Raw genomic sequence first — 72,089 nt, 5'->3', positions numbered from 1 at the left:
AAGAGCACCACATCGACTTATTAACCAAACTCCAGCATATCTGCATGTGAGAAACTCGTCTTAAAATTAGCATATGGAAAAAAACAAGGGATGTTTTACCATTTGATAAGTCAAACCTTTTAGCATTTGATATCACAAATGCTTCAAGAGCCCACTTGGTGTAGCACAAATCTGACAGATATTTAACATATTTGCTATCATCTTCGTTTTGATAGGTTGCTACAAGAGTCAAAACCACTGGAAGTAAGGCTGACCACTGCATAATGCCACAAATTACTTGTAACAAGTAATATTAATGAAGACAGAAAAATCACGTAAAGTGGAACCAGATTTAAAAGCTTACCAGTTGGGCTGGACCTGGCTGTAAGAAGATTGCTAACACATAAGCTATGCCAGTGACACAATAGACTAAACATAGTAGAACAAAATAGTTATCTATGACTGATGATCTTGGATTGTTGAAGAAATAGAACATAGAAAGGTAAACTAGTGGCTTGATAACTGTGCTAAAATGGTCAACAGTATCCTTTGATAGAAAGTAAGCCAAACTGCTCATGCCTGAAGAGCTTTCCCGCCAATAGTGCAACTTATCCAATGAGAATGATCTCAAAGCCGCAATCTTAGAAAGGAGTGCTGCAAGTAAAGCATCAGTTACCTTACAAAGTAGATAACCTGACATCAATAACAACAACAACAAATTGCTAGCAATACACTCATTTCAACACACTTAGTACTATTACTATTAGAAATCACTTTATTAGATGAACCCGAGTTCAGATTTAGTGAGTCACACTCATTATTTTGTGATTTATAATAAATTTCAATCGATGAGGAAGGTGTGTTCAAAAGTATGTGTTAAAGAGTGTATTACTAACACTTTTCTGGTTAACAAATTGATATGAAACTTACATACTGCTATCACAGTGTATGTGTAACCAGTTGCTCCAAATGATTCATCACTCACTTTGGCAAGTGTACCTAAGCAAAGGCCAGCTAGTAGCAAAATCAAGAAATCCACAGCCTGTGTTCTAGCTTCTCTTAGTCTTTGCTTACCCACTCTGCAATGAACCAAAATCAAATAAATAAATAAATAAACTGAAAACTGATTGAAATATTCCCTCCCTCTTGTAATTTATTACCTTCCAAGAAAGTACTTGTATTGGTTGAACACTCCTGGTGTAACCCGATTGGACAGATCATGTGAAGCTAAGAAGTTAATGTGAAGGATATCCTTCTTCATCTCAACATTGCACTTTACATCCTGCCAAAGTTCTCCAGCAAAAGAAGGTGCTTCTTCTTCTCCACCAGTTGCTGCTCCACTTGATGAGCCTTCACCACTTGGGGCGGACATTCCTTCAACACTCTGTAGCATATCCATGGGCACGGGGTACCCATTATGAAGCATCCATCTCACAGGCAGTTGTTTATAGGTCACTCCTAAGCTTGGGCTTAATTTTACTATTCCTTCTAAAATGTCAATGAAGTAATCTGGAGGGTTGACACGGTCAGGGACATTGATTCCCATGCTTGAGAAATACTCTTCCACTTTGTTCACTGGTCCATGATACACTGTAAGACCTCCTTTTGCAAGTAGTATAAAATCGTCAAACATCTTGAACAAGGTGTAACTGGAGACCACACATGCACAAAAAGGCATTATTTTCAGTAGATGACACCATTGTGTGATATATCAGGTACATTTTAGCAAACTCACAGGTTAGACTAGTTAGTGTCTATCACTCTAGTTCATGAGATTTTCTAAACCTTTATTCAGCTCTAAACTCTTAAAAAAGTCATTTATTTATCTTTTTATACTATACTTTTTTATTAAGGAGAGAGGTGAATGACTTTTTGCTGTCATGGATTTAAAGAGGGTCTAGAAAAGTGGAGGATTGAAGTAACCAAGGTTTAGAATTCCAAGAGACTAATCTTGGGGGTTCACTTAAGATGTGTTTTGATCTGTGTAGAAAAATTGTGAAAATTACCTCGGTTGGTGAAGGACCATACATATGTTTACACCTTCAAGAGCTTCACGTCTAAGTGCTCTTAGAAGTAATTGAGAAGATGAGCTATCCAAACCAGATGTGGGTTCATCCAAAATTAGAAGGGAAGGTTCCATGACCATTTCCAATCCAACGTTTACTCTTTTCCTTTGACCTCCAGAGATTCCTCGTTTCTCCACTGTTCCGACTAAAGAATCTCGTATTGCCTGTAGACCTAATGACTCGATGACTCTTTCAACCACTAACACCTTTTCTTCTTTTGGTAGATCAGCAGGGAGTCTACAGTGTCATACATAGTAAAAAAGTAAAAGAGAAAACCTGATTGTAAGAAAACATGTTCAATATAGTCATTAACGTTTTATCAACAGAACTCGTGAAAAATTGCAGCCAAATAATTAACCTGAACATGTTATAAAACGTACTTGTTTAACATAAAAAGTCGTGGTAGAGAACAAATGCTTATCATATTATAGTATACCTGCATCTAGCACTGAACCATAAATTCTCCTCCACTGTCAAATTTCCATGCACAATATCATCTTGTGGCACAAACCCAATGATTTTCTTGTATGACCTGATAGAAGATTCCTGACCATTTACATGAACTTGCCCAGTCGTGTGACATCCAGTTGCTTTTCCAGTTAAAGCAGAAAGAAATGTTGTTTTGCCAGCCCCGGATGGGCCCATGACAGCTGAAACTCTACCAGGATAAAGTTTACCGGTTACACATCTCAATAAATGTTTGTTTTTCCCTTTCAAAGTGAGGGTTAAATCTTTAAAAGCAACTTCAATAGTAGGTCTCTTCCTGATCTCAATATCACTAGCCATTGAAATTACTCCAGAAAAGGTTAAGTTTTTGTTTTGTTCAGCTAAAGCCTTTTCTTTTTCAATCTGACCATATGCATACTTGAAAATTTGACTTTGAGTATGTAATTGTTTGCCCCTTGGTGCTTGCTTTTTCACATTTTTATCTCCTATCTCAACATTAAACCCCTCTGGATTATCGGGGTTTTGCTCAATATCATTTAGTATTTTTGAGAGATTGTTTTTATCCTTTTTCTTGCCTTTACCAGCAGGTGGAATAGCAGAATCTGAATGTTTAGAACCAAAACCTTTCAACTCTGGCTTCTTTGAAGTTTTGCGTGAAAATGTACGTGATAGTTGCGATTGTAGTCCCACTGCATGCTTTTTAGCAATATCTTTCGCAGATTTCCATTTTTCACGGGCTTGGGTTTCTCTCACACTTTGAACAGCCCTCTCTCGAGTACTTGCTTGTCTTCTTTCTCGAGTTGCAAGAACTTGATCAGAACAATTGTATATGATAATAAGCAAAAAACACAAGCCAGCCTGTGTTGAAAAATTAAGAGTCAGTTCTATTGGATCATGATGGACCTGTAGCCTAAACGTGCTAAAACTTGTATCCAGAAATTTTTTTTAATTCTGTAACACTCTACCATTAAAAATATGCTTAGGATAAGGATATTTAAGTTAACCTATTTCAAGTAAAACTACTCCCCTTTGCAAAAGAGGTGTTGCCTAGAACTAGAAAATGATGAGAACAAATATCGTTTTGAAGTAAAACTAAACAAAATCATGGTTCACACTTCATAATGACTTTGTTGTTTGTTGTATGTCTTAGCTAATAACTTATGTACAAGTAGTTCTTTTCAAAACAAAAATGTGTAAATAATACTCACAAAAATCAAGACACCATATGCAGTAATATTTTGATTCGCTGAATTAGGCTCACAAGTTGCCAATTTGAAACATCCTGAGATACACAGAGAGAGAGAGAGAGAGATTCATCAGAGCTATTTCATGCCACATTTCACACCCATGATGTCCAACAAATATATTGCTTGTAAAATTAAAGTGATATATCAAAAGATTAAGAGTGATATATGTTAACATGCTTGTCAACTCCTCTATTCGAGAATACTTGACACAACTAATAACTCACCTGCATTCACATTGTACAGATTTCCTAAACTTCAGAATAGAGAAAGAGAATGCTTACTACTAAAATCAACATAGAAAGATCAAATAATTAATAGGCTTGGACAACTTACGCTCTGGAGAAGTAGAACCTGTTCTGCAATAGTACCTATAATTCATATATAAAAGTAGTTTAGAATATACAAATGACGTGAGAAAATAAGAAGTAAAACAAGTGATTTATAACAGAGTCTGTAAAAGCATTTAGTAACATGATAAGCAGTGAGAAACTAAGAGTTTCAGGAATAGATATCAATACCCTTTATTGCAAGGATTTTTTACAATTGTAGAGGGACAAAACGACCCTGGTGAGCAGAATACCTCACTGCTACTCGCAATATCTGCCCAGATATCTGCCCCACCACAAGTATGGTTAGGCTTTCCAGGAGGTAGCTGATAACGATATCTGCATATTGATTCTGTTGATAAATATTAAAGTGTGCCAAAAACAAGAATGTAGAACGATTAAAACGATTAGAACTAAAAGAGACGGACTTACGGTTGACATACTCCACTAGTCTTATTGAGTTGTCCAAGAGGACAATAAGACCCCAATGGGCAAGCTTCAGTAGTAAACCAAAAATACGCAACAAATGAATGAAATTAGAACATCCAAACACATTCACATTACTACTTATATACAATATTCTTTGGTTTGAACCTATCAGAGTGTATATCACATTAGTGGACAAGGCCAATAGCAGATAGATAAATAAAAGCAATGACTAATGGTATGATGTTGCTGTATGAACATAAATGCTTACGTATCATGCAAGTGAGACCACGAGGGCAAAAGAACCCTTCACAACAAGGTAGGCAATCTAAAGATCTAACAGGGATATCTTTCTTGGTACTGTCAATGTCTACTTTTTGATTAGCTTTACACCCCCATCCGGGTTCACAACCATTAACCCATGAGGTCAAATTACAATTTATGTTGGGCTTCAAGAAGTTGGATCTTGACTTCCCACCAGCAAAACTTTGGCCATAAGCTAGTATTTCTGCTTCTGTGCACATGCGTTGTGTAATATCTCCTAAATATACCAAAACAGAACACAAATTATCCCAAAAACTTGGGAAAAAACTAAAACGACTTGACAAAGATTCATGCAAGGTGTATCACAAAATGGTAACAAAAAGATCCCCACAACAACTTTTCCCCTGCATCATCATCAATACTGATAGGATCATATAAATTCTTTATATTTGTGTTACATTTGTGTGTGCATGAAATCTTTTGTGCATTTATCATCTACACAAACATCTCAATGGAAGTCTATTTTTTAATGATGAAGGTAATTAAGCAGAACCTCTCATTTGCTGGGCACAGATGGTCAAAAAGGTAAGATCTTTGCTGAAATTGAATGCCCCATTCCAATCAGCGTCCCTGGAGGAAAACAAAACGACACATTTGAATCAACATTATTTAAGACAATGATAAAGGTATTTGCTCATAGCTTGTGATGAAAACATTCAAGATGGGACTCACACATCAACTACGCAATAACCCAACTGTTGTTTTATTACTTTCTTGAACACAGATGTATAATTGGCCATGCCACTATATACATCTTGGGCTAATATCTCAAGAGCGCCACCGCCACCACCACCACCTCCTTCTCCGTCACTACTCTGACCAAAAACTAGCTTTGGCCCCACAATGAAGCTTATTAATACAACAAATGTTACAAAAGGAACCTTCCTTGTCTGGTTAGGAAGATTCATCATCATATATATTATTTACAATGTGGAAGATTTATTAATTTATATCAGAAGAAAGGGAAAAAACTATAGGTACATAGGGTTGGATTCATGATGAAAAGAAGCATAATAACACATAGAGGCTAAGATGATAATGGAGGATTGAGAACCAGAATGTAGAAGAAGAGAGAGAAAGAAAGCGCATGAGTTTCGTATTCACATTTTCCTAAAGGAAATGGCGACAAAGAGGAAGAGTTGGCTATGTATAGGGAAACAACATTTGCCGATATCATGATTGAATACACTTATAAATTCACCAATCAAAAACCAATGTATACAAAAACATGTGCATTTTTGCTAGGATGCTGTTGCAATTAAGACAAGTGTCACACTCATAATTTGGTTTCTTTAAATGACTCATTTCTAACTTCACACTACACCATATTTTAATTTTCACCAATACTAACATTTCAACATCTTTCAATCCACAACTTATATATATATATATATATATATATACATATATATATATATATACATGTATATACATATATATATATATATATATATATGTATATATATATATATATATGTATATATATATATATATATGTATGTATATATATATATATATATGTATATATATGTATGTATATATATGTATGTATATGTATGTATGTATATGTATGTATATATATATGTATATATATATGTATATATATGTATGTATATGTATGTATGTATATATATATATATATATATATATATGTATGTATATATATATATATATGTATATATACTTTTTAAATAGGCACATTTGTTTTTATATAACTATTTTACTTTTAATAAATATATCATAAGATATAAAATATAAACATTAATAACCATATATAAATTGTCTAGTATGCACAATGTAAAGTTTACTTTTATATATAGTTTATTTGGAGGTATGTTTTTATATGAAAAAATTATGTCAACAACATTTTTATAACAACTTTTTTACAACGAGTCATTATTTTATTAGTTTATTTGAATTTATACTTAAAACAGATTAATCATGAACTATTAGGTGAACATTGTTAAAATATTGACAAAAATAAGTGGTTAAAAAAACCAAATTTTTGTTTACGTAGAATGTAAATTCCATCCGTAATTTAATAGAATGTAAATATGCATCCCGTAATTTTAATGTCAATGTGACTATTATATGTAAAAATATGATTTCGTATATATTTTGTCAAAATTTAAATTTTCATGTGACATGAATGGTGTGATTTAAATATCAATTCATTTAAGTTTTCATTAATAATGTGAAACAAATTAATCTTTATCTCTATTTTAATACATTGTGATGTGAAAATGTACATAAAATAAGTTCTACAATGGTATGTAAAATAAGACACTACTTACATAAAAAAATATTTGAAAGCAAGACTTGCTATTCGAATATCATTGTATAGAAAAAGGAATAGATTATAATGAAATATTTAGTGTCAAAAATAGTAATAATAGGTATTTTTTTTTTACAAAGATGATAATAAAAAATGACATATTTACCAAAGGAGAAAAAGATGACAATTAAAAAATGACATGTTTACCAAAGTATTTTTATCTCTTTTACATTGTGCACATGTAATAGTCACTCCTTTATATCTCTTTGACCTATCATTTGAATGCTTTTATACTTTATAAGGACATAAAGACCGATCTTGGTATAATACTATTACTTTAAGATTTGTTTACTTCAAAGTTTGGTTCGTTTTTTGTTTTGGGTGAGATCAAACTAGATATATATAGTAAACTAAAATGCTAATTTAATTAATAGTATAAAAATGTTGTGCTTTAATTATGGCTTAGTTGACGTATTTCAAAATTAAAGGAATACAAAATATATAATTTTTTACAAAACCAAAATTGGACTTTACAATTTTTATAACAATAAAATATATAATTTATTCTATATTTACTATTAATGAATTAGTTGCACTAAAGACGTGATCTATTTTCTTGCTTCATTTTGTAATTTTGTTCTTTAATTTATAAAGTAAGAAAAAGCTACAAACTAAATCAAATTATTTGATGCGTAAAATTTTATTTTATTGTCTGAGTTTTTTTTAGTCTATTTAGATTAGATTTCCGACGAAAGTGTGATAATTTTATTATTATATATGTTTGTTTATGAGTAATGATAAAATTTCAGAGAAAAAGAAAACCAACACAGGACATTGTAAGCCCATGTGTGTGTGTGTGTGTGAATACCAAGATATGGATTAACTTTGTGTACAATTGGTAATTAAAAATAATTAAGAAAAACTATAGATATCACTTCATTCTTTCTCTTTTATCTCTTGACCACCTTGTACACCTCAGCCCAACCTAGTCATCAATGACTGGAGCATTTCGATCTCAGCAGCAGAAAACTCGACATTAAAGTTTGAAAACACATCAAAATCCAATGGCAGAAATGTCTCTTTAGAATTGATCTCATTGTCTATTGAAACGTGAACGGAATTTGCATGTTGATCAACAACAACGTTGTTGTCCTGAGAAGGCAGTGGAAGTATCGGCAGTGACGAAGAAGACGGCGACGGTGATGATGACGATGACGTTAAATCAACTATAGAAGGTGATATACCAGTCCCAGTGGCAGAAATAATGGAGGGTTCAGCCTGGCGCAGAAGCCAGCCTATGGTTTCTCCGTTTGTCTTGTAACCTAGCTCACGAGTGAGTTGGAAGATGCGAGCAGCACACAAAGGTGGCAGAAGAACACGCCTTTCTCTGCCATTCACCTTCGTGTGCCTATCTTTCTTTGCCCTTAGAGGTGGTAGCTTTGTGTTGCTGCTTTTTAGAGGAACTGGGGTTGTGGAAGCCATGCTTTTTGCTTCGTTAAACTTTGATGTGAACAACACCTCATAAACTTAACCCTCTTTATACTAATCATCCCACTCAACCACAAGAAACGTTTTTCGATACAGTAATATAACATCTCCTTCTATTTTAAAAAAAATATTTTATAAAGAAAGTATTCATTAAAACAATAAATGTATTTAATGTCTTAAACATAAAAAATTTACTACTTATTTACCACATAAAACGAGTTGGATGATCAGTAAGAAATATTTTGCAAAAAATGTAGTGTCATTTCTATTAATGGATAGACTTCTGTTTTGGATGGTTGCTTAAATGGACAAATTTTAGATGTAGTTCTTTAAATATATTTTTTTATTCTCAATTAGGATTAGGATTCGCTTTGGTAATTTTTAAGTAATAAAGATTTATATTAAAAGTTAACATAAGTTACCATGGCAGTACTGTTTTAACAAATAAGGAATTGTTTTTAATTTAATACAAGTTTATTTTCTCTTTGACACACAGTTCAGCACTTCAGAGTTTCAAATTGGGAAGGTTTAAGCATAATCTGAGCTTGAATTTTTGGCTTGTGACTGAATGTGATAAAACCATGAATGCCTGATTTTGTAACGCCCCATAAAGCCTGACCAAAATGAGCATTTTTAGTGTTCTTCAAAGGCTTCAATGTTTGGTGGTATTTGAAGGAAAGTTGGTGTATTTTTAAAAGTTTGTGGAAATTGCAGGTGCAACAGGCATGACAAGTAAGCAATGTGAGTGTTATTTAGGACTTAAAACGTTTTTTGAAGCACACGAAGCTTGGTTGTCTTCTCTACAGTGGTTCAATCCAAGAGTTTTAAACGTTGCTCCTTAAAACATCTTAGTTGTCTTCTCTTTAGACACTGTAACAAATCAAGTTGACAACTCACAAGCATGGAAGCATATAAGAACTCACTAAGAAACCGTTTCATAACACACTTCCTGCTTCCTGTTTTCAGATAAAAATATGCATGAAACCATATAGGTAACCTTTCTTTCATTATTCACAAAATAAAACAAGATGAATAAATGTTAATTAAGACAAAAAAATGAGACTTGGATTTATAACATTTGATTATTTCATGTGACTTTTTGTTTATATATATGTATAATCTTAAAATTGAGTACATATTTTTGGTTTTAAATTCATCAAATAAATTAAAGAAGAAAGATTTTAATTTGTGACATGTGTTTGAATTTAATGTAAACTTTGATTAAACAATTATTAAGATAAAAATTAAATTCTAATTAAAAGATTAATACCAAAATTATCTATGTATAGTTATTTTCTCTTTTTGCACTCATGAAATTAACATTGCACAAATAAGCACAAAAATATATGGAGATATTGTGAAGTAAATATTTTAATGTGAACATATGTATCTAAGTATACATAGGTTTCAATGTGATTATGTATAAAAACTCTCTGCTAATTGCTTTAAATACAAAATAATACTTATATATTGTATTTTTTAAAAATCAATTAAAGGGATGATATTTTGTATAAAAGCTATGTTAAATATAATTTGTATAAATTGGGAAATAAACAAAATTTACGGGTTAAAGGTCGAATTTATAGGAAAATTCATTTCAGGATTAGATGTTTTATCATCCATTTAGTAGGTTGGAAGAAAAAAATATCATCTTCTTAATGATTAATGTTTAATGTTGTAAGAACTCTCCTATTGAAATCTTTTTATTAATTATTTTTTATTTCTATATAAATTCATTTATTCTAATTGTTATAATATTGACATGTGTATTAAATCGTAGGATTAATAAAGTGAAAAGTTTAAATATAGTTTTCTTAAAAAATTTGTGTTTCTTTAGTAAAATCATGTTTATTTACTAATTAAGGTTAAAGCACGAAGGAATGAACTTAAAGAAATTAATTTTAGAAAATAATTAAATTTATGAAATTAATGATGCATTAAAGATTTCATGTTCCAATTTAACTTGAAAACACTAAACAACATACTTCCAATGTTTATTCTATCATTTACACAATAAGCTAACAAGCCTTAATTTTTTAGTGACAAGTTTAAACCTTAATAATAGAAACTCGAATCCTTTTAGATGTTTTTACCGAAAGTTCACATTAAATTTATATGTTTAGAATGACTAATTGATAAAATTCTATATCTAAAGAAAAAATCTATTAGTTGTTCTATCGATCATAATCAAGGTTATAAATTATTCCCCAATAGTCAGATACAAGCAAATAAGAAATCAATAATCTTGTAATTAAAAACGAGAACAAAACACAAGAGTAATAGAAAATAAGTATATTAAATGGTAGAAATCACAAAAGAGTTAAGATACATTATATTTAACTTCAATGAAGAAGGGAGACATTCTGAACACTAGAAAAGGGAAAGATGATGAAAATAATCAAGATAATGAGTTTAGGGTTAGTTTCCTATTCCTCGAAATATGCATTTTTAGTCTGTGACGTATCTATTTAATAAGTCATGTAATGTGCAGTCATTGGACGAATTAACCATAGCTCACTAGCAAATTGGCATAGTTTGTTAGTCGAATTAGGCTGAACTAAGTGGGTCTGGAAAGTGTACTTGAATGATTTTTAACTAAATGAACCAATCTTGGAGATTTTCTTCAATTGTAGGATATTTTCACTTATCTACAAAATATTTCACAAATAAAAGTCAAATATTTTTCTTTCCAAAATTATTTAATAAGACCTTAATTATTTTAAAAACACATAATAAAAATTCATATAAAGGATAAAAATGAATAATAAAAATTAATGATAATGACAATTATCACAAATCTTCATACCTTTTTGTTGTGTTTGTTATCTCTATCTCCTTTCACATGACCGAACTAAACTCAACACTCAATTTTTTAAATGTGTTTTTCTTGGTTATTCAAACAATAAAAAAGCTTTTTTTTATCCTAATCTACAAAGGCTATAGGTTCTTAGAAATGTAATATTTCAAGAAGATACATATAACTTTGTAGGTAATAAAGGCAATATCTCTTATTAAATTTTTATTTTGTTCTTATTGTCAAACACTTCTGTATGAAAACCAACACCTACTTGGTGTTCAAAAGACATTCAACTATTCCACTACCTATCCTTTTTATCAATCTTTGGTTGTTAATCCAATGCTTTACTATAAATAAGGTACCTGCAAAGGCACTCCGACACTCTAGTTAGGCGTCTGTTGAATGAGCTTTTGCTCACAAATGAATGTTTTATATTTATTCTAATTGAGTATTGTGAACTCAGTAGAACGTGAATGGAACGTATCTGGCTGTTGACCTTGACCTTATATTTATAATTTACTTCATGGACCCTAAACTGACACGGATCCAATAAAATATAAACAAACTTATCTTAAAATCCGGTCGGTTTCTCATAAACAACATATCTAATATCTTTAACTAGATATTTTAGATTTAGTGTTGACCGAACGGTTAGTAATTAGTAATCGCTCGCTAAACACTATATTTGATACATGTAATATTATTTGGATACGTGGACTTCTTTCATAAATTGGTTTTTTACAAACAAGAACAACATAACTTCATGTTGAATACATAAATGTTATACAAATTGAAGCAAATCATGTATACAATGAAAGAACTAAGCATATAAAGGTAGACTGTAACTTAAGCAGGGAAGCCTATGACCATCATATTATCACTTTACCTCATGTTTTTACATTAGTTCAATTTATTGACATATTCCGAAATCTCTGCCACTTCAGCGTCATGATTTCTTGATTGGAAAATTGTTGCTTGTTGACTTACAATTGGAGGTGATGTGAACATATTTGATTTAGACAAATATTTAGAATTATTTTGTAGAATATTATCTATTCTTAGTACAAATTTGTTTATAATTAAACAATTATGGTTATGTTATTATTAGATAGCTTAACTGCAAAGTTAGCATTTATAACATATTAATTGTTATAATATTATAGAGATTTTATTAATATTATTTAAACGAGAATTACCAGAATACATAATTTTAAACCTTTTTTTAAGCTTAACATCTATCTTAAAAGGACATATGTCATTGGATTCTCTTACTCCACACCACCTTTACATGGAAATAAATGTACAACTCTTGCTCTCAAAGAAAATGCTTAACAAATTATATATTTAAGGTTTAATTAGTCTTTATCCTCATTTTCGTTCAAAAATTTTAAATTGCCCTCTCAATTTTTATTTGTCTAAACTAGGTCCATATTTTTAAAATAAAATATAATTTTGTCATTTTCACTTGTATTGTACTAACAATATTAAGATATATTATGTGTCATAATTTTTTATTTATTTTTTTAAAATAAAAAAAATCTACCGTGTCAAAGTTAGTGTTATGTTACATGTTATTGTCTTAATTTTAATTCAGTCTATGTATTTATTATTTTAATTCAATTTAGTCTATTTTTTTAATGAGCAATTTTATCTCTCTCTAAATTGAAATCAAATTTAATTTTTATTTATATGTTATACTGATATTTTTATTAAAATTAACATTTTAATTAAATATTTTTAGAACTATTTTTAAACCAACTCTAACCTTCGTAAATAAATTATTAAATGTTATAATGTTATTTTTTTAATAAATTTATATTCAATTATTTGAAATATAAATTCAAATAAAAAATATTAAAGTATGATGTAATAAAATATCAATAAAAAAATTAAATTTAAATAAAGTTTAATATAAAATATGAACTTAAATTAACTTAATCTTGATACAAAATACTTTTAAATAAAGATAATTTAAAAATAATTTTAAAAATATTTAATCGAATAATATTTATATAAAAACTAAATTTGATCTCCACTTGAAAATAGACAAAATTGTTTCATTTTTAAAAATATTAAAATTAAATTAAATCAAAATAATAATATACAAACTAATTTGAAACTAATACGTTATATTATCATTATCAATTTTTGACATATATCAATTTTTGAAATTAAAAAAATAAATAAAATAAAAAGTGACATGGGATACATATGTAGTATTATTAGTTAATAAAGTAATATTTAAAAAAACCAAATTATATCGTATCTTTAAAAATAAAAGTGCAATTAAAACAAATAAAAATTGAAAAATCAGATATTTTCGTCCGAGAATAAAAACCTAGGACATAATTATACCTAGATTTAATAAAAGAGTTAGTTGTTAAGACTACTAGATTCCATTACAATATTTTCACCTGATATTATTATTATTCTTATCACAAATTTTTATAATATTATTATTTGCGTTACTTTTATCTTATTATAATTCTTTCAGTGAACTTTATTATTTTAGAATTCAAAATTATTTTACGATGACGATTATGATTCTAAAACAACATATATAGTAATTGGGAAGAACTCATCGCTATTTAAAATGTGAAATAAGTAAAATACAAAATAATACAGTTGTAATAACAAATTAACAGAAAAAACTGTAACAGCTTCATAATTTATTGACCGGGCACACATATTATATTTTAATCAAACAATAATCACTTAACAAATTACATTTCACACATTAAAAAAATCCCAATTTTAGCAAATAAAATTGCGTAAAAGGATAATATTACATTCATAAAGTCGATTTTACTTTTAGGAAATTGTTTTCTTTTTCTTACCTGATGTAGTTAATAATAGTAAGCGACAAATACAAAGTTGCAATTCTCAACGGTTCTGGAATAGGTGGAATTTTCTAGAACCCCAAGCCTCTCCATAAAAACCCAAACCCTAATCTTCTTAACTCTGTTTCAGTGTATTCCCTTATCCATTTCCTTTCACTCCACACCATGGCCTCTGCAAACGCTCTCTCTTCAGCTTCTATTCTACGTTCCCCTAACCGCCAGGTTCCTTCTCCAAATTCAACTCAATTCCATTTTCCTCGTAACAACTAACATCCAAGATTTTCTCTTCATCTCTGTATGTGCGTGTAATTAATCGGTTTCGATTTCTCTTTTCTTCTTTTATAGTCTCTCACCCGAAGAGTCAACCAGAACGGAAGAGTGAATTACCGGCAACCGAATAGCCGTTTCGCGGTGAAGGCCTCCGCGAAGGAGATTGCGTTCGACCAAAGTTCCCGGGCTGCGATTCAGGCCGGCATTGACAAGCTAGCCGACGCCGTTGGACTCACTCTTGGGCCGAGAGGTGGGCTTTTTTGTAAATCCAGATTTGTTTGTTATTTTTGTTTTGTAGAACAGAGATTAATGATTATTTCATTGCTTGCAAATTGTTTAGGGAGAAATGTTGTGTTGGATGAGTTTGGAAGTCCAAAAGTGGTTAACGATGGTGTTACCATTGCTCGCGCTATCGAGCTTCCCGATGCCATGGAGAATGCCGGTGCAGCTCTTATTAGAGAGGTTCGTGAATGTTATGGTTGTTTTTGTTGTTGGTATTTTTAGATTTTTTTGAAATAATGTTAGTTAAGGTTGCTACTAAGACTAACGACTTTGGAAATGTCAATTAAGGTTGCTAGTAAGACCAATGACTCTGCGGGTGATGGGACAACCACGGCTTCGGTTCTTGCTCGCGAAATTATTAAGCTGGGGCTTCTCAGTGTGACTTCTGGAGCAAATCCCGTGTCTCTTAAAAGAGGAATTGACAAAACTGTGCAGGGATTGGTGGAGGAGTTGGAGAAGAAAGCAAGGCCTGTCAAAGGTGGAGATGATATCAAAGGTATTGTTCTAATATTGGTATTACTTATGTTGTTGCTAGGTAGATGCTGCTTTAAGAGATTTTATTTATGTGTTTTGTTGGTGTTGTGGCAGCTGTTGCATCTATTTCTGCTGGGAATGATGAGTTGATTGGGCAAATGATTGCGGAAGCAATTGATAAGGTTGGACCTGATGGTGTTTTGTCCATTGAGTCTTCGTCTTCATTTGAAACGACGGTTGAAGTTGAAGAAGGAATGGAGGTGCGACTTCTATGCAGAATAATGATAATAGAAGATAAACTTTTCAATAAGTACTTGTAAAATAAAATAAGAAGACACCATGGATTTTATTTCTAACCAATTTATACTCTTTAATCTATTGAAGCTCTCTTATACACATAAGTTTAACTGATGTTCTTTTGTTAAGTTTATCTAAATAGGGCCAAAGTTTTGTCTTGTTTGAGTCTAATTGTACGGCTTTAATCTTGTAGATTGACAGAGGGTATATCTCACCTCAATTCGTTACAAACCCTGAGAAGTTGATTGTTGAATTTGAGAATGCTAGAGTGTTGGTTACGGATCAGAAGATTTCAGCAATAAAAGACATAATTCCATTGTTGGAGAAAACCACTCAATTGAGAGCTCCTTTGCTTATCATTGCTGAGGATGTCACCGGTGAGGCTTTGGCTACACTTGTTGTGAATAAGCTGCGTGGTATCCTTAACGTTGCTGCCATCAAAGCTCCTGGCTTTGGGGAGCGGCGAAAGGCCCTCCTTCAAGACATTGCTATATTGACTGGTATGTGAACTTACATATGTTTTAAGTTTGTAGTTGGATATTGTCTGAGCACAAACGTTGTTTTGTGGCTAATGTTGATGATTTGTTAATGTTGTTCATATTGTCTGAGCACAGACGTTATAATCATGTTAAAAGTTTATTCTATAAGTAGGAACTGACACATTTTCGATGTCTATAATAAAGTACATCTATAAGCAGGAAACGCAAATTTGTTGTTAAAGTATCATTTTGTAGTATTATTGTATTTTATTTGCTTTTTTCTTGAGATACTTTGTTGACAACTGTTACGTTGAACTGCTAGGTGCTGAGTTCCAAGCGAGTGATCTGGGATTGCTTGTTGAAAGCACCTCAGTGGAGCAGCTTGGTTTGGCTCGGAAAGTGACCATCAGCAAGGATTCTACTACTATCATTGCTGATGCGGCAACAAAGGATGAGTTGCAAGCCAGAATTGCTCAGTTAAAGAAGGAGCTGTCAGAGACGGACTCAGTTTATGATACTGAAAAACTGGCTGAGAGGATAGCTAAATTGTCTGGTGGAGTTGCAGTCATCAAGGTTGGTGCTGCTACAGAAACTGAACTTGAGGATCGAAAGCTACGAATTGAGGATGCGAAGAATGCAACTTTTGCTGCCATTGAGGAAGGTATTGTCCCTGGTGGAGGTACTGCATTGGTTCATCTCTCCACTCATGTCCCAGCAATCAAGGACAGGCTTGAGGATGCAGACGAAAGGCTAGGAGCCGATATTGTGCAAAAGGTAAGAATAATTATTAGCTTGCACATTCTTTATAAATTTGCACATTCATGGACGAGTATGGTGTAATTATTGCTTTCACAAGACGTTCCGCAGTAACTGCAAGCTACAATCCCATTCTAGCTGAAACTTATTAGTTGAGATACTTGTTGAAATCCCTTCACATCTCAGGATGCCTCTAGTGGAAAATGGTATCTACATAATCAAGATAAAATTAATCTTTTCTCCTTAGATAAATTTGGACGAATGTGTCTTCTATTTATGTTTATAATCTTAATAAGCTTAATATATCATGTGATACCGTGATATAAATCTAAAAAAATAGTATGAATGCTAATCCTTCTGACTTTACATGTACAATATAGGCTCTGGTAGCACCTGCTGCATTGATTGCTCAGAATGCTGGAATAGAAGGTGAAGTTGTTGTGGAGAAGATAAAGAATGGTGAATGGGAGGTTGGTTATAATGCTATGGCAGACAGGTATGAGAATTTAGTAGATGCAGGAGTTATCGACCCTGCCAAGGTTACAAGGTGTGCGTTGCAGAATGCTGCTTCAGTTGCTGGAATGGTGTTGACCACGCAGGCCATTGTGGTGGAAAAAGCAAAGCCCAAGGCACCTGTAGCTGGTGCCCCACAAGGCCTTACCGTTTGATTTTAGGTCATTAGGCTACGGCGAAGAACAGTTTTGTGCAGTAAATGGAAAGAGCGTAAGTGTTCCAAATGTCTGTTCAATTAAAAAAAATGTATTTTATAAACGGTTTTAGATTGGCTTGGGAGAAGAGGAAAGTTATTAATTGGATCCTAGTTATGGTATTTTTATGATTGAAATAAGGTAGTCATTTGATATTTTTACCGAAGTCTTAGTTGTGTAAGCATAGGTAATTTTGGTTCTTATCTTTCGTTTAAAAAATTATATCATTCGCTTTACCCCAAAACTATGGTTCTACTGTAACCTATTAGGGTAGATACCCTATTTACCACTGCTAATTTTTCTCACGGTTTAATGAAAAAACGTCGGTATTCGAATTTCAGGATTCTTTTCTGCAACAGTAAGGGCAGAATCTCGTTTTGGGTTGCAAATATACTAAACATTGTTTCTAGATAACTTTATATCTTCATCGAATGTATTCTAATTAAATAGATCTATTAGAATTATTTTCCATTAAGTGAATGAATTTTCGAATCATAAACCATATCAATTGTGAAAGTAGCTCCAGAGCTTTTGTTCTTTGATTTTGCAGAAAAAAGCCTTCGGCCATCAAGAGGACGTATCCTTGACTAGCAAATAAGCAACCCAACGTTCTGTTTGTTTTGCGTTCACATAAGCTATTAGTTTTGCGGTAGAGCACAATTATCTCCGCGCAAGTGCAATCTGTGAGGATGTGTGTGGATGTGAAATGCATTCTAAAATTATCAGTTATTTCTACCATTTGATTCTACATGGGAGGATGCAAGGCTTAAAACTGAAATTTACTTTCACTGCTGTGAAATAGTGTTTAACTTTCTATTCAAGGACATGGTCATGATCTTCATTCAGTATTTTGTCTAAGCCTTTAATAGTCTATGAAATGGTTTGTTATTTCCATATAAGAGAATTAGGTATGTTTTACACGATTAACCCACAGGTTATTTTACACTTACATGTACGAGTTACGGAATCTAATATTTAGTTTTTTTTTTGGTGTGTGTGTGTATGTTTTTCTTTATAGAACAATGCATAGTATTTCTTATTGGTCGTTTCTGACTTGTTCCTCCATTTTTTTTTACCCGGGCTCTACGTCCAGCTTGGGCTTCATCTCTTGAGCTTATATGGTTTATATGGTTGATAGCACTCCTATTTTACTAACACGCTCTCTTCTTTATTTTTGGAAAATGTTTCATGAATATTCAAAACATTAATCTGCACCTAGAGAGAAAAATAAATAAAAGAAAGGTTTAATGTTTCAATAGGTCCTTATTTTTGTTCAGAATTTAAAATAAGTCCCTTTATTTTTTGGAGCACATTCATTAACGCCGTTTGATGAAATTGACAGAAAGATTTATTTGCATCAAATTAACAAAAATAAGGACCCAATTGAGACGCCAAAAAATAAAGGGACCTATTTCAAATTCTGAACAAAAATAGGAACCTATTGAGACATTAAACCTATAAGAAAAATATATATAAGTTTGGATATATAATGTGATGAAATAAAAGAGAAAAAACAAATATAATAGGTGTATTTCAAAAATGTTTTGGGTGTAATTTCTCTCTACGTCAAACATCTCCTTTAATTTCTCTCTCTCTCTCTCTCGGATCTTCATGAAACGTTTTTCTAAACCATAATATGTACATCCTTTTCAGGCGTGATAGTGCACTCTGCAATTGCATAATTGGCAATAGTTTCTTCATAGAATGGAGGACCATGTCAAGGACTAACTTATTGCAAAACAAAAACTATATTCGTAACCATTCTTTTCTTCTTGCAGAGAAATAAAACTTTATACGAACGTTAAAGTTATGAAATCTATTTGGGATAAACCAATTTATCTCTGCATCAGATATTACTCTTTAGAATAATTGAAAAATCCAATTCAATCCTAAATATGTAAAATGTACCTGAAAATAACATCTTATATAATATGGTTTATGAGAAATTGGTTCTTAAATGAATAACAAAATGATGTTACGAATTTTAAAAGGGTAGTATAATTGTTATATATTTTACACACTGGTCAAGGATATTGTAGTATCTTCACAATCAATAATTAAAATAAAATAAAAGTACAAAGGATTCAATATAGTAAAAATTATGTATGTATATACATAAATTACTCTATCTATAATAAAAAAATAAAATAAAATATCTATATAAGATATATAATAATTTAATATATCTAACACAAAACCTGTACATAATACATATATACATACTTTTAATATAATTTTCAAATACATAAATCTATATAAGCAAATAAAATATATATACACATATATATATTTGAAACTATGAAAGAAAAATAAAACATTTATAAGAAAATTCTTGTTAACATGTATTATCATAACTACAAACCAAAACACAATAAGCTAGTAAAATAATTTCAAATATAAAGTAGCATCAATAAAAAATGTAAAATTCATAAAATATTATCAGTATTATATCAAATATATTTTTTACCGATTAAGTTTGGACATCAACTTATTTCATTATTTCAAATGGTAATCACATAACTGTGACAGTTTTTTTACACACTTATTTCCCAAAAATGGCATAGAAACAGTTTTTCTCCGCCTAATACTTTTGTTACATAATTTAGGCTAGTTAAATATTTTATTTTTAATTGTTCAATCTCAATATTCATATAATACTTAAGTCTTTCTTTTTCTCTAGATTTTGGATTTCAGTCTTTCGGTTCTGCACGCATGAGTTAGATACTCCCACGTACGATATGATTAGGAAAGATGAATTTCGGGTAGGTTAGTTTTGTAATGATGTATTTGACTTTTTAATCAGGTTCATGTGTAAAAGTTATAATTTTTCTAACTTTGTCTTCGGAGTGATTTTTTTTTTGGGTTGTAGGGCTAAGTCATCTAATATATCTACGTTTCTCCCTTCTAGTTTCTTCGCTGTCCGGTCTCGCTTCTTACTTTTCATTTCACTCCTCTGCGTACGGGTGGGGGAGACCTGCGAAAGATTCTCTGATGCCAAAGTCAGTTTGAGAGCGATGGCATTTTCAATAAAACAATAATAAATGTGTCGTAAATGTTTCTTCCTACCACTCACCTTTGATCTGTATTTATAGTTTTTGTTATGAACTTGAGATTAGTGAAAAGTTAATCACGGCCCAACTTTGGCCCAATAGCTTTTAGCAGCTACTTACCTTAATCTTAATCCTAATCTGGTCAACTGGCAGTAGGGTCGGCCGGCCTCCTGATATTTGGTCTTACAGCCGGCCGGCTCATCTGAGTTGTTGTTCGTCTGGACGATGAGCGGAAAAGTCGCGTGATTGGGTAATCATGACCATACGGACGTCCAATCTATACGCTGCCCGACCCCTCCGGATGACGAGTGTCGAAGTTGCGTAATTGGGTAGTCATGGCCATATGGAAGTCCGGTCTATACGCTGCCCGACCCCTTCGGATGACGAGTGTCGAAGTCGCGTAATTGGGTAGTCATTGGCCATACGGACGTTCGGTCTATACGCTGCCCGGTCCCTACTGGTACACAATGTTTCCTCCACGTTTCTCCCTTCTAGTCTCTCGGTCGTCCGGTCTCGCTTCCTACTCTTCGTTTCACTCCTCTGCGTGCGCGTGGGGGAGACCTGCGAAAGATTCTCCGATGCCAAAGTCAGTTTGAGAGCGATGACGTTTTCAATAGAACAGTAATAAATGTGCCGTAAATGCTTCTTCCTACCACTCACCTTTGACCTGTATTTATAGTTTTTGTTATGGGCTTGGGATTATTGAAAAGTTAATCACGGCCTAACTTTGGCCCAATAGCTTTTAGCAGCTACTTACCTTAATCTTAATCCTAATCTGGTCAACTGGCAGTAGGACCGGTCGACCTCCTGATATTTGGTCTTACAGCTGGTCGGCTCATCTGAGTTGTTGTTCGTCCATACGACGAGCGACAAAGTCGCGTGATTGGGTAATCATGACCATACGGACGTTCGGTCTATACACTGCCCGGCCCCTCCGGATGACGAGTGTCGAAGTCGCGTAATTGGGTAGTCATGGCCATACGGACGTCCGGTCTATACGTTGCCCGGCCCCTCCGGATGGCGAGTGTCGAAGTCGCGTAATTAGGTAGTCATTGGCCATACGAACGTCCGGTCTATACGTTGTCCGGTCCCTACTGGTACACTTTTGAATGATGCAATATTTTTCGAAGTTAGAGAAGTTAACTAAAACTATCTTAAAACTTTGAAAATTCTAGGTTAGATAAATGTGGATGAGCTATAGGGTATTAGATTGAAATCATTAGTTATTTTTTTGATGATATTGAGCATTTAGTGGATAAATAAGATATGTGGAAAATCCTTAAGTTTTGTGTTGTTTATGTGTATTAGAGAATATAATTGATGAGTGAATTAGGTTTATATAGTTTATGAAAGTTGTAATTTTATTATTTGAATGAATTATTATTATAAAAATTGAGTGTCTTTTATTGAAATATTTTTTTATTGAGAAAAAAATGTTTGAAAGTAAAAGAAAAGTTTGTCTTTGTTGAATTAAAAATCAAACTAAAGTATTAAACTATTTATGTAAATGATATTAGTCGTTATTATAATTTTTTAGTTTGAATAAGAAAGAAGCTATATATCCTTTGAAACTTACGTTGTTAACAAGATGAATGATTATTCAATTAAGAGAGGTCAAAATAATTTTAACACGATTATTCTGATTTATTATGGAAGAGACAAAGTTGCACTTAAGAGAAGATGTGAAAATGTATATTCAACTTAACTTGTTTACAAGAAAGGGATAAGACTAATATATATACATTAGTCATTAAACGCTCTTAAAAAAAAGAAAAAAACCAAACACACCTACAACAGAAAATATTCAAAAGACATATTTGAGCCTAAGACTTATGGTACAAAGACAACTTATGTAATTATTTCTTTAGAAAATATTCAAAAGACATATTTGAGCCTAAGACTTATGGTACAAAGACAACTTATGTAATTATTTCTTTAAGTTGAAAGTAGATGTCATTCATTCCAGTTTAGAAGCTAACTTCTTAAAGGAAGCAGAAGGGGAGGTCTGGTGAACAAATATGTTGCTTGAGAGAACGAAGGAATATAAAGGAGCTTAAGAAGACCTTTATTGAGTTGTTCCCAAACAATATGACGATTTATATCTATATGTTTGGTTCGCTCTCAAAAGGTCTGGTTTGATGCAATTTGGATAGTGAAAGTGTTATCAATGATGGCAGGTTGAGAGGGAGATAGGCGTAAATCCTGAAAGATGTAGACGAGTCATTATAATTCATATGTAGTTAAAGTCAAAACTTTGTATTCCGCTTTTGAGGAGCTTCAAGAGATCATATGTTGTTTCTTTGATTTCCATGAAATGATGGAATCTCTATAAATTGAAAATCCAGTGATTACGTGATTTAAGACAACTAGTCCAGTCTGAGTCACTTTAGGTTTTGAAAGAATTATTGGTATTGTTGCATAGAAGGATGTCGTGGCTAGGAGTCTTCTTAAGGTAATGTAAGATGCGATAAGCCGCTTGTCAATGGTGAGTATTTGATGAGCCCACCTAAGATTATTGACAACAAAGACAATGTCGAGTCGTGTGTTTATAAGGTAGACTATGCATCCTATGAGACGTATGTAAGATGAGAAATCAATATCAAATAAGGGTCAACATGTCAACTTAAATCAGATTAATAAATCAACCAAAGTCAACATAAATAAATAAAAAATAAAGATAAAGAAGATAAAGAGACCTTGTTTTTAGTCACTCTTTTTGAAAGATCCTCCATTGTTTTATGGTGAATCATGAACTCATCAATACAATACAATTTTATTAACATAAAATTTTTAAATATAAATATATACATATATATATATATATATATATATATATATATATATATATATATATATATATATATATATATATATATGCAAAAATACTATAATTATATGATAAATATGAGAGATTACATATACCATCGTCATGATTCATGGACCTTTCCTAAACAAATTAAAAATTGATTAACACTTATAATTTATTATATATTACATATTACACTCTTATTTTAAAAGATTAGTTAAATATATTTTTAAACACGAAATTAAAATTCATACTTTGATGGATTTTGATCCTCAAACTTTAAAAATGAATAGATATAGTCATTTTAATTTAAGGAAATTGACCTTTTTTTATATGTTAAATAATGTTTTAGGTTGGCATTTGAGATAACACATGTTAAAATAAAGGGTTAAATATGTTTTTAGTCCCTCAACTATCAAGCGATTTTGTTTTTCGTCCATCTTTCAAACTTTGTACGCTTTGATCCCTCTCTTTAAGGAAACCATAATTTTTTGTCCTCCAAAACAAACGGCGTTAAAAATCAAGTGTGGTGGCTAACGGTGAAGTGCCACATCATTTTTTTTCTCACATTGAGTCAATCTGTCCCTCATCGTTCGGTCACCATCACCATTCAGTCACCATCACCGTTCGGTCACCATCACCATTCAGTCCTCATAACCATTTGGCCATTAACAATACCGTTCGGTCATTACCGTACGGTGAGAGACAGATTGACTTAATGTCAGAAAAAAAAATAATGACGTGGCAATTCATTAGCCAACTCGGCCTAACTCTAACGGCGTTAGTTTTGGAGGACGAAAAATTATAGTTTCCTAAAGGAGAGGGATCAAAGCGTACAAAGTTTGAAAGAGGGACGAAAAACAAAATCATTTGATAGTTGAAGAACTAAAAAGATATTTAACCCTAAAATATATGGTGTAAATAACTCAAATGAAAACATGAAACACCATTTAACACATAAGAAAAGTTAACACTTTTATATTAAAATGACTATACTAATTTATTTTTAAAATTTAAACATCAAAATAAATCAAAGTTTAAAATAAAGACAAATTCAAATTTTATACTTAAGTTTAGAAACTTAAAAACATATTTAACTCTTATAAAATTAAAATATAAGTTTTTACCAATATCATGATATTTTTTTTAAGAACTAAATAAGGAGTAATTTATACTTTTTAAAGATAAAATGATGATTTATCCAACATTCATGATTTAACATTATTATTTATTTATATATTTTTACATTTGGTTTTATTTAACACAAAATAAAAGTTAAATAGATAAAATAAATTCTTTAATTTGACGACCGTCATTAATGGATCATAATATGAATGAATATTCTTAGCTTCTTTGAACCTCATCGCCTGATCTATATAACTTCCGATACTCCTTTCTTCAACTGTAAAGACATCTATGGCAATTAAGATTAGTATAGTTTTTTTGTATTTTTACTCACATGTAAGATGAGACTACTACAATAAATATGTAAGACAAAGGCTCATTAACATTATCTAATAATATGATAGAATATAATAACTTTATATAAAATTAAACATTATAATTATATTTAATTTAAAATATTATTATTATACTCTCATGTCTTAGACAATAAATGTTATTCATCTTAGGTCTTTTACTTTGCAAAACTGATCATCAAATATTTCTCTCGTGTACGCAGTCAATAACTATGATTCTTTGTTTAGGTAGCATCTTCATTTATGCCAACTTATACAAATTCATATAAAGACCAACATTCCCCAGAATCTGATTCAAATTCAATAGACGTCATAGTCTTTAAAGAAGATTTTACACATAAAATAATACATGTAAAATTAATATATATAGAAAGAGAGAAAGAAAAGAATGTACCATCATGAGAGTATAGTGTCTTAAAGTTACAGGAAAATCTTTAAATAATTTTTAATTTTAGCAACAAAAAATAACTAATCATACTAGATATTATTTAGGGATTTTATTGTAATTTAATTTCTTTAAAATTTTCAAATTATGTGTATTATAATAAAAAATTATGGAAATTAAATTAGGTGAATTTATATTTCTTTTATAAAACATCTTCTTTAATGTTAATAAATAATAAAATGTTAAATTAAATATAACAAAGAATACAATTAATAAGATATTTTTTAAAAATAAATAAGTTTTTGGTATGTGAAGTATTATATAAAATTAAAATTGGTCCATGATCAAAACTTTGATATTATTTGTTCCATGTACTTTCAGAAGCACGGGTTTTGGTCATTATATTTTAATGACTTTCAAATTTATCCTACATAGCACACTGCATTTGAATTCAGCCATGGGACTATTGACGTGTGGGTTCACAAATATTTTTTTTTCTTAATTAAAATGAAATATTCAGGACTAATTTCCAAGTTTATTTAAAAATTTTAAAATTGTTGCGTCAATCGAGGCCATGCTTTTCTTGGAATGATAATCTTTCACATATTTCTCTACTGCAATTCTTTTGAACAGAGGAGGATTTTCTTGGGTTTGTAAGGCTAACTGCAATTAGATTGAAGCTTTGGTCAACACTTTTGTTAATTATCTGCATATTCCAATATTTTCTTTCATTTCTTCCTTTGCAATCTATATATATGGCCTTCGTCATACAAAAATTACCTTGTATTTTCTTTTGTCAAAAAATTAGAAACCCTTAGGGTTCTCTTCATCCTCCTCGCGAATCTAAAAATTGTTATCACCACAGCCACTACAACTACTCTTTCTCTGCTTTGGTTCTTGTTTTGCCCGTTGTTGGTAATTGTTGATTGTTGATTTTGATTCATCCCTCTTTGAATTCTTGTTTATTTTGTAAATCTTTAACTTTTTTATTAAGTAGATATATTGATTAAGAATAAATTTATTTTTTAAAAGCGACAAAAAAAGTTACATATATGAAAATAAAAACAACATAAATTCAATTTCTTCGTCTATTCCCAAGCATGGTATTAGAAGAATCTCTTCTTAAAATTTAAAGAGTAATGAGTTTAGATTCTTTATTCAGTTTTTTTGGCGTTGTCTTTTGCTAAGCATTAAAAATACACCAATGCTTGTATATTAATATTCTTTTTAATATATTTTAAAACATCAAAATCAATGTTTATAAGTGTATTTTAAAAACACAATAGAAGAACAACACAAAAAAATTCAATAGAAAATTTGAATTGAAGAATAACATTTGAGAAGTTTCATATTAATTCTTTGGAACATGATGAGTGAATTTTCAAGACAGATGATATTCAATCAAGTCGGCCTCTATCTTCCAGCCACAACTTGACCTTTACCTTTCTGACCGTAAGCAAGCCTGCTCCTACTTGGGCTTAACCTAATGTGTCAACATTCTTTAACTTAACACATTCTAAATTAGACAAATGACTTATGAGTTAAAGGAGTCACTAGTCCCCACCCATGCCCATATAGGTAAGGATCCACAATCTCATAGCTATCATATACACAATACACCTACCAGAGTAAATAAGTTACGTTCACACCTATAACATTTTTTGTTGTCTAATGTACCTTACTAAATTGGGTATCAAAGTGTCTTTTGTAGGCATACCACCATCTATCAGTGAAGGACGAGTATCGAAACAAGGGAGAAAGAACACTTGATGCGTGGAGGGTTCAGGAAGTCCATGGAGCTCATCTTATTGAGGTGTACTCGACTTTCTAAGTACAATATTGATTGTGCAGGATTCTAAGTATTGGAAAATTTGTCCTTTCAATAACTAGTCAAATTGGTTAACAAAGTGATTATAAAAAACAAAGAGCATCATAATGTGCATGAAAACTAATTAATATTAAAATAATAATATAAATTCTCTATATAATGTTAAGCGAAAGAAGAGAAAATGAAAACCTTTCTTGCTTCTTTTATGTGGCTACATCATTCTCTTCCATCCTTTTGCACTTTCAATTCCATGTTCTTTTTTCATTTCAAATAATAGTTTGGGAATTATTCAATTTAGTGTAATAGAATTTTGGTTTAATACCACTTTAGGTCCTTATTTTCGTCCAGAATCTCAAATAGGTCCTCTTTCTTTTCGGCGTCTCAATTGAGTCCTTATTTTTTGTAAAATTGAATCAAATAAAGGCTTTCCGTCAAATTGATCAAACGCCGTTAAGAAGGGTGTTACGTGATATTCTGACAGTATACATGTGTAAGGGAACTTGACATGCTGACGTGGCATGCTGACACCCTAGTGGTCAGTCACTCGGTTTGATGGTCGGCCACTCGGTCTGGTGGTCGGCCACAGTCTGATGGTCAGCCACTCGATCCGGTGGTTTGACTATTTTAATAAAACAATTTACTAAATTTACTAAAACAATTTTCATTATCTTCTTATGGTTTGACTATTTTAATAAAAAGACTCTCAAATCTCTACTTTTCATCTTAACATAACCTTTATATATATATATATATATATATATATATATATATATATATATATATATATATATATATATATATATATATATATATATATATATATATATTAATTTGATTATTTTGATTCTTTTTAATATTTTATTTATTATTCATTTTTATCACGTAGAATATTATTTTGATGATTTTTATATAATTAATTTTATTTTTTAACTCATTTTCCTAAATATAATTTCTCATTGTATAAAAATATTATAATATAATAGTTTATTTTCATAGTCATTCACAACATCCAATATTGATATAAATTTTAAAAATGAAAAATTTATATACAAAATTTAAATTATTATTGGTTTAATTATTTTTCTTTTTTGATTTTGTTTAATTGGTTCATAAAAGAAATATCATGTTAGAACTTAAAGAAAAGAAGTATCTTTAAAATTGAGTGCTTTTTTTTGTACTAACATTTTACCTTTATTGATGGAGATGGTTTTGAGGATGCTCCTTCAACATAAGATTATCTCCATGATGAGTTGATGAAGCTTCTTCAAATAGGTAGACTCCATGTAATCAATGAAAGTAGCGGAAGAAAATAAAGATGAAGAGATGAAGGTATTGGTGTTAAGTGGTCTTGGTATATGTTCTTCTAGGAGGTGAAGCCAACCATGAAGGAGGTCTAGAAAAAGACATTTCATAAAGTGAGAATAAAGAAAGAGTAGTCTTGCAATTTTAGCAAAATAACTTTATATTCAATTAAGTCCTAAAAATTACAAGAGGGTTGTATATCCTTTTATAGGTGAAGAAGAGAGCTAAAGTACAAAAAAGGAGCCTAAGGCATTTAATGAAGAGTCTAAACATTAATGAGGATGAGTCTTTAACCAACTAGTCTAACATTTAATGCATAAGACTTCTTGTAACTAACTCAGTTTCAAAACCCATTTTTGACTCATTTTTAACCCATTTATGTGTCACTTTCTTTCTAAGGTCCTATTGGTGCATTATCCTCTACTTTAAGGGCACTAATCCCTTAAGAATAAACAAAATTTCTTGGCCAAATACAAGACCTTATGAAACTATACTACATGTTTACAAAAGTGTTCAAGATAAAAGAATAAGATTAAAAAATGTGATCATCCACAATAGTAGAAACCTTGAAGTTTCATCTTCTTTCGTCTTCTTGACCATGGGTCTTTGTGAGTGATCCAAAGTCCTTTAAGGCTTAAGAGAAAGCAAGAAGAAGCTTGAAAGTCTCTATTTTTCTTCTAATCTTCTATCCTTAGCTTAAGTTGATTCTCCCTATATAGATCTTCATTTTAGTTCCCATAATGGATTTCATCATTTATCACCTTTATTTTTTTAGTATTTGTAAAATTAATAGATGTTTTGGTTGTCACAAAATTTTATTTATGTGTAATATTTTATATAATGATTTTATTTTTATTTAATTATTATTTAGTATTGAGATTTAAAATTTATATAATTATAATTTTTTAAAATATTTAAAATTGAATAAACCAGAATAAGTACTTTTGATACTGTTAGATAAATTATTTTATTTAATGTGATTTTTATTTGTTTTACAAAAATTAATTAATTTATATTAAAATTGTAAAAAAAATAAGAAGAAAATGATGGAGATGAACAAAATTTCTATAACCGTTGAATATGAATATAAAAGTGAGAATAAGAATAAAGTTTTATTTTTAAAATGAGATTAAAACAATAAAACTCGTTCTCAGTTTTGTCTGTCGTCTCCTTGTTATTCCTTAAAAAAAACAAAATTTTAGAATTTTTAATTTCGTAAGTATAAAATTGTACCATTTGAAACCTTTAATTATTATTTTTTTTCTAATTTCCTATTCTGATAACACATTTTAACACAACATTAAAAATTATATAAAAATAAATTTATGAATTTAGACTCGTGAACCAAACCTCACTCTGGTTGGTAGGCCCAATTTCACAACGTGAACGTGAAAAATGATTTTGGGTTTGTGAAAGATACTAATGCTTCATTATTGGTACATTCATGTCTCTGTGTCCCCTCTTCACACTCTCGTCACAATCATTTGTTTCCTCTTTTGTATCTTCTTCTAATCATCTTACTCTATCTATCATTGCTTTTTTAAACTCCAAAACAATTTTCTTCAACTTAAACTCATTCATATAATAACAACTAACTAATAATCTCCATAAATTATAACTATAATATATCAATAATTATAAATCTTATTTCATAATATAATTTTGTGGAGTGAAATTAAATTTAACATTTATTTTTGTGATAAATTGAACCATAAAATGATGTGACAATAAATTAAAACTTCTTTTAAAAAAATATTTAGATGTAAGTTTTCAAATGTAGATTTTTTTGGTGAAATGAGAAATCTTGGTTGAGCCTGGTTAGATGGGAAATCTAACTTTTTGGTGTTGTAATTGAATATTTATATTTTTATAAATAAATATAAATACAAATATAAATATAAATATAATGTAAAGAATAATTCATATATAATGGGCATGCATTTAAAGTTATGTAAATAATAGAAATTTAGAGTACAGGATTATGGAAAGAGTTGCATAAATTATAAAATTAATTTAAGATGTATAGAAAGGAAAAAATAAAAATACCTTGAAACTAAATATTTTTACACGAAACCTTAATAATAAAAGCTCAAAATATTTTAACGACCGTTCAAGAGCCGCTCGTCAATTCACATCAACGAGCGCTCGGCAATCCATGTTTACGAGCGCTCAAGAAATTGGCCGGTCGACCCCATATTTGTTCAACCTTTTGGTTTTAAGCGCTCGACAACCAATGCGTACGACTTCCTCATGATCAGTCTCACATGCCACTCGACCGCTCGACCTATGTAACAGTCCTCATGATCGGCCTCGCATACCACTCGACCTCTATCGCTCGGTCATACATATCCTCACGTTCGGCCTCATTTGCTCCAGCTTTTTGCCGTTCATCTTCGCCTCCTTTTGGTCCATCAAATTCTTCACTTGCACACACTCTCTAATTACAGCGAAGACAGCCTCCCTCAAACTCATAAGTCCTATAGTTACCACGTTCATAAAACGGAACGGTTAACTCAGACTTGGGGGGCATGTTATGTAGTAAGGATATTTATGTAATAACATAAATATCTTAGATATTTTAGACAGTTAAGATATTTGTCAAAGTCACTAGCCACATTTTTAGGTAAGGTGGTTATTTTTATTTTGCTTATAAATGCAGTGACAGGACCAAAGTCCAGGTACGTTCTCTTTATGCTCTAGAGATCCTGAATAATATTTCAGAGCAGTATCATAATCATTCTCCTGAGAGCTTCAGCTCCATAATTCATATCTGACTTGAGCGTCGGAGTATATTTGCAGGTACCTCCCCTCCTTTGGCGAGTATGAAGAACAACAATTGAAGATCAGCAAGCAACCCAGACAGCCAAGAACAGTGAAGACACGCAGGAAAATGTACACCGAAACAACAATTATAAATGTTATAATTTTAAGTTCGTCAAATAATATAATTAAAATTAATATATAATTAGATTTACAGTTTTATTTTTAAAATACTTCAAATAATTAAAAAAGATTTTTTTTTAAGTTTTCTTAAACTTAATTTTTAGTTGGGAAGCTATTGGATGTATCAAGACAATAAGTACAAAATTTGAGATTAAAGAAATTTTTTGATAAATATTAATATTAATTTTCAATCAATTCATAAATCTACATTAAAAAATAGTTTTAAAGACGAGAAAAAAAAGTCTAGAGTTGAAGAGAAAAAAGGAAAAAGAAAAAGAAAAATGGGTCAAGTTCTTATGCTTGAAAGTTTTTATACTTGAAAAGAAAAATAGACTTTAAATATAATAATTTTTTTTAACGTTTATGATCTTAGACAAGAAAAATTGAAAATGTCAATTATTTATACACTAATTTTGCAAACAGAATCGTACATAAAATATTAAAGAAAGAAAAACTGAATGTATCGGAAGTCCTGAATGGGAAACGGACTTTCCTGATTGTTGACCCTTCATCATCGTTGCTGTAAAGTATCTACCTGTACGCGCGTCTCTTTTAAACAAATTGAAAATTTTAATTCAACTAAAATTATTTCTCGTATTTTTAAAATTTTACTTTGGAGATTTATATAATTTCTTTTATTTAACCGTAATTTTTTTATCATGAATTATGAAGCAAACTTTAAAAAGAAGTATAGATGGTGGAGAAATGAAGTAGCAATGAAATTAGGTCATAAGAATAGCCCCACTTTGAAGTACTTAGGCATCCCATCATATATGTGATAGATGCTTCTTTTCTTCAATCACACCCTAAACAAACAAAATGCATCTAAATAAAATATTTCCAAACGCACCCTTCAACCATAAACATAGCATCAAATTCCTCTTTCATGGTTACCATTCTCGCATTCCCCTACATCATATTATATACACCTCTTTACATTTTTAATCTCTTTTTCTTTGCCGCGTTGTTTCCCACTTCTTTTTCTATATTAAGACATATAACTTCTTATGCATTATTTGTTCAAATGGTAACATTCTTAACTAGTGCAAATTTGGAGTTGCCAAATCAAAAGGTACTAAATACAGCTTAGAATAAATTCCGTGTCAACCAATGGCGGATAATAATTATACCAAGACGGACTTTTGAACTTTTTTTCTTTTGTATTTTTGGTTTTGGTAGTCGGAACGCGCTTTTTTGATTTAGCACATCATGTTCATAAATGTATATTCTCCTAATTAAAATAACAAATTTCTCTTTCGGGACGATCCTAAAAGCACGTCTGAATAGAAAGTTGAATAACGTAAATTATATCTTTTCTTTATCGAAAAAATATAATTGCGTCAATGACTCATTCATCTAAAAGTTCAGAAGCATATGTTCTTTTTATTTTGTTTAACTGTGAATAATTTAAATTTTATTTGATTTATTTTAAGAATGGTTGTTTTTTTTCATTTTTTACTGCTTGACATTAATTAATTATTTGTACGGAAGAGTTTCAACCACTTAACTATGCGCCTAAACTTGTTTAAAGAGGAAACAATTAGTTTACCTAAGATTAATAAATACACTTTGAAAGTGATATAAAAAAGAAATTCGTGAAGGCTTGACAAAAATGGATTTATATGTGTTCACTCTCCATGTAATTGGTATCAGAATCATTCCATTATAAAATTATGATAACATCGATAAGTCGTTCTTTTATTTAAGTTCAATATATCAAAAAGTTTAATTTCAATCATTTTATTTTACAGCTAAATTTCTTAAGTTTGAATAAGGCTTAAAATTTATTTATTTTTATTAGAATTATAATTTATTCTAAACTTATTCGTTTTCCTGTTCTCCTTTTCTTTTTCCCCATTATTTAAAGTAATAATAGTTAAAATAACATTATAATAAAGTTCCTGCCCGGAAGTTAAAGCAAGGAATATTGAAAAAAAGTCTTTCATTTAAAAATTATGTAATAAACTGGAGACATTTTAATTAACTTTTTATAGAAAAATAATTTATTAAATATTGAAAATATTTTCATGATTGTATTATTATTTTATTGTTTAAGCTTCTCTTCAACGGATTTATTTTTCTTCAATTCTTTCTCATTCATCAATTAACTCATCCTTAAGAGAAGAAATCTCCATTGATGAATTAGAAAAAGAAAAAAAGAACATAACAGTTTAAATCGAAGTTGTTTTTTTTAATAAAAATTATTTAAAAATATATTAACAGATTAATTGATTGAAACTTAATTATGTTTTTTAATATTAAATAAAAATTGATATTTAAATCATTATAAATTCAAACATACTTGAAAATGTAAAACAAATAAATAAATCAGTTGATATCCACGTTGAATTCAAACTTATCTACGCAAAATGAAACGGTGTTAGAATATATGAAAATGTGTGCGTGTGAGTCTGTCAACCCTACTTCTGTTACTTACCCCACGTGTTGCCATTTCACAGTGTCAATGCACACGTGTGTCATTCACGATGCTGACGATGAAGTTGCTGCAACGTTCTTTTTTCCTAAATCACAAGCTTCCCACTTCTACCGTATATGCCCACTGTTTTCGCCCTTAATTGCATCAAACCATCTTCACAATTTCATAGAATTATAATTTATAAAATCATACATGTATATATATATATATATATATATATATATATATATATATATATATATATATATATATATTTATATTTTATTATCGTTATTGTATTTGCATGTTAAACTGCAACATTAATAAAAATAACAAGCGATGTTTAACATATATTTTTTATCGTTGACAAAATGAGATTAATTATGGAAATCTCACATTAATTACAAGATAAATAAACGGTAAAACTATAAGTAATTGATTTTCTCTTTATTTTTCACTGGAGAATACCGCTTTTACGAATATTTTCCTTTTTCGATATTATTTATAATATTGTCTCTCTTCTAAACTCCATTATTGTTTATATAAATCGAAAAACTGAAGGGGTGGGTTGTTAATATTTTTTATTCAGCCCGTGGATGGTGTTTCCTTAGTTTCCACTTTCGAGAAGTCTCCTGATCATAATCATGTTTTTAGCAAGTTTAGAAAAATAAATAAAATTGGATTAAAGTTTATTTTTCACCAAAATTGATATATAATAATTTTGGCAAATCAAAAATAGAAAAGGGTATGAATATGTCTATAATTAATTCATTATTTATTTTTATCTAAATTTTATCTTTCTATAAATATAAATTGTTTATATTTTTTAAAAATATTTATTGAATAGTCATCTAATTTACAAATAGATAATAATATTGTTGAAACTGTAGAAGTAGTGATTAAGGAAGTTGAATTAGAATATTGATAAAGGTAAGTTATATTTTCTTCTCAATAAATATTGTCTTTCTTCTTATAAGTCTTATTTGTTTTAATTAACTATAAAGGATGAAAATAATGGTAATATGTGAGATATTATTGATTGTGTAGGATTACAGTTTTGAAAGTTCTATTAATTCATTTTGAAAATCGGTAAGTTTATTAAGTTATGGAGTTGCTTTGCTTGTAAGGCATGTTACGGCCAAGTAGAGGAAACTAATTAATAACAACTTTTTTATTTGTGTATTGAATTGGAGGTATTAGAATGGAATCCTATTATGGATTGGTACTAAGTTTTTAATTAGAATGGGATGGAACTATGTATAACTCAAATATATATATTTTTGTGTTGGGTTTAGAGTTTCAAATAGTTAATTTGGGTTTGAAGTGTATGGATGCAAAAGTTAGTGTGGAAAATAATCTATTTTTGATGTTTAAAACATTATGATTGGTCGAAATTGATATGCAACCTTTGTTTGACATTAAGTTATTATTCGAATGAGGCTCAAGTAGTGAATAATTATTACATGCATCTCAACATTATTCAAACACTAACATAGCTAATCGAGCAATAACATATATCAATTAACCCATGACACGTTAAAAAATTGAATTCATTTCTGTGTAACATTAAGTATGGCAGACTGCTATTTGCACCAACATATATCATGGTGCAATGTGTTTTTTAATATTGTTTTGAGACTTGAATATCATCATATCAAAATAAAAGCTAAAAATGTATAGAAAATAAGATGTAAAACCTAATATAATAACCAAAAGTATGTGATGATGTCATTAGGGTGATAAATGCTCCAATTATATGTATTAATCACATGAATAAAATATTTCATCCATTCTTACATTAGTTTTGGTGATAATATATGGAACATGTGGATAGTATTGGATATTGTGAGAAAACCAATTACATGTTAAGTTGTCTAAATATAAGTTTTGAAGGCTAAATGTTCAACTTTTGCTACTTATCTTAACTTAAAGGGTTTTGATTGATCCTTTTAAAGTTAAGACAATTCTTTATTGAAAATATCCCAAAATCAAGAATTAAGAGTTTTAATGAGTTTAACTAATTACTTCAAGATATCCATTAATCCAATTAATATATAAGGATTAAAATTTTGCTTGAAAAGATGAATGCGAGGATAATTTTCTTAAGCTAAAACATATGTTGATCAATGCATCAATGATGATTTTTGTTGATCTAGGTGAACCTTTTTAAGGTTCATTCTCATACCTCATACAAGGTATTGGTTGTGTGTTGATGAAGAAAGTTGGAAGACAATTCAAATATCCTTTATGATGATTAAAAAGTTAGCAATTGATTGAAGCTTTGTGAATTTGAATATGAGTGTGATAGTCAAATTAGTTGCTACATATTGATTGTGATTCATGATTTTTTTTATCATGATAAAGAGAAATGATTAATTGATCATGACTCTAGCCATATCATATAAATATGTTTGCTACTAATCAAATTATAGATTTCTTTGATATTGATGTAGAAATTTAGAGAAATAACTTATATGATTATTGATAACGAGTTTATAAAAGTTGTTTATGGATGATAGTCAAAATAACAACTTGAGTCTTCATCCTAATATGAGTAAAATGTATCAATATTTGATATAGTCTTTATGGTGGTCAAATATGGTTAATTAAGTATGTATTTGCTTGTTTGACTTTTCAAAGTTCAAAGGTAAAACATAAAAGATTAGGAGTTATATTAAACTAGTTAGATATACCAATTTGAAAATGAACATCCACATTAGCATTAAGTGATAGTGAATGGTGATTGGAACATTACACATTAATTGAACCTCGCTTAGTGAGTTATAGCTTAAGTAATATTAAACTCAAAAGAATGTTATTTAGATTAATAAAGAAACTATAAACAACTATAGTTTATACTTCAATTCATTCAAAACACCATTTAGACTACTACTATGCTTTAAAACAATACTATTTCTTATATGGTGAACATATCTTCTATCCATAAATGCATATAAGTTTATTTCCACAATCACATGCTTATCGTATATCTAACAATTAAATTTTTTTTATTAGATGTAAAATATTAAATCATCATGCCTAGATGTAACGTAGATCCGTAAAGTTAAGGTTCACTTATTACTACAAAAAATTCCAATAGATATCCATATAATCTTTCAACTATGGATCTCTATATCAATAACATCTCTCATCTACTAAAACCCCAAAAAAGAAAGAAAAAAAAAATCTTCAGTTGGGACTAAACCGCTTACCAAAGCTCACTATGATACAAAAACCTTGTTCATTAACTAGTTTCTTCCTTAGAGTTATAATATAACAAAATTACAACAATCACACTCTTCTCTAAACTTCAAAGTATTTAGAAAACAAAAAATTGTAGATAGATAGAATTTTTAATAAGATAAAGAATAAACGTCTAACACTTCCACGTCTTTATTCATTTAAAACTTAACTTAAAAGACAATATCTTACCTATTATATACAAAATATTGAACTTTACATCAAATAAATAATATATACAAAAGGTAAATTTTTTCAAAATGTAATATTTATCTTAATTTCTTTGTATAGTTTTTGGACAATTTCTTTGATACAAAACTCCATTTACTCTTGTATTTGATCATAATGATCAAACAACCAAAAAATAAACAATAATAAGCTAACATAAAAATACTTCATAGCAAATCATCATACCTAGATATAATATAATAGATATCCTTAAATGGAGCTCATTAGTCCAAAGGAAAAAAAAAATCAAAACATGTATATCTATTATATTAACATATATAGGACTAAGAAAGACACCACAATAATTGACAAAAATGTATCAGAAACGGTTTCATTATATACCAACAACTTGAGCATATAAAAACCTATGAGAAACCTGAAAGTAGCTCAATGCACTAGAGAATTGAATACAATAACCTCTTTAAACTTTCCACTACTTAATATCTGAATCTACATAATTTAAAGTATTAATGACACTAGGATATTTTCTTTATGTAATGGATTGTAGTACTTAAACCACTAGTTATAAACTAGGTTAAACTATTACCTTAAGTATTTATTGTCCCTCATTCAATTCAAATAACACCTAACTTTATTAAACTCAAAACTCATTCAAACTATAAATATAATTACATCAATACCAATCTATACTCATTTAATTATCATATCCATCTCATAAACATATATAACATTTAACCAATTGTGCAAAAGGATTTATATAATTTAAACACACCATTGAAACAAAGGAATTTAAACATTGATGTTACTTTAGTACAACATTTTCGCTTGATTAACATTCTTCACTTGATAATGGAAAGTTATTTGATTTTCTTAATGTCTCTTGAGTGACACTCATGGGGTTTAATGTTATATTCTTAATGGAGAGAGAGTTGTTATGTATTATCTCTTGTCTAATTTATCATTTATAATTTGAACAACAAAAAACTCACAAAAAGAACAATTGATTCAGTCAGTCATTTGCTTGAGCATCTAAAAAGTATTTACGTTTCTAATTTCTCAAAAAAGAGATAATTATCTTTACATTTTTCTTCCTCAAATTATAAACTATGATTTAAATCATGGAGCTCTATCACTTAAGTGATTGGTTGGACATTTGAGCAAATGTTGTATTAAAACATTAAAATGTCACTATTTGAACATTCTTTTGTTGGAAGTCTTACATTGTGAGATTGACTTACGTTTAAAATTCACTTCTTAATATAATATCAGAGTCAGATTAGAACTTAATCTAACGATATTTATTATTTGTTGAGCATATTGTTTCACCCACTTTAATTCTAAACATTTATTCTTTAATACAAATCAAAATATATCATATCTTAATTTAGTTTGATTTAAAATATACATTCTTTCAGTATAAAATACTCAATTTTTATTTCAATATTACAAATTCATCATTATTTAATATCAATCCCAGTTCATTTACAGAGTATCTAAGTAAGAATTCGCAATTTCCTATAAAACTTAACTTCATAACTTCAATTTACTTTCCTTACCTTAAAATTTTATACGCTTCATTTCAGCCACATAAAAAATAACAAAAAGTTAGAAAACTCCTAACTTACATTTTAGTAACCTGATTAACAAATATTAGGACAAATATAAAAATGAATCTCAACCAATGCATGAAAAAATCTTGAAATTTGAGAGCAAAAGAAAAATTTATGCTAATTAAAAAAATAATATATTTCACATAACATATGTATAATGAATAGATTATAAAGATAAGAATGTTTTAAAGAATAAAAACTTATTTAGTTTTTTATTTATAAATTTGTTAAATTATTTATTCGTCAAACCTTTCTCTAAACTCATACAAAATGGATACTTACATAACTCGCATAACTTACATTACTAAAAATCAATCGATACATTTTATTTTCAGTGCTATTTGTTAATAATAATTTTTTAGTAGAAGTAAAAATATTAATATAATTATTTTTGAATTTTCATCAAAACAAATACATATTCGACAATACTAGTATGGAATAATACTATAGAGTTGTATTTTAATATAATAACGATCTTTTATCAAACAAAATCTATATACTAAAAGACAATTTTAGTGACAGATGATTAATAAATACATTTTTGTTTCTTTAGTGGATAGAGTGAAAGATATTCTTTTGTTTCTAGTATTTTTTTCAATTAGATGAAAGCAAAATATATTATTTTAAAATATATAAATTTTGTAAAAGATGTTAAATATGAAGATATTTACATGTGTTTTTTTTTTTATCTCATCTATTAATAGACTGATCTTCCTCTCTTGCTCGTTCAAAGTCCAAGTTCTAACTCTGAATAAATAAATATATATATGTATGTATAGAATGTGACAAAGCAATTAAAGAAAGAAGATAAATGTCAGTATATGCATGCAAGAAATACGACAAAAGGAAGTTGCATAGATATGATATATCGCTATCCACCGTCAAAATCAACTGCACGTTTACATGGTTTAGGAACAATTTATAAATAAAGAAAAATGAAGGAAGTAAATTAGTTTATATACAAATTAATTTATAAATGGTAAAATATATTCTCTTTTTTAACTTAATTTACAAAAATATGTTTATCATTCGTTTGTAATTAAATTAAATTTATAAAAAAATTATCTCTTTCTTTTATTTCTTTTTTCTGTTATAAAATGTTTTATCTAAGAGAGATGTTTACAGATTGATAAAATATACAATGGTGAAAATAATTAAAAGAATCAATACATTAAAATAACATCAAAACACGTTCAACCATTATTAGTAAGAAATCTAAACAATGACAATAGATCTGATTCTGGATAAATTTGACTTTTTTCATCTTCTCGAAAGGGGCTACATCAGTTTTAGTTCATATTTAAAAGAAAAGAATAATCTAAAATTTCAATGTTTAGTCAGGTTTCTAGCAAGTTAAGTAGATTCAATAAAGAATATAGAAAAATGGTTTCCACCGTTGTTTTATTATTCTAATTTACTTTTATATTTCAAATAAGCTCTAAGATAATTAAAAAGTAGAATGTAGGAAGATTTTTTTTTTCAAATATAGGCTTTTTTTATTTTACAAAAATTAATAGTGAATATTTTTTGTGTTAACAAGAGTCATATATATATATATATATATATATATATATATATATATATATATATATATATATATATTGCTGATGTATCAAATTTTAGTTGAAAATAAATTTTATTTCTAAAAAAAATACTTTAAACATAAGAATATTTTAATAATTTTTATTTTTAATTTAAAAAGAATAAAATAAAAAATTATTGAAACATTTTTAATTTAAAACTTAAAATTTATAATATATGAGAGTATTTTTGTCAATTAAAATTTAATACACGAGATTATTTATTTATATATATATATATTGGGTAGATTGAGATGTTAAATTGAAATATTTAAATTTTTAAAAAATAACCGATAAAGGTTAGTTATTTTTTATTTGTTAAAATATCAAATTGAGATATTTAAATTTAAGAAAATTATCTGACAAATTGTCACATAAAAAAATCATGTTTTTGAATACAATTATTATTATTGTTTTTTTTTATCTCCATAAAAAAGAAAATTAAGAAAAAATTAAAATGCTAAACAAATAAAAGATTAGAGACTAATTTAGTTATTTTAATAATTGTTTCAGTAGTCAATCCTTCGAGATATGTTTCTCATTTTTATAAAAAAAAAATTAAAAGCTGTACTATTTTGAAAAGGTTTATTATTTATTAATTAATCTGTGATTAATAAATCTAATATTTGAAGTCTAAAATTTGAGTTTCAGTTTATCTAAAGCAAAGCCCAGATGAAAATAAAACCATTAAAATAAGGAAAGGAGTGTAATAACAGGTTGAAGTTGCGTTTTAATTAGCAGTCACCTAACCGGAGAGAAAAAAGGTTCCTTCTTCTTTGACAAACGCAGACATATAGGAACCGTTCTTTATTTATTTGTTATATTTACTTAGTCAACTTCTTCTGCTTCTTAAAGTAACATGCTTCAAACATAATGTTAGAATATTGAAAAATAACAATTATAAAATAAAATAACGTTCAAGAAAAAGAGTTTAGATTGTACAGAGTATGAATTTTACAACAAACTTAACACGTCATTCAATGAAAAAAAAAATACATTATTGATATAATTTTTAAAATATTTATTGTGAAAATGTTTTTTTTAAAGGTAATTATGTTTGTTATTCAATGCAAAATTTGAATTCATTATTTTAAATTTTAATACATACAAATTCACAAATTTTGAAAATAAATAGATCTTCTTTTAATTAAATGTTGTTAATGTTTTAGATATTAAATAAAGTTTCTGATTAATATTTAAGTCAAACAATATAAAAGGAATTTAAATATCAATTTAAAACATTGTTTGACACTTCGAACAAATTTAATTTAATCATGCTAAAATAACTATATTTTTTTCTAATTTAAAAATCAAAAGATGTGAAATAAAAATTTCAATTTCATATAAATTATAAAGATTAAAAACATATTTAATCTTTATTAAAAATACGTATAAAATAATTTTATATTGTAAATGTATAGTCCATTATCTATTTTTTACACATGTAAATTATATTTATTAACTTATAACTAAAAATATTACATTTTATATTTAAAAAAATTAAATACTTTTACTTCATTTATTTATTTTATTAAATATTTTAGTTTTAATTAATATTTGATACATGTAGAAATTAGTAGAATTTAAAATAAATAAATAAATTTAATTAATTATAGAAAATAATTTTTTTACTAATAATAACTATATATGCATATATTACGTGACACATTTTTTTATGTATGATGAATAAAGGAGTCTGATTAATTTATTACTTGAATTTAAGTTAGTATAACTTTTTTTATTTTGGTCAGGAGACGTGAATATAATTAGAACGAAATATATATCCTCTTTTTTTTTTTCTTTTATAAGAATAATATATTAACTTCAACGTATTCATATCTGAAATATATTCTAATTGGAATTACATTTTGATTATAATTTGAATTACGTTTCCATTATTATATATATGCCGAGTCTTGTAATTCAACACATTTAGCGATTATGTTGGTTAAATACTGGATTATAATATGGGTATGTTAATTAAATACTTATGAATTAAATTCGCATAAATATTCTGATTGTTTGTTTAGTTTTATTTATGGAGACAAAAAATCTTATAAATGCATGTATTCACTTATCTTTCTTCTTATTTATTATTATTATTATTAACCTAAATGTTTTTCATCAAAAAAACCTTTTATTCTTCATTAACAATAAATACGTTTCGTTGTCACTTCTTAATAAATTAAAATTACTGACGAGAATATATTGGATGTTTTATACACCTATTCCATAGTACACACAAAAAATATTAAATTTTCGTTGAATAAAAAAAAACTGATGTTCAATTAAACTATGTACTTTTTAATTATGAGCATCAATTCTGCTAATGATGGATGAAAATAGTTCAGTTGAATATTGAGATTTATTCCAGACAGATTCCATCATCGTTTGACATGGAAATGTATTTCTTTAATTGGTAATTCATCAGTTGGAAATATTACAAGAAAAACAAATAATTTTTTATTAGAGCCATTTTAAACAATCTAAAATTACATATAAGAACAAAATTTTAATGAATATAATTTGTAATTATGTAACCATAAAAGGAAAAGTATATATAAATTTGACAGACGTTACTTTAATATATTATTACATTATTTGAATATGCATAAAATATATGTGAGTTTTATAGTAGTTAGAAAAGAGGTGATTGATATAATTAACGTGGGATATGGGATAGGACTATTGATGTAATTGAACATGGTGATACTGAAGGAGGTGAAGGGGACCAATGGGTTTATCGGTGAGATTCCGAAAAAATAATAATAAAAAAATAATAACGCGGCAAAAGAAATTCGCGGAAGAAAAGAGGGCAAATCCGTCATTTGGAAAACCTGGATCTGCTATTTAAATTGAAAATGGAGAGAGAAATAGAGTGGTATCGTGAGAATAAAGGAGGCGAGAGTGAATTGGACATACCAGAATGCCGCACCGTTCAATCCATTCATCGTCAAACAATGGCGGAGGAAAATCCATGCCCTAGGCTTCCTTTTCAATAACCTTGTATTGTTTCATCGACATTGTCGTTGTTGTCGCCTCCACGGTTTTTCTCTTTTGCGTTGCTGTTAAAGTTCCTTTCGTGTGGGCCCGATCGCATAAATGTCGGGCACATTTGTTTTTGGTTGTCTTTTGTTGTGCTTTTGTTTTGAATGGATGAACAATCTGTAGGTGCGATGGGTGAGGTGGGGAAGATACTGTACATAGTGGTGGTGGATGACGCGCAAAAGAAAGAGTCCTTTCGCTACACGCGCCCCGTTCTTCAGAGCACGCTCCAGCTTATGGGGTGCAAGGCCCGTCACGCCTTCAAGGTAAACCTCTCACTTTTCTTTTTTCTGTTTTTTTTTTCTTTTTTCAATTCTTATTTGTAATTCATAGATATGTTTCTTTATGTCTCATGATTATCAATACGTCTGGTATTTCGACAATATAATAATTTTCAAGATTTTAGGTTTGTGATCTGTGTCAGGTTCTGGATTTGAGGGGTTCTTGTGGGAGTTTTGAGGTTTTTTTTTTTTTTTTTTGTTTTTTTGGATGGGGAAGGGGTCGTTGTTACCTTGTTGACCGAGGTGGTTTGACCTGTTTGTTCTTTAGCTTTGCCCGTAGTCCACGACGTGAATAACGTCTTGGGAGGTTTTGTCTTCTTTTCCGTTCGTTTGACTGCGTTTCATTTGGTTCTTGCTTTCTTGATTCAACTGCGTATGGAGATTGGAGACTGAAAAGGGTTATCATGCGTGTAAAATTCAGCCTATTTTTAATATATTCTTTTTTTTTTAATTGTGTTTTGGTAATAGATGATGCATTGTAGGTGACCTATTATTGTACTCAGAATGAAATCCCATGATTGAGAGAGAAGATTCTATCAAAGATAACCAATCAGGTTTCTCTCAAAATTAGTTGAAATTAAATGAGAGAAGATTCTATTAAACATAACTACTCAAATTTTTCTCAGAGATCGATTATCGATAAAAAAATTGATACTTAGAATTTAATACATAATTTTAAAAAATAATTGAATTTACGAAGTAGATTACCAGTCATTTTGTTTTCAAATCCTTTTTCCATTTGAATGAAATAGGGTTTGAATCTTATTCCCCTTGCTAAGTTCAACTTGGAAAGAAGAAATATATCACCAATCATTAGTTGGTCATTATTTGATAAAAAAACATGTTTTACCTTTCCAACTTAAGTATGAAAAGTTCCAAATTATATGGACCATGGCGGGTTATCTTTATTCAGTTATAAAAGAACATTTTCAATTGGAAAATCCTTGTTTCTTTTTGGAAAGGTCAACCTAGTATGGACTGTGGATACAACATTTGGCCACTTCTCAAAATTACACGGTACAGCATTGTTGTTAATATTAGATTAGCTATTGCTTGCATCTTAATAAAATAATAATGTTATTGTCTGTCTACTAAATATTGAGGTACCACGCGGGTATTGGAAGAAATATTCAAAAAACAAAGTAAAATATATTGTATGAGGCAAACTGCTAGAGGTATTGGTTTATGTTTGAAGATTATTTGACACCCATATGGTAGACACGAATATTTGATATGCAATGTTTGCTTTGTTTTGCTATTTGTTTGTGGCATCTTTTAACGGACTTCTATTAGCCAATTCTTATATGTCTTGGGCAGAAACTGCATATATCATCTGAATTTTTCTACAAACTATTCTGACCATGTTTTTCATTTTCCTCGTATCAGATCAGCCAAAGAGTTTTTGAACTCACAAGGAAAGCAAATTCTACTGATATTTTGCAGCCAGAAATAGAGGCTTTATCAGCTTTTGATGCTTTCAAGGGTAATCCTTTGAAGAAAGAGGGTCATGATGCTGATGCTGGCCTGGATATAGCTGACTTACGCAACCAATTGCTTTCTGGGAAAGATTATAAATTTAAAAGTGTACCTTTTGAGTTGTACAAAAGGCGCACATCTGCATTCATCCGACGAGAAAATTTTCTAGATATTGTCTGTGATGCCCTGTCAGAGTACAAGTATGTGGGTCCTAACCAGAGAGCAGACTTGGTCTTAGCCTGCAGGTATTGCATCATATCACTCGCTAATTCAAGTGCAAAAGTAATTTGAACCAGATGTAGCATATGAGCTCCTGTAGTAATCTGTTAAGTGATATGATTTATTGATCAAGATTTTTGGGTAATTGTTACCGTGTTCTTACTTTGCATGATGTATTTATTGAGATTGGATTACATTCATTTTATTAGTAATTTTTCTTTGGACATTATGCTGCTGTATGGCTTTTGAAAATGTCAACGGATATCTACCATAAAATGTTGATTTACTGATTTCAAGAACATTCAAAATGATCTTGCATACTGATTTGGTTCCAGTGACCTGGTTAAAATAATATCTATTCGTTTTCTAGAATTTGTTTTAGTAAACATTTTCTTCTTGCACTATTGGTCTTATTTCCATGTTGAAAACCAGGATCTTTGGACTGGAAGTTCAATTGCCCCCTTTTGATTCCTATTCTGAGTGAATTATCGATCTATAATATGAAGAAAAGCACACAGCATGGCAGCATTTTGATATGTGATATTTCTTTCGCATATGATTTTACCCGAATGCTATACATATCACGAGTTGGTTTTTCAGAATGTGGGTCAACTTGAACTGTTTTGTTTGGTTTTAGGATCCGTGAGCGCAAAGAGTCTGTGACAGTGCTATTGTGTGGTACAAGTGGCTGTGGCAAATCCACGTTGTCTGCATTGCTGGTATTTTGACAGAGAAACAGTTGTTTGTTTTTCAAAATGCAAAAAAGATAATCTAGGTTTTGCTTATATATTGTTGTAGAATATGCAAGTCGGTAAGTTAAAACTGAGTAGTATTTATGCCTTAGAGTTCAATAACTATTATTTTTATCTTCTTCAGGGTGGTAGGTTGGGAATCACGACAGTGGTATCAACTGATTCCATTAGGCACATGATGAGAAGTTTTGCTAATGAGAAAGAAAACCCCTTGCTGTGGGCTTCTACATACCATGCTGGGGAGTGTTTGGACCCTGTCGCTGTTGCAGCAGCAAAGGCCAGAAGGAAAGCAAAAAAGCTGGCTGGTGTGTCACATTCAATTCCGAAGGATGAAGCAACTGAGGGTAACAATTCTAGCAAATCTGATAATAGGATGTCAGAGACTAACCCTGCTTCTACTGAACTGCTAAGTCCCAAACAAATGGCTATTGAAGGATTCAAGGCACAGAGTGAGATGGTGATTGATAGTCTTGATAGGCTCATCACGGCATGGGAAGAACGAAAAGAGTCTGTAGTTGTCGAGGGTGTTCACTTGAGCCTCAACTTTGTTGTATGTTGGATTTCCGTTATTTTGTCCTTCTCTATTTCTTTTCTTATTGATGCCAATTTATGTTTCATTCTAAATTCTTAAATTCTCGTGCAGATGGGACTTATGAAAAAACATCCTTCAATCATACCGTTCATGATACACATTACAAATGAGGACAAACACTTGGAGAGATTTGCTGTACGTGCGAAGTATATGACACTGGATCCAGCTAAAAACAAGTATGTGAAGTATATTAGAAACATCAGAACAATCCAGGATTATCTCTGCAAGCGTGCTGAAAAGCATTTCGTTCCCAAAATAAATAACACAAATGTTGACAAGAGCGTGGCAGCCATCCATGCGACTGTATTCAGTTGTCTTAGAAAACGTGAGACGGGAGAACAGCTATATGATCCTGTTAGAAATACTGTGTCAGTTGTTTATGAGGAATATAGAAATCAATGTTCCGCAAATGCTTTGACCGCCAAAGGAATGCTTCAGTTGATCCAAAGACAAGGCTCTTCAAGGAATCTAATGGCTCTTGTTAATACTGATGGGTCTGTAGCAAGGGCTTGGCCTGTTAATTTAGTTGACAGTAATGGGAAGCCTGTATGGTGCCATGGACCAGAGAATGGAATTTGTCATCCAATGTATGGTCCGTTAAGAATTGGGAAGGCAGAACCGGTAAATCTTCAGTTTGGTCTTTATGGAATCAGTGCTTGGCCCAGTGATGGTGGCACTAGTCGTGCTGGAAGTGTAGATGAGTCTAGAGCCGATGGAACTGATACCGGTAGTAGATATGTATCCTCTTGCTGTAGCTCACCAAGGATGTCAGATGTCGCTTCAAAAGAGGTAAACTCGAACATTTTTATGTAAACTAATCTATGTTCAATATCAGAATAAGGGTTTGTTATTGTCAATGGTGCAAAAATTGGATAAGACCAAAATCATTCTATCAGTTGTTTACGATTTTTTGTGTTGTTTTAGCTCAAAGAGGACTTCTCAGTGCATGGTAGTGATGAGGAGATTGACGATCAACCTGAGGTTGGAAGTGATGAAGATTTCAGTGATGAGCCCGACAAACATGCCCACGAAGAGGTATAGACTTTGTGCTTTTATCTATTTCTATGCGATGGAATTTAATCTATAGAAGAATTTCAAATCTTGGTTTCATTTATCAAAAGCATTATTCATCGATGTTGTTTTCCATGAATCGACTTATAAGGTTGTCTTTAACCTGCATACATTAATTTAGTTAACATCACAGGTTTTGATCTCCGACATAAACAATATCTGGATCTTTTTTAATGTTTTTTTACTATTCAGGTAGGATCAGTTGACGAGGAATCAACAAAATCTGATGAGGAGTATGATGATCTTGCAATGCAAGACGTGGTGGAGAATGGGTATTGGTCGGACGATGATGATGAGTTTAGGAGTAAGGTTGGTCTTGTTGGCGGGGAGTTAGGAAGCAAAATGCATGGGGGAAACAGGTATCGTCGAAACCTGGATCTTTTCTATAGAAGTAGAAGTGAGCCAGTGGCAGTTCCTGAGCCACAATGCTCTTATTCTTCTCTGCTCGTTGAAAAGAACGAGAGGAAAGCCAAATTAAGAACACGTTCCCTTAGTATTCCTGCATTAGGAAAACACAGACCAGCAATGAATGATCCTATCCTTTCTGGTGCTCCTCAGAGGTAGCATCACATTCCCTCTTCAACGCAACAACTAAATCATTTTGATTTTTTTGGTGCATTTTCTTAACTGTCTTACGATGATGTCTCGTGTAAATAGTAGAGCGTCCAAAACCTTAGTCATCTTCCAGTTATTTCTTTGCTTCATATGGATGAACTTATGTTTTCAAATTGTTCTTGAACATTTTTCTGAGGATGTATATAGAGTATTGAATTCGTGAAGTCAACCATCTCTGCTATAACCTACGCAACGTCGCCCTTATTATGATTTGCTTTAAATATTTCTTTTAAGCATTTTAGTATAAAAGACTCGTATATATAATTAGATAGTATCGCACAAAAAATGTTATTTATTTGGTTAAATTCGTGTTTTTCTATCAATCATGGTTTACAATTTATTTAGGCAGTATTTTTATGTAATCATGGTTGTTAAAATTGTCTTTAATAACTTATCATGTTATGACTTTCTTTTAGTCGAGACGACGGCCCAAAGGCCGAAAAACAGCATTTCAAACTGTCATTGTTTAGTCAACCGCGGCTAAAATAAGATTTTTGTACAGGTTTTAATTTTTTTATTCTGAAATAATTCTAAATCAGTAAATATTCATGTATATTTCTCTATCATCCAAGTATTTGTTTCAGATATAAATAATATATTATTTATTCAATCTGACTTCCTCTAGATCAATGTGATAAATAAGAGTAAGTGGCTCGTCAAAGTCTTGTACTTTAACATAACGCCATTTCTGACCTTCACAACGACAGAAACAGGGTTTAGAGAAAAAGCAAACCCAAAAAGTGTTTATTTTGAACTTATCAATTTGATTGAATAAAAAATGGTCAATCGAGAACAGGTTTTGAAGAATTGCAGATTTGAATGGGAACGATTATTAAAATCAATGTTGTAAGTAATATATAAATGTAAACTTAAGTGAAAGCACTTAAGTGCCATTTGTAGTTAATTCATCTTTTATGACATCATACACAAATCATTCGATGGAGATAATTCTACAAGATACTAGAACATTCGTAAAACTTTTGCTCCTTTGTGTTAAGACTTCATATTACTATATAAAAGTTTATGCCAACAATTTAGTATTATTTATTAGGTTTAATCTAATTTTTAATCCTCACAATTCAAAATTTGTTTTAACGTATTTCTTAAAAGAATTAATATGCCCCTTTTGTTAAATAGAATTAACTTAATTAAGAGAGTAATGATATATACACATGACAAATTATATGGACACATTTGATGTAAGTTATCTTTCTCTCTTCTCTTTTCCTTTTTCTGTTTTCTTGTTGTTTTGCCCTTGTAGAAGTAGGGTGTAATTTGGTTGGATTCAATTTTGTTGCGTTGAGTTGGGTGGGATGGGTTGGGTTGGGATCGGGTCAAGTCGGGTTTGATCCTAGGTTCGATCGGGTCAGGTCGGATCAATCTGGTTTGGTCGAGTTAGTCTGGTCAGGTCTGGTCCAGTCCGGTCGGGTTCAGTAAGATCGGGTCTAGTCGGGTCGGATCGGTCTGTTCGATTTGGTTTGGTTTAGTTTGGTTTGCTGCTTCTGTTTTCTTGTTAGTTTTACTCTTCTTGTAAACACATGTACGACGCAATGTCGGTGGATTCGATTCAATTCGATTCGGTTTTGACACTTCAAAGTGCAACTAACGGTATTCATCTCATCCAAATCCAAACTCCATTTATGGCGTTAAGCTCTAAAGTCCAATCTTTGTCTGTTTTAAATTTTTAGAATCCTCAATCCTCCAATTTCACTCCTCGATGTGTTTTTTCTCCGGTTTTTACCCTTCCAACTGTCTTTTAGGGCTTCAATTTCAGTTTGAATCATTACGTATCTTGGATTTGGGTTTCAATCATTGGGTTTTGTTCATATCAATTTGCTTCTTCATATATATGTTGCCTGTAGTTACACTGAGAATTCGTACAAGGTGTTTGAGTTAATGAAACAAAGAGATCTCGTGGCTTGGAATTCTGTGATTAATGGGTTTTCTCTTAGGCTTTGTTCTTTTGAGGTGATTTGGGGGATATGATTTGGTGGAGATGATTTGAATGAATTTGAGGGTAATATTTTTGTTATTTTTTTGAGTGGATTTATGGGTAATTGAGAGTAGATTTGGAAGTAAAGTTTGTGAGAATTAGTGTAGAATTTGATTGATTTGACTAATTAAAAAAATTTGTATAATTGATAGAAATGAAAAATTACCAAAATGTCCCTAGTCATTAACGTTATAGAAAATGTTATTTATTATTATTATATTTAAATGTTAAAATTTGTATAAAAAACTAAAATTATAAATAATTATTTAAATTATTTTATAAAAATTAAAAAAATTATAATGTAAAATGAATTTATTTTTAAATGTAGTAAAAATTATAAAACTATATATTGTGGAAAATTTAAAAAGAAAAGAAAAAGTAGAATCGGGGGTGGAAAGTTTCTGATGAAGCTGGAGCAGAGAGTTTGAAAAGTGTCCCAAAAAGAAGGAGCCCCAAAAAACAATACCAAGCGTTGGAAGAAATCGGTCGAGGCAAATTCGCCACCGTCTTCCGCTGCTTCCACCCCTCCTCCAACCAATTCTATGCTCTCAAACTCATCAACAACCGCCTCCTCACCGACCGTCACTGCCTCGAAGTGGAGGCCAAGGCCATCATGACCTTCCTCTCTCCCTACCCCAACATTCTCAAAATCATCGACGCCTTCCAAGATGCCCACACCTCCACCATCGTTCTCCAGCTCTACCAGCCTCGCACTCTCTTTCCGAGGGGTTGCATGTACAGGTTCATGGATCCCATTTCCGGCGACGCACACGACATCAGGTGATCCCATTTCGAAGTTCTTCTCCAAGCTGGAATCGGATACGCTTCCCGTGTAACCGAATACGCCTCGCCTCTGCAACTCCTTCCAAAAGCTCGAACTAGTTACGCTATTCTTTGTAACCGATCGAATACACATCCCTCTAAATGGTGTGCTTGGAATTTTAGTAATAGTATATGGCAAAGCAGTCTTTTACGTCAAAATCAGCGCAAATCTTCTCAATTTAGTGAGATGTTGTAAACACTTAAATCTCGCAAATTTTCGCTTTTATGTCTGACCAATTCGTCGCAAGTGCACGACACTGCTAGAACAAATCCGTCTTCGCTATTTCACGTAAACAATGAAATATCTTCGAACGAATACATGCTTAATGTAGCTTTGAGTTTGTCTCTAGAGTGAAGCCTAATAATGAGTTCCCTGTGTTAGCTTGTTATGTTCTTGTGGTGGCCTTGGAGCTATTGAACTAGGACGCAAACTTGAAGATCGGGTTGAGGGAGAACTCGTATAGAGCTAGAATAGGAAGCAAAAGAGGACAATATGGAGAAGCCAGAAAGCGAAGATTGCAAAGACCATACATGAGAAACATAAGAGAACAAACTAACAAACTTCATACAAGAGCAAAGTTTCATGTGTTCCTCCTTAAACAATGTGTCATCTCCATTTCAACTGTCAAATCATCGCTTTCTAATCAATATTAATGCTAATTTAAAAGAATTATATTAGGCTTAATTACCTACTTAGTCCCCATGTTCGGAGGTAATTTTCTGTTTAGTACCCGGTTTTAAAAATGTAGGCATTTGGTACCTATGTTTTGAAATTTGTATCAATTGAATCCTATCCAGTTAACGCCGTTATAATTGATAACGTTTTTCTGACTGTGTATGTGATTTGTGCAATCAATTGCGTCGTGGCAATGAGGTGGCTTAAGTGACTTGACGTGGCAGGCTGAATTGGGAATTTGAAATGGGGTTACATTTTTTAAATTGGGGAAATAAACTAATTAGGGTTTTTTTTATCGTACGTTAAAAAACATTACGAATAGTAAGTTAGAAATTGGGGATTTTTCATTCATTGTTGTGGTTGATAGTGTGGAAGGATTTGCGAGCAAAGGTTGATACTGAGTGAAGGATTGTCGTGGTTGTGGAACGAGATTTGTTGAGCGAAAAGGCGTTGTGAAGTATCTTGCGGTGTGTCAGCTACTGCGGCGGGTGAGCGATAGCGATAGCGGTATCCCTTTGGAGGCGGAAAGGTGAAAGGTGCAGTTTTTATGAGTTCTTTTATGTAGTTTCGGTCCCCCATGGTAATATGTTGGATTCTTGTCCCCTTAGTGTGTCATGTTGTGTTCCTGTCGTGGTCCCCTTTGTTGTGTTTGTAGTGGTCCCTTTCTTTAGTGCCTGTCGTTTTCTTATGCTTATTGTTTGTATGTTTTTGGTTCCCCATGAGTGCGTACTGTTTTGTGTACCTTAAGTGCGTACTGTTTTCGCTTTCGTATTGTTGAATGTGTGGTTGTTGTTTATTGTGTGGTCCTTGCGTATTTATTTAAGCATTGAGACAAAATGGAATGTTGTAGGTGAATCCAGAAGTTTTGGTGTGATTAACTTTGTATGCCTAATTGTTTAATAGCTGTTAAAAACGTGGCATCTTTACAATGCATGTGAAGGTCATTAAATAATGATAGTAGATGCATGTGAAGGTCATTAAATAATGATAGTAGATGCATGTGAAGGTCATTAAGTTGTTCCATATGTAGTCTGACACTTACTTTTATATAGACATATAATAGTTGACAATTAAAGAAAATGTCAGACCCTGATTTTGAGGTGGTGTTTCACCATGGGGGTAAGTTTGTGAATGATGGGTCATTTAGATACCATGGAGGTTCTACCAGTACCTTGATGGTTGACACAGACAGATGGAGTTATTTTGAAATCTTGTCCATACTGAAGGAGATGGGATATAGAAATGTTAAGGAGGTGTGGTATTCCCTGGGTGGTTCTGTATTAGAAGCTAGGTTGGAATTGTTAAGTGATGAGATATGTGCAATGCATGTGGTCAGCATTGCGATATTGAATGGTCAAGCTCATTTATTTGTGGTTCACACGGTGTCCGAACCAGATTATATAGAAATGTTGGAACATCGTCATGAAGGTGAAGATCACGATGATGAGGTTGGTGAGGTTGGTCAGAATGGTGGTGAAGAAGGAATTGGTGAGGATGGTGAACAACAAGTTGGTGAGGATGGAGATAAAGTTGTTGAAGTTGGTGAACATGATGAACATCAGGTCCATGACATTGGTGAGGATGTTGAAGGTCAACTGCCTGAACATGGTGAGGATGGTGAGGATGATATCATTGGTGGTGGTGTAGGGGATGGTGAGGATGATATCATTGGTGGTGGTGTAGATGGTGGTGTAGGGGATGTACAGGATGAGTTTGATGTTAGTAGTTGGGTAGGTTCTGATGAAGACGCTTCTGTGAATGAAGATGATTTGGTGGATGTTATAGTGGAAGGAGATGAAGAACCCGAACAAGAGGAATACGAAGGTAGTTTGTTTGCTGAAGTGGGTACAAGAAGTGGATGTCCTACTCCAAATAACCATGTACAGGCCCGGGGATTATCTGATAGTGAGTGGGAATCTGATAGTTGTGGCAGTATTTATTTAAGTGATGAGTCAGATAATCAAATAACTGGATATGGAGATTTTGGGATCTTTTCAGAGCCAGTTAGTATGAAAGAATATAAATGGCAACTGGGAACATACTTTCCTGGAAAAAAAGGTTTCACTGATGCAATTAGAACTTATGGAGTACATAACAGTAGGAAGTTGAAGATTTCTAAGAATGACAACAGAAGAATATGCGTCAAATGTATTGGTTCACAAGGGAAATGTCCATGGTATGCATATTGTGGATATAGGACTAGCCAACGTACATGGCAGTTAAGGAAAATTGTAGACAGTCATACATGCAGTAGGGAATTCAAAATTGGTTTAGTTACCTCTAAATGGTTAAGTGGGAGGTTAGAGAAGAGCATGACAGGAAATCCGGATATTAATATGAAAAACCTGCACAATAAATTTTGTAAAAAGTACAACATTGGTGTGTCTAGGTCTACAACAAGTAGGGCAAAGGCAATGACATCCGCCAATATTGATGGTTGTTTCGAACAACAATATGAAAGACTATTTGATTATGCACACGAGTTACTTAGATCAAACCCTGGCTCAACAATTAAAGTTAAGGTAGAACCAACTGAGGATAAGGCCATATTCAAGAGAATGTATGTTTGTTTGAAAGCATGTAAGGACAGCTTTGTAAGTTGTAGGCCTATTATACATTTGGATGGTTGTTTCTTAAAAGGGAAATATGGAGGGGAACTTTTAACTGCTGTTGGAAGAGATGCCAATGACCAGATGTGTCCGTTAGCATATGCTGTTGTTGAAGTAGAGAATAAGGAAACATGGACTTGGTTTTTAGAATTGTTAATTGATGAGGGCTTTTGTTCAAGGTGCACATTTGTATCAGATCAACAAAAAGTAAGTAAATGTGTAACTTTTATTTATTACTTTGATGAGGATTGAAATTTAAGAGTCATACTTTCTTTTTTTACTGTGATAGGGACTTCTCCCAGCTTTACAAAATCTTTTGCCTGGGGTGGACCAACGTTTTTGTGTAAGGCACATATATGCAAATTTTAGGAAGAAATTTACTGGCATAACTCTGAGACAATTACTATGGAAGGCAACATCATCAACACATCCTCAAGCATGGGAGTCAGTGATGCGACAAATTAAGGACGTTAATGAAGATGCATTCAAACATTTGATAGCTATTCCACCCAGGCTAGTATTCAAAATTGTAATTGTGGTTTCATGTTTTGTACATCTTTGTTCTTTTCCAAATGTTTAACTTAATATTTTTTTCCAGATTTTGGTCTAGATCCAGATTTACAGGAAGACCTGTTTGTGACACACTTGTTAATAACATTTCAGAAGGATTTAACAGTGTGATCTTAGATGCAAGGGGGAAACCAATCATAACAATGTTGGAAGAGATTCGTATATACTTGATGACGAGGTGGGCATCCAATAGAGAGAAGATAAGTAGATTTCAAGGTCTCATTTGCCCCAAAATTCAAAAGAGGCTACAAAAAGAGTTACAGAACACAAAATATTGGCTACCAAAGTATGACAACTTGTGATTTCCTTTACTATTGTTGTTTATACTGTTTCCATTTAACATTCATTGTTTATGATTTTGCAGTTGGTCAGGGATGCAAATATTTGAGATCTGCCATACATCCAACATAGCTGAAAAGTATGTCGTTGATTTAGAGAAAACAGACTGTAGCTGTAGAAAGTGGAGTGTATCAGGAATTTCTTGCTCTCATGCACTCACAACAATGAGGTTTTTGAACATGAATCCAGAAGACTTCATCCCGCACTGGTTCAAAACCTCCACCTATGAAGAAACATACATTCCAATCATTTTCCCTCTCAATGGACCTGATCTATGGCAAAGGACTTCATATCCTGATATTTTGCCTCCACCAAAACGGGTCTTGCCAGGTAGACCAAAAAAGAAAAGAAGGCTCGAGAGTTGGGAGCAAAAAAAGGATGATACACAACTTGGACAAAAAGGAATCCCTAAGAGATGTTCCATATGTAGAGAACTTGGGCATAGAAAAACTAACTGCCCACAGAGAAGTCAACAACAACACTACCCACACCCTTCTCAACCAAGTCAACAATCAAACGAAGAACGTACACCAGACCCAACTCAAGCAAGTCAGATAACTCAAGAACCCCAGACTGATGAAATCACAGCACAACTTTAGATTGTTCTAGTTTCAAACATTAAGTACATCTTTGTTCTATTTTGGATATGTACTTTGACTTTAAATAGTGTTGCTTTGCTTTCTGTAGTGTACTTTGCACTTAACAATGTATACATTTTGGATGATATCTGAACTATTTTGGATGATATGTGATGTTTTCTGAAGTATTTTCTGTCATATTCTATTGTCTGATTTGATATTTTGCACTTAACAAACGCTCGCCAGGAGAACGAACGTCCAATTCACGCTCGTCCAGCGAGAACAGGACGCTCGCCCTGTGGACGCAAGTACGTTCAGTGGACGCTCGTCCAGCGAAGCGAACGCCCAGACAGGCATAAGAGGACGCTCGTCCAGCGAAGCGAACGCCCAGTCAGGCAGAAGAGGAGGCTCGTTCAGCGAACTAAGAGGACGCTCGTCCACAACCGCTTAGTGGACGCTCGGCATCCAGAAGTGGGACGCTCGTCCACGCTCAGTGAATGCTGTTTTTCCACTTGTGGGGATTTTGAACTGGAATTAACACCTATAGGAGATTCGGTCTGAGTATAATAGGAAGGTTGGAGATTGGGTCTGAGTATAATTGTAAAGTGTACTTGAGCCATACTAAAAAGAGATTATTCTTAGTGTAAGTGAGTTAAATTATTATACGGTTGTAAAGTGTTACATGAGTGTCTTGGGAAACATAACACTTCTCTGAAAATTAGAACGATTTGGTACTTCTTCCCAGAAACATAACACTTCTCTGAAAATTACATTCTAATATAACCATATTCTTCATTAAATACAATGGCATTAGAAACACAATCTCATTACAATTTAACTAACTTCTTCATCACAAAATGTGATTGATACAACACTTCAACAAAATTAAAACATAACACATACAAAGACAATATTAATCAACCCCATCAAACATAACATCCAGATTAAGACCTTTTCCCTTCTCTAACAAACCAAAACTGATTTTTCCAAATTCATAATCTTTCTCCTTTGCCACCCAATTGTAGTATCCCTTTCATCAACATTATCTTCACTGGCCCATTTGAAGAAATTACATCCTCGCACTTCTTCATTTCGACTACGCTGTACAAAACATGCAACCAAAATCATCTCAGCCAAAACCAAATAAATGTATCCGAAAATAAAAAACACCACGAAGGGAAGAAACCTTGTAATTAGGGCAGCCCCAAAAAGGCTTGCCTTGGTTCTTAGCAGTTTTTGCGACTCTCAATACGGCAAGCTCTCCACAATAGCATATTTGTGTGCCAAGCATTCCTCTTGATGAAGCACCACGACAGCTCCCCCGTGAGCAAGACGAACAGTTATTCGTTGACATTGCGTCGTCGTCCACACCAACAAAACAACCCAACCCCAAAAATGAACCACAATCAGAGAAGAGAACAGGGATACGACACCCACCTCAGACGAAGCAAAGAACGAAGGGCACCCCACCTCAGCGACCTTCTTCACCTCAGAAAACAACAATAGTTACTCAACATAGGGCACCCACTTCACACCAACCAAACAACGAAGGCCACCCCCACCTCAGTTCACCTCTTTAACCTCTGCTACTAGCTACCTATAAAAAAAACCCTAATTAGTTTATTTCCCCAATTTAAAAAATGTAACCCCATTTCAAATTCCCAATTCTGCCTGCCATGTCAAGTCACTTAAGCCACATCATTGCCACGACGCAATTGATTGCACAAATCACATACACAGTCAGAAAAACGTTATCAATTATAACGGCGTTAACTGGATAGGATTCAATTGATACAAATTCCAAAACATAGGTACCAAATGCCTACATTTTTAAAACCGGGTACTAAACAGAAAATTACCTCCGAACATGGGACTAAGTAGGTAATTAAGCCATTATATTAAAGAAGTTAGATATAAAAAATATTAAATGATTGATTATTAACAAAAGAAATTATCTAGTAGTGGAAGACTTGAATCATACATTTTTGTCACACGTTGTAGATTGTAACCATCAAATTAATATCAAAATTAAACATATATTTCCATTAGGTTTAATAATTATTAATAAAAGTTTGTACATAAAAGCATTTAGATATACATTTGGTATGAAAAATACATTCTGCAAAATAAATTTTTTTATAACTGTCATGGTCATGACTAATATATAAAAAAATGTGTATATCCTTATCATTTTTATTCGTGTTTGTTTTTCAATTGTCTTGTCAATCAATAATGTCCTTAATTCCTTAAAATATTTACTTTCGTATATATTTTCAGTGATTTGTTCCTCAAAGTTTAGGCTTAGGATTCGTTTTCATTTAATTTATGGATCATTTTACTATTTTTCAACTATTTTACTTTCATTCTTTTCTTGCAACAAATTATATTTATGCTGTTTATGGCTATAAAATTATTTTATAAATAATTTATGCATACCTCTCTCATGTCATAAATTCTTAACATCATACATCACAAATACTTAATACTATTTTTGAAAGACTCATACATTTAATTAAATTTACAGCACTTATTATACTATCTTTACTAAATTATTGCCACAACAAAGGTTACATTAACATGAACATATTTCACCCATATGACGAGGTAAATCTATATGACATAGTAGATACTTTTTTACATCACATACTAGGTATAGGAAACTTCTTCGACTTTTAACACTTGACATTTTTTTCAGTTCAATATCAATTTAATTTAGATTATCTCTTTCAGAATTCAATTTCAATACCCAACGTAAACCTCTCAACCCCACCATGAGAATAACCATGTTCAAAACATACCACTCATCATATCATCACTAAATTATCCCACATTCTCATTCATATACATTTCATCTTAAATCTTTCTAATTACCATAATCCATTAATCACATTTGATAAAACTCAACTTAATTATTGATCAAAACAGAATAATGTTGTGAAAAATAAACAAGTTTTAACATTTAAAAGCATTTAAAAACCTTTTTTCAAAATAATTGAAACACTATCTCACACAATCACAAACTTGTTCACCCAACAACCAAACCAGTGGAAGTTTCATGTAAAAACTCATACAGCAACTAATCCTCTCTTATTTTCAATTAATTGAATCTTTCCCAACGAGAGATAATTAGGCCAACAACTAGAAAAACTCAAAAACACACTTAAACTTATCAATTGACTAAATTGGCTCAAATTGAGTTGTTCTCCTCATTTATTAGGTCAAATCTGATATATATTTAGTCTAAAAATAGTACCAGCACAAACCAATTTGACCCAAATAATAAGTTTTTACTTTTACTACTCAATATACCACAAACAAATCAAACATATACTATTTAATCAAACACATAAAACTTATATAAAATCAACTTTTAGTGATGGTCACTTCCAAATTCAGATCTTTTATCCTAGGGTGCTATAAAAAATTTGAACTAGTTTCCTCTTGTTAAGGTTGTTGGCTTAAGTTTAAGTTTCAAAATTCAATAGAAAAGTTAAACATTTCAAAATTCAATAGAAAAGTTAAACATGAATGTAAAAAACTCTAGTTAAAGATTTGAACATTGTTATATGATTCTAGACTAACAGAGATTTAATTTTGTCCTAGAAAAACCACGTACAAAATGTCTTCACCCACACGCATGCCAAACTTACCAATACAAACTAAAAAACAGAGACAAAAATAAATTTACTTAGAAAGAACATTTGATCAGACGGGGTTGTTCTATTTTATATAAAGATTTCTATAAGACATCTTGATCTTTAAAAAGATAAACAAATTTATAAGAAATCTAAAAAGAAGTTGAATAAATTATTTGTACATTAGGATTTTTTAGTGATGTCAAAATGGGTTGTGAACCAAGTTGGATTTGAAAAAAAATTAACTTTTTTATGTGAGCTAGTTTTCAACCCGGGTCACTTAGAATCCGGTTCACCGGGTTGAACCAGTGGTGAGTTGGGTTGGCTCACCAAACTACTTAATTTTATTTAATTATTTATTATTTTGTGTTTCAATTTTATTAGTTAACATTTTTTGTATTATATTGTAGATGGTGAAAAAGAAGAAGATATTTCAAGAGAGAAAAATATTATAAATTTATTTATTCAAAACTCTAATATTATAAATGGAAAAGTGTTACAAAAATTATTAATATTAAAAACTTATTTGTTCGTCTATTGTACATGTTTTTGGATTCCGTTTGGATTGTATATACTTTTTTATTTATTTTGAATTGTTTATGGAGTTTAACATCATTTTAGTATAACTTTTATTTAGATTTGAATTAAAAAAATTGTAATTTTTTATTTTAAAAAGAAACTTATAATTAAATGAGTCAGTGAGCCAACCCGTTTAAGTCACCAACTCGTGGTGGATCGAGCCGGGTTCGAATTTTTTCAACTCACTAATAAGTGAGCTGAGTTTAGTTAACTCACTAAGTTATCAACCCGTGATGAACTAGGCCGAGTCGAGCCGGGTTACATGTTTTGACAGCTCTAGGATTTTTCATGAAATGAAATTTGAATAATCAATTTTTTTTATTTATTTATAAGCTTCACACGATAATAATAAAATATTCATATTTCATTTCATATCACTTTTACTCTTAGTCATATTCTAGGTAGTTACAATTATGTTTAAAATATAGAATGTTTTAGTTACTTTGATCTTTTTATTTAGTTAGTTACTTTTAGTTCACAGTATTAAAGAATTAAAAATGAATTTTAGAATATTTTCGGTATGATTTAATTATTTAGAGATAATTAGTATATATATATATATATATATATATATATATATATATTATTTTCTATTCAATTTGATTATCTTATTTATATGTTTATTTTTCTGTTTTGAAAGATAGTAAAAGTGTAATTTAATATTGAAAATTGTGAAGTTCAATATTATTTAAATTGATATTGGTTTTACTGGTTCTTTTGTTGAACGTATTATTATTGAGTACATATAAATTTGATCCCTACAAATTGTATTATTGTTTAAAATTTTGAAAGTGTTATGACAATCCTAAACAAAGGTCTTCAAAGGGGCACTATGTTACATAGTATGTCTCTCTCCTCTCATATAATGAAAGTTATGATAGAGAAGATTTGTCATTATGATATTATGATTCTTGTAATGACATTCAAGGTTGCAATTATGATACAAAAACTCAAGACTTTCATTACTTAATGAAAAATTCTTGTTATAGTAGTTGATAAAGTAGAGCATAGTTTTCACAATCTTACTTAATCTTTATAATATTTTTAATTATGTTTTAGTACTTTAATTAAACATTTAGTAAATCATCTCTTTATTTAAAATGATTTTGGACTTTAAATATGCTTTATTGATTTTAAAATGGTGTTGGACTATTTCTATATAATTGTGCTTGTGATGTCAATTATAGTAGAATTTAATTAATTGTGTTAATGGATTAGAAGGTTCGACATATATTAGTTAATTTCATGTTTGAGATAGTTACAGAACAGAAATAAAATAAATATAAGAAAGGTTTTATATACAGTAACTATTTTTATTGTAATCATTATGAGCGTCTTACACTTACACTGAATGATGGTTTGAATGAGAATAATTATTACATGTTTTTTTACAATGTTTATATTAGCAAAAATTTTAAGCTTATTGATTTGGAATGGTGTGGACTATTTATGTATAAATGTGATAGTGACGTGAATTATAGGAAATCTTAATTAATTGTGCTAATGGATTAGACAGTTTGACATGTAGTTAATTATAGGTTTATTCATTTATATCGGTAATTTTTTTTAAATAGATTTATCATTTTTTTTAATTGATTTTTTATTTTTGAAAAATTAAAATAAATTAGTTTTTACTATTAGTTTTATACTAATACCGTTAAAAAGGTGTCATGTGTCATGTGTCAGTTGGTGGTGTTTTTTATTTTTTAAATATATTATACCAATTCACAATCTAGTTTTATATTAATACTGTTATAGAAGTGTCACGTGTCAACTAGTGTATTTTTTTTTAAAATATTTGTTGAATTAGGTCCTTACCAATTTACAATCATACATACACAAACATCACTCTTAAATTCTCAATTTATAATACATTTACCAAAACATAAATCTCACATCCTATCAAACATATATTCATTCTTGACAAAAAATTAAAGCAATTTTAGCTTCTCTTACCTTGTTGGAAAGCTCAAACAGTTCTAAAAAACAAATTACCCCTACCTTTACTTAGGTAACTCTATCTATATCTACAAACCATAAAATTATGATTAGGGTAGGTCCTTAAAGATACATTCAAATCTCTCTATTGATAGACAAAAAACTAAAAAAAAAGGTTAAATGACACATACATTCAAATCTATATGCATGTGTCTTAAACTGAAAATCAAAGAAGAAAGAGTATAAACTAACTTATTTATAAAGAAAATTGATCGGATGATGTTGTAGATATCATTATTGTGATCACATAGATATTTCCTTATCGTCAAAAAAATAACTTAAAAATTAGAAATTTTAAAAAAATATTAAAAAATTATATTTATTTTTTATTATAAAAAGTTTATAAAATTATATTTATATTATTGAATTTTTTAATATTAAAATAATTAATCTTATTATTTTAAAACACTTATTAAAGATATGGAATAAAAAGAGAAAATTTTGATGAAATCAGTTTGTACTTACGTCCAGGAACTTTAGGTTTAGGAAAAAAGTATTGTTTGACATCCACTTCTTATCTACATTTAATAAAGTATTCTATTAGAATAATAATAATAATAATAATAAATATAAATAAAATGAAATAGTAATTTAAATGTAAATTAAAAGTGAAGGTATGAGAAGCATGGATCAATCCAAAATTTGAAAGGAATCATAAATGTGAATTAGGAAAGTAAAGGGTGATATTTTTAGGTGTTTGTTTATAGAAGGTAGTCTTGGAACGTGTGAATAATTAAAAGATTAGAGATTAAAAATAAAAAAGTTAACGGAATAAAAAAATAGAGATTGTAAGGAAAATAAAATAAAAAAAAGAAGATAAAGACGATAGATATTGAGGTACAGAGAGATCTAGTTGATGGGTCACATTGTACGACAAGTGGGGACCAAATGCCTTACACGTAATCATAATCATTACTCTTACTCAGACCAACCACCAACCCATCTCCTCCAATCTACCAGAGAATCATACTTTTACAACATTTCATTAAATTATTCACACATTTTTTCTTATTACCCAAACTTTCTCTTTTATCTAAATTTATATATATCTAATTATATAAAAAAATTAGCACTATTTTTAAATTAAAATTTTAAGATAATAAACTTATAAATTTTTATCTCTATTTTTATATACTATTTTGTTTTTATTCAATATAAAATTTATATTTATATTTAAATTTCCAATATTTAAGATCCTTAAAACTCAATATATGATTTAAATGAGTGAAATAAATGGACATGTAAAAGAAAATCCATCATGTTTACGAGGAACTATATGTCATTTATAATATACGATAAATTTATTCTTTTTTTACACAATTATGTTACAAGTCTTATTAACATTATATTTTCTTACTGGTTTATTGTGTAATGGTGTAACACAATAAGGATGGAGATAAAAGAAAAAAAACTAAAAAGTATGTATGTATTTTTAAATGTGAATAACATCTTAGGTGAAGGCTGAAATGTAACAGTGTTTAAAAAAAGTGAAATTATTGAATATCATGAAATAAAGTAATAACTCACAACAGATACAAAAAATAACACATGTAATAGTCGTTAAATGTAATGATTATAAAAAGAAAAAAATATCACAATCTTAATTTTAACAGAAAATAATAACACCATCTCTTAAAATAGAAATAAAAAACAAGTATATATAAAAAACCTTAAAAAATTACTATTTCTCTTAATTTCTTTTTCAAACACTACAATAAAAAAATAGAAATGAAAATATAGAATTTAAAATCAAGTAGGCTCATTTATTTGAATGATGAAAAGATTAAATAAATAACTAAAATTTACTTTTTACTCTTATTTCTAACAAACAAAAGTGGTTGATCTATAACAAATATTTTATGAGCACCTCCTTCCAAAATCATAATTCTATTCTTCTTTTTTTAATAAAACATTTGTAAATGACCTATAGCATCAAAGTTGAAATATATCATTGGTGGTTTGAAACAATGCGAGTCAGCTAGGTTAGACATATCCTTGTAAAATAACTTGTATCATAGCCTGATTATTAAATGTTGAAACATTTTCATAAAATAAAGGAAATTATTGAATTATATCCCTATAAGTGGTAGTGGGAGTTTGTGTGAGGAGAAAAGGTAAAATAATAAGAAAAAGAAAAGGAAAAGCAAATTCGAAAAGCTTGCATTATTGAGAAGTAGAAATGCAGAGAGCATGATAATGCCAAATCTGCTCAGAAAGAACACTCTGCTTCCAAAATTTGGATCCTCATTGGTCTGTCTCTGCCAGAGTATGATAAGCCTCACCTTCGTACCACGAACAATTTTCTATTATTATTATTATTATTATTATTAAAAACTTCATCTTCATTATTACACTCACAAAATTTCACATTTTAACATAAATTCAGAATTAAACTTTATTTAAATAACATATAAAATCACTTTTATCAACTTCAAAAGAAAAAAGAAAAATTAACTAAAAATAACTCTTTTTGTTAATTTTAAAAAATAAATGATAAAGTAATATGTAACATCCCAAAAATACAGTCTAAAATTATATATAATAGAATAATCACATTAAGTAATATTACAGCCCAGTCTTACATTTAAAGATAACGTACGGTTATGACCGAACGGTCTTACAGAAAAAGTTACAAATTTAAACGGTACAAGATAAACAATCATGACCAAACGGTTTACAAAAATTTATACCGAACGGTCAAGGAAAAACAAAAGGAGAAGGTGATCGAACGATCACCTTACTATCATATGAAACTACTGACCGAATGTTCTACTGTTCTGTCTTAACTTCTACCTCGATTAGGTTTTCTTCTTCCAGTGCCTCTTCCAGCAGCTCGTCTCCTTCTGCTCACATCCACAACGGATGATCATTACAATGACAAAGACAAACGTACAAAACAGACAAAACAGGAAACACAGGGTAAGCTTATATAAACTAATTCATGTATAAACATACATTTCACACAAACAAACACACAAGATAAATTTCATCATACGTTTCATGCAAAGCCTAATATTTGAATTTTTTGAAAATCAAGTTTTGCTTCCCACGTCAAAACGAGCGTCCACTCATCTGCCGACACCTGCATTCCACTATATGATTTCCGAATCCTCTTCGCTTGACACCTATCGTCCGTTCAGAGGATTTTTGAATGTGTTTTTAATGAGGTCTGACATAATACATTTACTTGACACATAAAAATAAAATAATTATAAAAAATAAATATTTGTATTTAAAAAATAAAAAATAATATCAAATAAATATAAAGAATTTATTTAGGTAAAAATATTATTTCTCATCTAAAAGAATATAATCCATACTAATAATAATAATAATATAAAGTTATGAGGTGAGTAAGTAAGTAGTACAGAAAAGCTTGGCTTCCATGCTACCACTGTCCTGCAAGCAAGCGACAACTCCGAGGCTGATAGTAGTTTCTGTCAGACTCTGTGAACTCAGCCTTAAACCTACTCCAACCTTTTTTTCCTTTTTTTTTAAATAAGAAAAATTAAACGTAATAAATTATTTAATCCACAAAATAACACTCACAAACTACATTATATAAATTTTTGCATAAAATATTACATGAATAATACCTAGCTCAGAAAATTGAAGAATAAAAAATAAAACTACTCGGATAATATTTGGACGAAAGAATTCAAACACATACTTAAATTTTATGCTCTTAAATATATTTAAGCGTCGACTGTTTTACTTGAATATACGTGAAAAATATATAATAAAAAAAATACGTATGTACGATACATTTAAATTAAACTGCTATTATCTGAATTCTCCTTTTTTTAAGTTTATATTAAAACATTTTTTTTTCAAAATTAAAACAACCATTCATGAATTTATGTTTCGACGATTCTAATTGTTAATAATCGTACTTTAATTAATGGACTCTGCTTTTTAGAACTAAGTCTGTAATTACTGTGCATTGCAAACACTAATTCCCGTGTTTGATCCATCCTGTCTGAACAGATACTGAAACATATCTTCTACTACACTCTTTGGTTTTCTCACCAGTTGCCAATTTCAACGACCTAATTAATATTATTCATTAAATTCATTCTCGAAATTCTTAAATATATTTCTTCAGATGATAATAATTTATCAAAACTAAAATAAAATTACATGATAATGAACATGTGCATTTAACACCCCCAGAAGTTCTCCTTATTCAACCAATTAATCTTTTTCAAAAGCAAAACTACATCAGTTATTCATGATTTCGTTTTTTTCTTCTCGACAGGTTTATCCACACAAAATCATAATACCTAACCATGCATGAAATTACATACAATGAAGAACATTACTCAAAATCTCTGATCATATATACAAGGGAAAAATGTGACTGTCTAAATCTTGTCACTATTTCAATGATAGATCCCAATATGAATGATGTGAAAAAGAGAATTCACTTCACTCAGCAGATAGTTCCAATAGAGCAAACGTGGTCAAATATGTCTATCTCTATATTCGTATTTACAGAATAGCAATTGAAGATTTGAAGGCGAAAAATAGTAAAAGCTGAAGAACTATATCAGTTCTTCCTTTCCACAATATGTTTGCATGAAAATCAATGTGTACCTCAGCAACATGACGTGATACGGGAATCTCGTCAGAACATTTTGTACCACATATCAAAGTATATAAAACTTAGGGTCAAACAAAACAGTGTGCTATAGCATCTTACTTCAAACAAATGAATCCTTCATGATAGCTATAGAATATAGAATATTGCAGACAAACTGAAAGGATTCCATTTGTTTTTCTCCTTGCCAAAGGAAATACAACCACACACTCAATAATGGAAGCAATGTATGCTGTACTTCACAGTGGCATGTGATTATGTCCATTTTGACGCAGAAGCCACAACTTATCCTCACGTGCTACTTCTGCCTGAAAATTTAGCAACAGTGAAATTGTGACATTCATAAACCTTACACATTACTACCACAGATAGTTAATATTCTTAGTTTTGGATATCAATTGAGAAAGATGCTGCCAGCGTTATAAGCACATCGCTGATGTAATTTCAAGTTAACAAATACTGTTCAATGCAGGGAATTTGATAGAAAGAAGTTCAACCATGTAATATTTATTAACAAGTTAAGTAATTCACACAGAATTTCTTTCATCAGTAATGCCGCTTAGCATAAGCCCAACCATGAATTAACCTATGTGTTTTACAATTATTAGAGTTTTGGTTCAGATAACGGTTCCTTTTGTAAAAATAAAGTACAGAGTTTGTCGGTATACTTAGGGTTTCCCATATATTCTCTTCAAAATTTCATGTTTTTCTTTAAGGTTAACACCAGAAATACGAGTCTTACAATTTATTTGATCTTGAGTTGATAAATATTGTTTGAACAATGAGCACGGACAAGAAGTTTTTTGAAATGTACATGTTATACATCTCAGTAGAAATAAGACAGAAAGCAAAAGATGTGAACAAAATACATAGTTGAAGGTTATTACTATACTAGTGTGTCACTAATCAAAATCAAAATTCCATCAGATCATGCAAGTATAGATATTCAGATGCACATAAGTAGCAGTTAGATAGCATTATCATATATTAATATTTTATCCTTTGCACCATTTCGAAAGATTAAGGAATATTAACTGGCTTTTATATTGTAAATCTTTAATATGATAAATGTTTTTCTTTTTTCTATGAAAAGCTTTAGTCAACAAAAATAATTTATCTTATACATGAATACTTTAATTAAACAGAAACAAAAGGCGCAAATGTATTCCTTGGAAATTAAAACTAAGAAAACTGAGTAAATTGTTTCAAATATTGCTACATTGGCCAGAATGAGTGAATGCATCATGCCTCATAAAAGACATTGTTTAACAGGTATTTCTTGAATCTCTTTTTCTATTATTAATGTTTGGTCTTGTTTCATGACAGCAATATCACACTGTATCAATCAGCTATCTAGTTCAGCAACTAGATAGCCACGGATTATAAAATGCAGATGAATTCATAAAATACTAAAAGAAGCTTGTAGATTCAATGAAATGGATGCTGAAAAATAGTACTATAAGGAGGAAATATACATGCAATAGGGAGTTGCAAAAAACCCATGTACGTGATCGATCCATTTCTCCCTAAATTATAAGAAACTGTTTTTTCAATTTAAATGATCACCTGAAAACAAGGATTTAAATGATCCATGTGCTCCCTGAAATTAAGCATGTACTTAGTGCATTATCTGTCTGTCACTTTCAATAGAAATATAGCCAAAGATTAAATAATAAAACCAGATTCATCACATGCATCCTCTCATGCTCTTTTTCAAGTATATATTATTCGAGGAAAAAGTAAATTTATGTACTCAGTCAGGTTTATTAAACCAGTTTGTCCTTCTCCCTCGTGCACTTAGAAAAAAAAAAACCAAAGTACTAGCTATAGCTTGAAACATGTACTCTACATTAATTACCAGCATATCCTAAATACAAAAACACAAACACACACAACAGTTTAGGAGACCTAATTGCATAGGAGAGACTACCCTTATCAATGTAATAAAAAGGCCACAAAAATTGTATGGCTTTATCAATGAAGAGAGAGAACAAGAAGATGAGTGGGCCTGATGCATGTATGATCCACAGCCTTCTCTACAAAGAAATAGGGCAAGCTGTTTCGGGCAAAGACAGTGTACACAACATATTCATAATGATGGAGCAGCGAGAATATGACCAAGAGTTGGACAGTGATGGGGGCACACAGATTTCCATAAGATAAGATCTTGAATATACTGAATGATCGCTATCATGAATAATGAAGGTATATAAGCATATATGTGTTTTTATTTTATTCTATAAAATAACTTGTACTATTTAACTTTGAGCATTATTTCTAGGGAGGTAAGTAACAGATGCACTGAAACATCTCTCCCACAGAAAGGGTACCTTAGAGAGTCCAACTTGTGTGAAATCCTTGGTCCACCAACCACAGCTACAACTGATTATTGGTTCATTCTAAAGCCAAAGCCTTCAACATTGTTCATACCAAAGCCAAAGAAAAATCCTATCTCGTTTTTATTCACTCTATATGCTCGAAATTGCATAAGATTTGAATATCAGTGCACTATTTACTATATAATATAGTTAGCTATATAGCATTGAAGATATATGTAGATCTAATTAAAGGCGAAAAATCTCATCAAAGTAAAAGTTACCGTCACTTATGAGCATCAACACTAGCTTCTGAGTACACCCTAAATTCCAAATAATAATTTTAACTTTCTGTGTGCTTGAGTCTCTAACATTCTCTCCGGATTTGGATAAAGTGGTATCTGCATCTATATTTAGAAACTGAAAAGACACCATTTAGATCCCAGCATTTCTGTTGGAAAGGAATATTCATCATAGATCTGTGAAGTCAGCACATATAAAGGACCCAGCAGCCGCTCCTCTCGGCCTCCAAATAGCCTATACTTGAAAACCTAGGATTGTCTGCAAAACACAGAAGAGCTAATTAATGTAAAGCAAGCTACAAATTGTGATGATAACAACAACAGTTATAAATAAATTAATAAATAGATAAAAAGACAGAACTCAGAAAGCACTGGAAGCAAGGCCATACCATACCTATATCCATTAATGTAGAAATAAAAAAATTAGCAGTACCATAATTTGAAAAATCAAATGTTAAAACAGCAAAACCCACCTGACAGCAACAAAAAGCAAAGTGGGAAAGGTTGCCTCTCGGTTTAAACGCGCAGATCAGATGTCTGAAGGGGTTTTGTTTTGCTGTGTCATGTGAGTATACCTCAACAAATGTTTCTCATTTCTCTTTTTTTTCCTTTTTTTTTATATATATTTTTGGCCCACTTGTTGAGATTATTAGAATAGTCCTTATCCAACTTTTGAAAGTAGTCGTTTATGGCTGATGCAGCATCATCAAGATTCTCACTTCCAAAAGACCTATGGCATGGTTGGCCTACAGCTCTCAGATTGCATCACAGTCCCACCCACCTGCGTTTGCATGTGAATCTTGATGATGCTACATCCGCAAATAACGACTGGCAAACTCTCCATGCATCTATAGCTACCAACAAAACCTCCTTAAACAAACTATGAAGACAACCTATGATATCATTTTGCCACCCTCATCCAAAACTACTTAACAAAAGCCACAAGTTTCACAGAGAAAAGCCAAATCTAACGGAAAATTTTCCAAACACAAACTGCAAAAGGGAACATATTACATACAGACTAATTAATTACGAGTACAGATTAATGACAGCACGAGATGTGGGTAAGAGAAAAATAGAGATTTTATGCGCAAATTCATGTTTGATTTCGGTAAACGAGGACCTTTCAGTGGATGAACTCGTTCCTCAAGAACCAAATTGAAAAAAAAAAAAAGAAAAAGTAATACACCTGTGAAAAACATAGTGTCCAAAAAGAACAAAAAAATGATGCTTTAAGAAGAAACCGTAGATCGAGGAAAACTGGAAGAAATGTTGGGATTAAGACACGTTCTTTTAAATTCAAGCGAATGAAAGAACATGCTTTCCCAGTAAGAAGGAGAAGAAAAAGAGAAGCATCGTTGCGAATCAAATCTAAACATCAATCCCTCTGAGGAGTCATAGCAGGTAAAGGTAAAGGAAAAGTGCTTTGAAGAAATAAAGGTATATGCAAAGATTGGTGAAGTGCTACGAGAAGAATCAAATATTTATATATAAACTACAATACCTAGAAAATATGTCCATAATAATAATAATAATATAATTTAACATCCAATATAAAGGATAAAGAAAGGGAAAATGAGGAACGAGGTGAGAGAAAATTTGATTTTGGAATTAGATGGTAAGTGGAAGAATAAGGGTAGGTTTGGTGTGTCTATATATAATATATACATAAAGGGACACAACGCGTATTGGTTGAAAAATATTGCTATGTGATTGCTATAAGTGGTGGAAAATATCTCTCTCTACATCTTTACAAAACCAAATTCATTTTATCGTTTTTGAAAAAAATTATTTTCATAAAAGTTTATTTTTTAAAACCTAACTCGCCCCTTTACGTGGGATATTTTTTCAATTGGCTTAATTGTTTTTCGCTCATATAAATCAAACTTAAATTTTATTAATTACAAAAATTAAAACATCTAGTACATTCATAACATTCACATAATGGAATAAAGCTAGATATGTACTCTAATTGTTAAAAAATAGTTATGTCAAGATTAATTTTATTATTTGAATAAAACGAATTTTAATTATCACATAAAAAGAAACGGATGCAAGGCATGTGAAAGAAACGAGATTGACATAATCAAATTGTGGCTTTTAACTAAATTTGTCGACCCTGAAATATTACTTCATTAAGTCAAATTAATAATTTAACTGGGATACCAGACGAGGTCAATATATGTGTATTTTAATTTTTTTTTAATTACTCATATAAATGGTATATGATCATTGAACTCATTCGTAAATTCCTTTTACCTTTAAAAAGTTCATGAAAAATTCTTTTGAAAAAAAATATAACTTTTCTTTATATTTGAAATTATTTAACAAGTTGTTTATTATATTTTTATATCGAACGTATAACACTTCGTAATGTTAATTGAATGATTATTGGATATTATTAAATTCATGTAGAATTAGTGATTATTCAATAAAGAATCATATATATGGTAAATGAGTTTAAGCAAAATGAAAAAAACTTTGGCCTGAGTGTTATGAGTTAAAGAAGAAAGATATTTTTTAATTCATTAATTATATGTTAATTTTTATTTAATTTATTAAAAATTGACAATTATACCATATTCTAACTTAGAGTTATAAAGATGGAAGAAAACAATAATAAAGATGGAAGAAAACAATAAATTAACCTTCTAGTAATTCTAAAATAAAAGATATTTTATATTATACAATTGTTAAAGAGTGTTGTTAGACGTT

The 72,089-nt window shown here is 30.5% G+C and overlaps 3 protein-coding genes, 1 long non-coding RNA gene and 1 pseudogene across 6 annotated transcripts in view; 3 read left to right on the top strand and 2 right to left on the bottom strand.

The window, feature by feature from the left end:
- Window positions 1-5,978, bottom strand: part of LOC124832794 (ABC transporter G family member 28-like) — a 6,405-nt gene extending 427 nt beyond the window's left edge. The window contains exons 1-14 of one of the 2 annotated variants that reach the window (XM_047307086.2): window positions 5,488-5,978; window positions 5,309-5,385; window positions 4,763-5,032; window positions 4,498-4,561; window positions 4,258-4,404; window positions 4,073-4,107; window positions 3,701-3,774; window positions 2,482-3,350; window positions 1,986-2,282; window positions 1,140-1,628; window positions 910-1,058; window positions 344-633; window positions 117-256; window positions 1-40 (exon numbers count right to left, since the gene is read on the bottom strand). The exon at window positions 1-40 is cut by the window's left edge and continues 427 nt beyond it. In XM_047307086.2, the coding sequence (XP_047163042.1) occupies window positions 1-40; window positions 117-256; window positions 344-633; window positions 910-1,058; window positions 1,140-1,628; window positions 1,986-2,282; window positions 2,482-3,350; window positions 3,701-3,774; window positions 4,073-4,107; window positions 4,258-4,404; window positions 4,498-4,561; window positions 4,763-5,032; window positions 5,309-5,385; window positions 5,488-5,729 (3,183 nt within the window). In that variant the 5' untranslated portion in view covers window positions 5,730-5,978. Of the gene's footprint in view, window positions 41-116; window positions 257-343; window positions 634-909; window positions 1,059-1,139; window positions 1,629-1,985; window positions 2,283-2,481; window positions 3,351-3,700; window positions 3,775-4,072; window positions 4,108-4,257; window positions 4,405-4,497; window positions 4,562-4,762; window positions 5,033-5,308; window positions 5,386-5,487 lie in introns of those variants that run through there. The other variant, XM_088110423.1, reaches the window with a different exon arrangement.
- An 8,299-nt stretch (window positions 5,979-14,277) lies between these two features.
- CPN60A (chaperonin-60alpha) lies at window positions 14,278-17,646 on the top strand. The gene is made up of 8 exons (XM_047307082.2): window positions 14,278-14,437; window positions 14,561-14,735; window positions 14,826-14,947; window positions 15,056-15,263; window positions 15,356-15,501; window positions 15,732-16,038; window positions 16,340-16,791; window positions 17,154-17,646. Exons 1-8 carry the CDS (start codon window positions 14,381-14,383, stop codon window positions 17,439-17,441), a joined length of 1,755 nt encoding a protein of 584 aa, XP_047163038.1. The 5' UTR covers window positions 14,278-14,380; the 3' UTR covers window positions 17,442-17,646.
- A 25,531-nt stretch (window positions 17,647-43,177) lies between these two features.
- Window positions 43,178-48,522, top strand: LOC124840875 (P-loop NTPase domain-containing protein LPA1 homolog 1-like). Its single transcript, XM_047317007.1, has 8 exons — window positions 43,178-43,353; window positions 43,479-43,618; window positions 45,020-45,354; window positions 45,966-46,047; window positions 46,205-46,630; window positions 46,724-47,461; window positions 47,597-47,707; window positions 47,936-48,522. Exons 2-8 carry the CDS (start codon window positions 43,484-43,486, stop codon window positions 48,305-48,307), a joined length of 2,199 nt encoding a protein of 732 aa, XP_047172963.1. The 5' UTR covers window positions 43,178-43,353; window positions 43,479-43,483; the 3' UTR covers window positions 48,308-48,522.
- Window positions 48,523-54,033: 5,511 nt separating this feature from the next.
- Window positions 54,034-55,947, top strand: LOC148201722 (uncharacterized). Its single transcript, XR_015784678.1, has 3 exons — window positions 54,034-54,665; window positions 54,748-55,314; window positions 55,393-55,947. It is a non-coding gene; the product is annotated as an uncharacterized LOC148201722 (long non-coding RNA).
- A 10,552-nt stretch (window positions 55,948-66,499) lies between these two features.
- LOC124819643 (uncharacterized) lies at window positions 66,500-70,977 on the bottom strand (annotated as a pseudogene). The gene is made up of 4 exons (XR_015784677.1): window positions 69,848-70,977; window positions 68,651-69,633; window positions 68,324-68,357; window positions 66,500-67,065 (listed from the first exon to the last, which is right to left on the bottom strand). The product of XR_015784677.1 is annotated as an uncharacterized LOC124819643 (transcript).
- Between the last annotated feature and the right edge of the window lie 1,112 nt (window positions 70,978-72,089).

This window comes from Vigna umbellata, chromosome 3 (assembly GCF_029865625.1).
Source record: "Vigna umbellata cultivar VRB3 chromosome 3, Vumbellata_1.0, whole genome shotgun sequence".
Classification (NCBI taxonomy): domain Eukaryota; kingdom Viridiplantae; phylum Streptophyta; class Magnoliopsida; order Fabales; family Fabaceae; genus Vigna; species Vigna umbellata.
Note: the sequence above shows the minus strand (reverse complement) of the source record. Positions and strands in the feature narration are given on the sequence as shown.

Bases quoted from the DNA above. Each gene is read 5' to 3' on its own strand.
- CPN60A (XM_047307082.2), top strand. From the start codon at position 14,381: ATGGCCTCTGCAAACGCTCTCTCTTCAGCTTCTATTCTACGTTCCCCT. The intron at 14,438-14,560 runs GTTCCTTCTCCA...CTTCTTTTATAG, and splicing joins TACGTTCCCCTAACCGCCAG to TCTCTCACCCGAAGAGTCAA. The intron at 16,792-17,153 runs GTAAGAATAATT...TGTACAATATAG, and splicing joins GAGCCGATATTGTGCAAAAG to GCTCTGGTAGCACCTGCTGC.
- LOC124840875 (XM_047317007.1), top strand. From the start codon at position 43,484: ATGGGTGAGGTGGGGAAGATACTGTACATAGTGGTGGTGGATGACGCG. The intron at 43,619-45,019 runs GTAAACCTCTCA...TCCTCGTATCAG, and splicing joins AGGCCCGTCACGCCTTCAAG to ATCAGCCAAAGAGTTTTTGA. The intron at 46,631-46,723 runs GTATGTTGGATT...ATTCTCGTGCAG, and splicing joins ACTTGAGCCTCAACTTTGTT to ATGGGACTTATGAAAAAACA.